The sequence below is a fragment of the Neospora caninum genome, chromosome X, assembly GCF_000208865.1.
Source record: "Neospora caninum Liverpool complete genome, chromosome X".
NCBI lineage: Eukaryota > Apicomplexa > Conoidasida > Eucoccidiorida > Sarcocystidae > Neospora > Neospora caninum.
This window is the reverse complement of record NC_018396.1, coordinates 5,253,462-5,322,229: the sequence shown is the minus strand read 5'-3', so window position 1 is coordinate 5,322,229 and position 68,768 is coordinate 5,253,462. Positions and strand designations below refer to the sequence as shown.

The window sequence follows — 68,768 nt, the reverse complement described above, 5'->3', positions numbered from 1 at the left end:
CAAACAGCAATCACTACGAACGTGGTTGGTTGTATCTGCTAACAGGAGAGCCCTATTCAGTATCCTAGGTACCTTAGTGTCTCTGTTTATTCGATTGAATTGTACAGTTCTGGATCGCGGATCATTTCTCCAGCGACAACGCCACATCCGTTTTCTTGTTTTCCCTTGTTTCTCGGCTTTTACCCGCTTTCTCTGCAATGCGCGCCTGCTGGGCGTCCTTTACATCCATGATGACTCCACCCTTGAGCATTTCGGCCAACCCGAGCTTCGTGGCGGTCGTGCCGCGTTTGGTGCAGTCCGCCGAGGCCGCTGCTGGCTCCATGGCGAAGACGATTGAGAAACAAAAGCGAGAAGAGGAGCAAATCAGGAAGGACAGCCCTCAGAGGGGAACAAAGACACCGCGGGAGCGGTTCTCGGAGCACGGAACGGGGTGTATGTACACCAGACAAGGAGACCCGGCGACGAGACAGGCGACGAGACAGGCGACGAGACAGGCGGCGAGATGGCAGAAAAGTGGCGAGAGATCCAACCGCGAAAATCGCGGGAAAACGACGAGTTTCGCCTGGAGAGGAAAGGCGAGAAGGAAACAAAACTCGCGCGGAGACTGCCGCTAAAAAAACGCGCCTCAAACGGATTGGGAGACAGGCGAAACGAAACGTCGGTCGAAGACTGTGCGGAAGTCGGCGACGGAACCCGGAAAGTGTGTGAACCTCTTGGCAACACAAAACTCAACGGCGAAATGCCACGCCAGACAAAAATGTGCATGCACCAGCTTCGAGTTGGTGTTCTTTTAGGTTTTCGTGCGAAAAAACAACGCAAAGACGGTCTGCTGGACGGGCGTTGACTCGGGGCGGGCGGGGTTTTCTCTGGCCCCCTGCGTTCTGTTCCGGCACACAAAAGCGTGGCCCGAGAGGACGACGCGGCATAACTGCGACTTTTCCGAAATGGAGACGCAACTTGCTCAGAGAAAGGAAGACAGACACCGACCCACGCGGCGAAGGCACAAAAATCTGTGCGAAACAGAGAAAACACGCCCAGGGGGATCGGATGTAGCGAAGTTTAAAGCTGCTGTTTCTCGCCGCGCAGAGACCAAGACCGCGGAAGCGAGCGATGGATCCCACAAGACAGCCCAGTCACGAGACAAGACGGCAGAAACGTAGGAGATTTGTGAAGGAGGCCGACCTCGGGACGCTCGGCGATGCAATCCCGTCCGGCTCCCGTACTTCCCTGCACATTCCACACCTGCTGGAATAGACCGCACTGTTTGACGGATCAAACAGAGCAGAAAGAGAAGGACGCACGCGGAGGGAAGATGCAAGAGAAGGAAATCACTCGCAGAGAGGCGTCTTTCAAGAGGCGCCTGCTCTCAGTTTTTGCGTTTGCGAATCGCGAGACCAACCGATCAGTCTGTCAACAGGAACGCGAGAGTGGACGCGCAGTCGCGAAGCTTCTACTCCGACTTTTTCTGCAGGCGATGCCCCAGTTTTCGATAACGAGGACCGGTAGATACCCCCTTTTTCTGTTTTTCCACCAAAGGTAGGACAAACACATAGCCGCCCGAGACCGAGAGGGGGCGGGATCTGCTGAAAAATGGGAAAAGAGAGATCGAGGGAGACACAGCTGGACAACAACGAAACCGGTGACCCTCTGAAGACGGGAAAACACTCAGAGGTTCACGCGTTTGTGGCCACAAACAGGGATTCTGTCCCTTCCAGCTCCCGCCACGTGTTTTCTGTGCTGGAGAGATCGCATGAAACAGCACCTGGGACTGGAGGAGGCGTGGCGGAACGAAGGGTCGGACAGAGTGTTGCTTTCTTCCCTGTCGCGTTCCCGGCTCATCTCGCTTGGGTAGTGCGTCGGAGATCCGATGCAGAGAGCCGCGAAATCGCCCGAAATCACGTGGTGGGCCACAACTGGCTGCGTGTACCCACCTGAAGAACGTTCTTGTACCTTTTCTAAAACCGCCAAACGCTTCGCGCACACCACGAAGGCGCGCAGGGTTCGGTTCGCTGACGGGGATTCCCCAGCGCGACTCCTGGGTTTTGTTTTTCGAATCTCCCGGAGTCCGAGGAGGCCTGTTCCGCTGCCGAATCCGTGAATATTTGGTCTGACGACCAAGCACAAAGGGGATTGTGTGTGAGACGGGCCCATGCGCCGCGCGTCCTCTCTCCATTTCGCAGCGCACTCAGTTATCACACTAGAGATTCGCCAACGTCTACCGCCCACCCTTTGGGGAAAACGGGAACTGTCGTCCCTGCAAATCCGTCTCGGGGAACCTCCCGTGTGCGTTTTCGCGCGGTTTTTCAAGGCGCGTGGAGATGCCGCGCCTCTCTGCACCCGATGCCCAGACGCCGGGGTTTGCATGGAGCGGCTTGAAACGAGAAACAGGCCGAGGATGGCAACTGCCTCAAAAGTACAACGGACGAGCCCCTTGCGTGGAGAAGACAGCGGCTTTGGCGAAAGCAAGCGAGAGTGCCGGAAAGGCGCGCACGCGCAGAGAGACACACGCTGATAGCGGAGTTTGAGAGGGAAAAGAAAGAGGCGACGGCGTCACGGAAAAACGGCCGTGTGCGGCTCTCCACCGGAGCTTTTTTCAGGGAGAAAAGAGAACGCAAACCTCTATTGGGAGTAAGCCTGCCTCGATTTCCAGAACGTTTCGAACCGTGTAAACGGTCAGGCGTTGAGCGCGGCGAAGCGCGCCGACACCGCACAAAGAGCGCCCCCAGTGCGGCAGGCAGAGAGGTCCCTTTTTCGGTAGAAAAGCACAAACCTCTCCCAGCTGAGGAAACAGTTGAATGTCGGGGGAACCGCGGCGACGGCGCATTCCATCAGACACCCACAGAAAAGCGCGAACTCACGACAAGAAGACTGTCGAAAACAAGTGGAAGTAACAAGTCCCCATTCGCCCTTCGTATCGCAAACACGCGACAGGCTGATTCCCTCGAGCCTTTTTTCCTTCGCCGTGCAGTCCCCGACTCTCGCATGTTTCGTGGAACTGGACTAGCGAGAGAGCCGAGCTCAAACAAACAAGAGCTTTCTCCCCGCTGGAAATGACCCCCCGCCTCTCCACACCTTCACACTGTCTCTCTTTCCACATCTCACCTTTTATCTTTTCCCTTCTCTCACGCCGCCCACTGCCTTTTTTCATCCAAAACGAGACAGCGTGGCAAAACGCTTGCTCCCTTGCGCGCTACACAGCCTTTGCCATTCCCTCCCGCCGGTAGAACCTGCTTCACCCGTCACTCTCTCTTCTTGGATCGCCGCGCCCCGCTCGTTCTTCTCTTTTTCTAATCGGGCGCGTGCGCCTCGTCGTCCCTCTTGTTTTTCACGGCGCAGCGAGGCAGTCGTGGATCCGCAGCGACAGGGAGAGGAGCTGCAAGTACGGACTCGCCCCTGCGGAAACGGAGACATTCGCAAAGCGGGGAAAGGCAAGGGTGTTCCCCTCGTTTTGCGGCCTTTTTCTGAAGAAAGCCGTTCCACACTTCGCAGCGAGAAGTCATCAAAAACCCCCGACGGAAGAGCAGCGGAAAACTTTGAGAAGTCCTTCGATGCGCAGCGAGGGGCTCCACACAGAAGCCGGGGCGTACGCACGACGAAACGGGAAACAGGCTGCATCGGAAACAGTCAAACGCGTTTTGCAGTCCACTTCCCAGACCAAAACCGCGACGGATGCAAGTGGCCAGCACGCAACGCAGGCCAGCGAGACTTTGGGGAAGACCAAAACGGGGGAAAGCTAAAGCAAATCGCAGGAGAAAGAGACTCTTGGGGTTTTGAGGCGAGGGAAAGTGCCGACTGACTAGGAGAACAAACGGTCAGCGCACAGAGACCGAGAAAAAAGCCGAGTCACCGAATCGGCTGAGAAGAAGCAGGAAAAAAAGAGAAAACTCGGAGACCAAACTCACCTTGAAACACTGCGTACTCCTTCTGCGCAATGTCGTTCACCACGCGAGCCTTTTGCAGATCTTTCAGATGAGGCGAAATCACGACTTGTCGAATCATCTGAAAAAGAAAAGGACCAGACACCGCAAGATGTTCTGGAACGGCTGGCACACGCCCGTCATGAATACAGGGTGTCTCACATGCATCTTTTCCTAAAAACGCCTCTTGTCCTGCTGCAGCTACCTCTCCACCTGCCGGAATCCACATGTACTCCACACACCAATATGCACATTGCGGTGATGCACTCGCCACACTCTGTACCTCCGTATCTATAAACATGTATGTATGTATGTATGTATGTATGTATGTATGTATGTATGTATGTATATATATATATATATATATATGGGGAGAGACGCACACCTGCACCCTTTTGGCCGACCGCGTCTCGTTATATCATGAGCTGTCACCCTCTCTCGTTTTTCTCCTTTCCGTCTTTGTCAAGATGATGCACGACAGAAAGAGGCGTTGACATGGCAGCTTCGAAGCGAGGTGTTTTACTTCGCAGACGCATGCTCTCCGTTATTCTCATGCGCTTCGCACGGCTTACCTCCTGAAGGAGGAGGCAGACGTCCCATCCCTGGCTGATAACGTTGTCCACTTCGGAGCTTGCCTGTTTGGCATACATCGACAGAGAAGAGAGGATGCAGCGTTTTCTTCCCTCGACAAACAGAAACCAAACCCGAGAAAGCCGAAAGGCGAACGCTCGCGAAACAGAGAAACGCCGGATCCCCACCACACACCGAGAAATGGAACAAACAGCACGGAAGAATGAAACCCGCATATACTCACGGACAAACATGCATTTATACACATGACCGTGTAGATATACACAGACGAATATACATATATATTGATATACACACTTTTCTCTCTACATATATACATACATATAGAAGCATACTTCCTTGCACGACTATGCGGATTAAAAAGAGGTAGGGCGGCTGATCAGACAGAGAGATGCAGAAACGAAGACGACTCTTCGGCGTCGACAAGCAAATCACACGAAAGCAAATCGACCCAGCATGCCAACACAACTGTCTCCACATCCACAGAAACACTGACATGCTCTCTCGCCATATCTCTCTCTCTATATATATATATATATATGTATACATGCGTCAGCATTAATATATGTATCTTCCGCTGTGCTTATAACTCTCGCTCTGGTAAGATTACCGATACGCATATATATATATATATATATATATATACTGTTCTTTGTGTGCACTTCCTGACAGTCTTTCTCGCCATATGTGAAAGTGCAAGTCAGTGCGGCTAGATCAGAGAAAATTGAACGTGAGAGAAGGAGGATGTTTTAAAATTTTCAATTAAAAGAAATATTGGCTTTGTTTCTTCACATACCGCATCCGGCGAGGCCTGGCAGGCGCGGAGAAAATCCGTGACGATGCGAGCCGGCGGTTGCTGAAAAAGCACAAGATCCCATTTCTTCCTCTTCTTTTATTCCTGTCACTTCTTTCATTCATTTCGCTTCTTTTATTTCTTCCGCTTGTTTTATGTCTTCCGCTTCTTTTATTTCTTCCGTTTACCGTGCTCTCTCCTCTCATTGCCCTGTCGACGCTCTTCTCTCCTTCGCGCGCTTTACCAGTCACACAAAGACACCCGTCCCATCTTGAGTGGGAAAACCGTTGCACGAAATGAAAGTGAACGGCCAGGATATCTCTTCATGTAACCACCTAGCGCGAAGTCGACGGATCCCTGGCCTTTCGGCGTATGTAGAGATAGACACAGAGAGAGGAAGGAGAGGGACAGCGCACAATGACAAACGCATGCATCGGCAAACGACACATGCATGAGTATCATCATACGTCTCCTTTCACGCCTCAACAAAAAATACCGACATGCATATCTATATAGCCATATGTATGTATGTATGTATGCATGTATGTATGTAAATTTATACTTGTATGTAGCGTGAATACAGTATGGGCGGAGGAAGCATGTGCCTATTTGCGCACATACATGTGAAGACGTAAGGCCAAAGAGAAACACGAGAGGAATCTGGAACGCGCAAGGTCAAACAGAAGAGACAGGGCAGAGGGCGACCCCTGCTGAAAGAGCATCTGTCCCTCATATAGCATTTACATGCAGTAATATATGTACACATCGCCACGCAGATGTACAGATGGAGTTTGAGTTTGATACATACATAGAGCTTCATATATAGAGAGAAGGCGAAAGACAGAAATGAAAATAATAGGTATGACGCTTGTTCGTTGAAGTTTTCCGGTGTGGTTTAGCTTTCTTTTTCCTACGCCTGCGACTTCAAGAATGGCATCTTCAGTTAAGTTGTCGTCGTAGATGCTGGCGGCCGACTGAGAAAGAAAGGAGGGAAGAAAGAAAACAAGATCGGACGTTTCGCGTTTGGCGTGTGAGGCCAGGAGCAGCGTCGCCCAGGACAGCGCGCGCGCGAGAGGCAGACCGTGGAGAAAACACGAAGGGAAAGGGACACAAAAGGAAAAAGCAAACGCGTGAAAAGAAGGTGACGAAACGGGAAGGACAGGAAAAAGAGAAGAAGCGACGCGCGCACTTGCCACCCGCAGGGAGATCAACGAAGCAGCGGACGACCCGGAGCGCAGAATTGAGAGAAAAACTCCTCGTGCATGCGGCGCGGAAAGCGGGAACCGGAGAGGCAAAGAGGGAAACTTGCACAAAACTGGAAAACACAGCGTTGGAGAGGAAGTGCCGAAAAGCCGTCAGCAGGGAAGAAACGGCACGCGAAGCTGACGCAGAGAAGCGGAAACGAAGGACAGAAAAATGACAGAGCGCACCTGGAGAAGAGTGACAGCGCGTCGCAAGTCCCCCTGGGATATGCGAAGAAGAGCGTCCACGGCGCCTGTAGTCACCGCCAGGCCTTCGCTCTCGCAGATGTGGCGGATGCGCGCCTTCTGAGCCTCTCGGGCCACCTGCGACGAACCAGCGAGAAGAAACGGAAGACAAGAAAGATAAGAAAGGAAGAAGGAGAAGACAACTGCGAAGGAAAGGCGAAGAGGAAGAGAACGGAAGAAGGAGAGAGACGGTGAGGCAGAGAAGAGAGACGGTGAGAATGGAAGAAAGAAAGAGGAAGAGAAGAGACAGACAGAAAGAGAAGGAAGAGAGAGAAAGAGAAGAGAAAGGGAGGAAAAGCAGAGCCCCCACAAGCCGAAGACAGGGAAGAAGGGAAGGGAAAGAGGAGAAGAGAGGAGGGAAATAAGGAGATATAGAAATACACATTAGAGAAACATATATAGACATGGTTATACCATTATGTCCTGAGAGGGATAATCACACCGGTAAACGAAAAGACAGCGATAGATATAGGTAGAGAGTTACACCGACAGGCATATATATATAAAGGTATATACAGACGCATACGTGGAGAAATAAGCTTGTGGATGCATAGAGAGATCCAACGGAAGCGTATCGATATATCGACGGCTATGTGGTCCTTTGCATGTGTTCTCGCCTTGACTGTTCTGTTCTTGAGAGAAGTAAAACTCTGCGACATGGCGGCTTACAGGCTCAAACCGATGGGGCGAACACCGCGAAAAGATGGGATCGATGATTCTGAGAAAAACGCGCAAATGAGACGTTCGACAAAACGAGTGAAAAAGGAAAGAAAGAATCGAGCAGTGCATGCTAGAAGAGAGCCGGAAACGAAAGAGCAAAGGGAAGGGACGATGGGCGAATAGAACGAGGAGAGCGCAGCGGCGGCCGAGACTCCGACACAAAAGAATCTAGAAGAAACAGGAAAATGGAGAGAAACGAAAAGAAGAAAGGCGGGGGGAAAACTAGAAAACGCTCGAGGAACAGACGAAGTCGGACGAGAGTCGTGAAGACAGAAGAGGTGTTAGGAGACGAACTTGTGGACGTAGTTGCAGATGATGATGAAGCGGGTTGTGCGAGAAAAAGCTTCCATGATTCTCCTCAACGCCGACTGGGCGTCTTGCGTCATCATGTCGGCTTCGTCGAGAATGACAATTTTCCACGCAGGCATTTCCCTGGAGAGAAAAAACGCGCAGCAGAAAAGAAGGGATGAAAAGCCCGTCCAGTGCGACACGGAGAGGCGAGATCAAACGCACGGAGACAGAAGGCTCACCTGCCGGTTTCGGGGTTGATTTTCCCCTTTGCGATGTTCGTTTTTGTGTACTGCTTGATTCGCTCTCTCACTACCTTGATGCCTACAAAAACACCGCGAAGCACAGAAGAGAAACACAGAAACTATTAACTGAAACGCGAAACTCTGAGGCTCCCTTCGCCATGGTCTTAACCTTTCCCTGTGCTCTGTCCGTACACCTCCTTTCTCGTCCTGAGAATCCCGTCCCTTTCCAATCGTTTTCGCGCTCGCTATCCAAAGACGTCCCCCCGCCACCCCACAAACTCTCCTTCGCTAGCCCTTGAAGGCCACCTCTCTCTCTGTGTCTTAGTCTTTTTCTCCCTCATCTTCCCCCCCTCTCCCTCCCTCTATCTCTTTCCCTCCAGTGTTCTCTTTCTCTCGTTCTCCCTCTTGCCCCGACTGTTCCTGTCCTGTTTGATAGGCGCTCCTCTCCGGACAGTCTCTCCGCTGCCCAAGCACACCCCGTTTGGTTTCCGCTTGCCTCGATCGTCTGACGCATTCAACTCCAGCAGGCGGTTTTTCGCTTCTTCGCGTCTGCCAGAAAGACAACGATAACCAATCGCATTTTCTTTTGCGAAAAGGCCGAGAGGAAAAGAAGCCAGAATGACAACACGATGACAGAGAAAGAAGAGTGGAAAAGGCAAGGGGATGGAAGACAGTGAGAGAGAGAGGGAGAGGAAAAGAGAAAGAGATAGGGGAGGAGAGAGAGGAAGGGAGAGAGAGGAAGAGGGAGATAGAGGGAGCAGGAGAGAGAGAATGAGGGAGATAGAGGAAGCGGGAGAGAGAGGAAGGGAGAGAGAGAATGAGGGAGAGAGAGGAAGCGGGAGAGAGAGGAAGCAGGAGAGAGAGGAAGCAGGAGAGAGAGAATGAGGGAGAGAGAGGAAAAGAGAAAGAGATAGGGGAGGAGAGAGAGGAAGGGAGAGAGAGGAAGAGGGCGATAGAGGGAGCAGGAGAGAGAGAATGAGGGAGATAGAGGGAGCGGGAGAGAGAGGAAGCGGGAGAGAAAGAGAGGAAAAGGGTGAGATGAAAAGAGAGGAAGAGAGAAGACAAGAGAGAGATAACAGCGCCATGGTCTCACCACCTAGCAATTTGCATCGCCAAGGAAAGCATCGAGAGATGAACAAAACACCCAGGAATCATGACAGCAAGGAGATTTGTAATTGCAGCTGCGCATTCCTCACTTGAGATGAAACAAAACACGAAGAAACGGGAAACAGGAAGAGATAAAACAAGAAAGGAAGAACGAAACGGCGTTCTCACCCAAACAACTCGCGAACGAGGGCCAAAGCTGCCGACGTTTTTCCAGTTCCTGGAGGCCCGTAGAAGAGCAGGTGTGGCATCTGCAAAACCGACGGAAAAGAAATAAAACCGCGAGAAAGGTATTTAAGACGCGAAAAACAGAGGCTTCACCACTCACACAAAAACCTCGCACCATCTTTCCTGTGACACGAAAGGTCAGGCACGGAAGCATACGCACCAGATCTGTCTATCAATCTATCTACATCCATCTGTCCATATATATATATATATATATATATATATAGAGAGAGAGAGAGAGAGTAGATAATGTATACATATCTGGGTATATCTGTGTTTTCTGAAGAACATTCATGCACATACATATACAGCTACAGTTACACTTGAATTTTTCAGAAGAACTTCAGGAACACCTTGCACCTGCATGCATGCCTCTGCATAGACAGACAGATGGAGGTAATCATAGAGACAGGGTGTATACGTGTACATGGAGATTTATATGCAAGTTCAGGCCGACGAGTCACGATATGCATGCGTAGAGATGCACACAGAGGCAGTTCGACGTAGCCCGACGTGAATGTACCAAGAATACAATGTTGGGTGAAGACGAACATCCGTATATTTGTGTGGATGTTTGCGTTGTGTTTTCCTTTTTGTGCCCCACTTCTGGTCGTGTGGTTGGTGTTCTGTTCCCAGGCTGCCTCCGTGTTTCTCCTGCGTCGCGCTTACATTTCCAGTTTCCAGGATGCGTCTGAGCATCTTTTTCGGTTCTTCTTGGTGGGCCATCTCCTCAACGCGTCGCGGGCGACTTGGATGCATCGCAGCACACAGCAGAGAGACAGAAAGAATAGAGGCGGAGACAGCGCGGCAGACGTGCGAGGAGAAGACGCGGGAGGACTCAACAGACGCAGCCCCAACCGACACGAAGGAAAAACTTGAAGAAAGGCGGAAAGGAGAAAGGGGAACGCTTGTGGAGGTAAGGAGAGAGGAGAGAGGTGAGAGGGAGCCAAAGGTCAAAAAAATGGCGAGGACAGGAGCTTGCAGACTGAGGAAGTTGGAAAGAAGAGCAGGCATACCGGGACGGACAGAAGAAGGGAAAACGCGAGACACCAAGAGGCGTGCTACAGCAGACCGAGTAGGGCACAAAAAGAGAGTAGAGAAGGGGAAAGGCGACAGAAGGAAGCCACTGCGTAGGGTTCAGAGGCGCATGCAACGGGAGGCAAAAAACAGAGGGTGAAAGGCAGGGGAAAAGGTAAAAGGCGACGAAGAAGACAGAAACTCGCGGGCGGGTCTCGTGACGCAAGAAGCCTTTAGTGCAGACAGAAGCAAGCGACAAGCGACTCTGAACATAGGAAAAATTCCGCATGGTGTTCTGTGCATGGGAGGTTCGAGAAGCGAGGAAATTACAGATCAAAGAAGACAAAGTTGGAAGCGCGAGAAACGTACTATTTCTCCACCCAAGGAACCACATGGGCGGCGGTGAGCCGACTGGGCGCGGAAGCGGCCGTAGCGAAGGGCGAAGACGCCTTCTCCATCGGAGGAGGCGCAGAGACCGCAGACGCCATGCTGTGAACGAGAGAAGAAATCTTGAGAGAAAGAAGCCTCGCACAGAAGAGAGCGAGAAAAAAGTGGCTTTCCGGTGTCGCGCAGGGTCCCGCACGACAACTGGATCCTTTCGGGTGTACGTACACCCCGGCACACCGCCGTACACGTGTAGAGAAGGGAAGCTGCTGGGTAGGCGTGGACGTTTGGGTCGCCAGAAATTCGAGGAAAATCCAAGGCTCCGGCGCGTTCTGCCGGCGGCGCGCTAGGCCGTGATACGCCTCGCTTCGGAGTTCCGACCCAGAAGACAGCGGAGACGGACAACCAGGGGAAAGAAAAGAGAAGAGGAGGAGAGACAGAGACACAGATCCGGATTGAAGCCTCCTGCGAGAAGCGAAAAGGGAAAGCGTTTGGCAATTTTTCACTTGTCGCGTGTGCACCCCCCTCGAGCTGTCTCTTCACAGCCTGCTGATTCTGCGCCCGCTCGTTCGGCAGACACTACAGGCGCATTTCGAGGTCTACCAGAGTGTAGAAACTAGAAAAAACGGAGACAGTCTCCGCCAACTGGCTGGAAATTTCCGCCAGAAAACGACAAGAGAGAAGGGAGGGGCGACCGGATCTCGAAACGAGAAACGAACGTGCATGGAGACACGGAGAGAGGCCGGACAGCGCATGCACATGTGCAGTTTTGCCGGACCTGGCTCGGCCGCTATTGTATACGCATCGACCTTTTCGTTCACCGGGCGCCGGCACGAGGAAGGAGAGAAAGAGAGTGCGAAACAGACTAAAAAGTAGAAGGTAGTCCCATCGCCATCTTATTTGAAATGTGTCCCGCGATATTTTCTGCGACGTCTCCTGTTCCGCTTTCTTCTCCGGTATACACAACCTGTGAAGACGCGCGCGCGGCTTCTGACACATCGCGGCCTCTCTCTCTCAGCCCCCGTTTCTTCTCGCTCCAGATGTGCGTCTCGCCGTGCGTTCTCTGATTTTGAAGCAAGTGTTTTTCGAGGTTTGTGAACGTTTCAGGCGTTTTGAACACGAAGAGAGGAGAAGGGAATGGACAAAGGCAACTGCCTATTTCGGGAGAACTTTGTGAACAGCCGTGGCTGCGAATTCGCCTCGGTCTCCTGTCAAGTGAAGCTCACAAAATCGCGCGTGTCTCCGCCCAGCGAACGTGGGACTGGGCCTTGCTCTCCCAGCCTCGAGGCCTCTTCTTCCTTTGCCTGTCTTTATCTGGCGCCTTGTCCTTTTCCCTCCTTTTTATTCGCGCTTTCCATCGTTTTTGCGTCAACATTCCCCTCAAGAAAGAGGCCAGTCAAACGTGCCTTTCCTCGGGTCATTCCCTCCCGCGGGAATTCCCGGTTTTCTTTCTGGCGCTCGGCCTCCGTTCTTTCTCTTCTCCGACGAAAGCGATGGCTTGTAAAGTGGTGGCGGAAGAGAGGGAGTGAAGAGGCGAGAGAAGAAGAGAGAGAAGGGAAGGGTGAGAGGACGAAACCACGGCATTTGACTGCTAGATGCAAGCAATACATGAACAATGTTACTTCTGGAAGCATGTCTCTCTCAGGAAGGAAAGAGGAAGGCACCCTCACCTCGTGGACTGTGCTGTTCGTCCCGCGGAAGGGGGTAACGACGAAAGCGAAAGAAAGTCGGTTTTTGTGGACGGCTGCAACTTCACCGTGTTTAGGTCCTTCTGCGTTTTCCTGAGCGCGCCGCCTTGGACCTGATGCGAAGAGTTCCAAACACGTGATTGAACAAGTCCAGGTGTACATCCACGTGAAATAAAGTCTGGCGTATGTTTGTCTTGCGGTGAGATGTACATACTCACAGTCGAACTTGAAGTGGACGCACTCATTGGCAAATGCCGTCGCGGATTCTTCCAGATGGTTGCCTGCATGTCCGTCAACTGCATTAACGTTGAGCGCTTCATATTCACCGTAAACTGTTTGAGGCGTACATACAGCGTAACTAAGTTGAGGTGTATGTACGGTTGAGCAGAGGCGTACACGATTCGGCGCCTGATCTGCACGCGATGGATTCCAGTGGGAGAGACTGAACCGAACCTTTCCACAACCGTCTCTCAATGTTTTTCTGATTTTGGTTTCACTCATGGCGCCGGTGTCTCGATTCTCTCATCGTGCTCTTTATGCCTGTCCGATCCGTGCCTTTCTCAGTGCGGCTCCCCTGACCCAAAGGCGGAGGACTGGGCTCGTCTCCTCTGAGAGACTATCTTCTGCCGCAGTCTCAGGGCCTTTGTCTCCGCCAGATGTCAACGGCCACATTTCGTCAGGTCGCCCTTCCGTGAGGACTTCCGGTACAGTGCGGTTGTCGTTGGAAGAGTCCGTGCCTTCCTTCACTGGTTCCCTTTCCCCTTCGTCTCCTGTCTCCGGTTCCTCGCGCGCTCTGTCATTTCCCAGCCGCGCTGCTTCTCCGCCGTCTCTCTTGCCTCAAACATCTGTCGCTCACGCCTCTTCTTCCTCTCGTCTGGGCAGCCCCTGTTTCCGCTCTCGACCGCCTTCTACTCACCCATCCCCTGCGTCGTTTTCCTCTGCGTCGGCAGCGTGTCGGTCTCTCCCTCGTTCACCGAGCACCCAGCTCGACAGCCACGCCGTCGCATGCAACCGATCGCACACAGGCTCGCCATCCCGTTGCGCCTCTCTTGTCAGTTTGTCTCCCCGCGCGTGGCCTCGCGTGTCCTCTCTGTCGGTCTTCGGTTCCAAACCGTCGTTTCCTCCCGGCGCTTCCCGGGCGCGTTCTCCTCGCCCTTCCCAGTGGCGCCTTCCTGCTCCACCGGTTGTGGGTCTTCCTGCGCGCCTCTCGTCTTCCCCTCTTTCTTCCTCCCTTTCTTCCTCTCTTTCTTCCTCGCTTTCTTCCTCTCTTTCTTCCTCTCTGCTTCCTCCTGGTTCATTCGCGATTTCCTTTCCTTCCCCCCCGAACTCGTCTTCGCGTGCTTCCGCCTTCCCTCCCTGGGATGTCATTTCGACGCCTTCCGCAGCAATCCCGGACGCAAACTGGCTCATCTGGAGGTGCGTCCACCCGGGAAAACGTCAACGCGAACTATGGCGGCTCCAGACAGCCACACGAGACGCGAGGTGTACGTACACCGCAGCTGCCAGGCCTCGGCGAAAGGTCGTCGTCATCCCTATGGACGTGAAGAAAGATGACTTCTCTTCTTCCTCGGCCCTGTCGGTAACAGAATCGGAGAAGGTAGGAGCCAAGCATAGTCGCGAGCGTTTCTGCAAGCGATGCAGCTTCTGTCACGCGTCGTAGCCCCGTCCCCTCTACACGTGGCGTTTTGGTTTCGGTTTTCGTTCCCACCCACAATCTTCCACCCTCTCTCTGGTGAACATGACACCGCTAGACGAAGCTACAAAGGCCACCTTGAGTCCGCATGGATGACGCTAGATCGACGCGCTTCCTTTGTCACCTCTCTTTTCTGCGTCGTTCCAGTGCGCTGAAAATGCGCCTGCAGTGCCAGGTGTCATCTTCCCCTCTCTCGAGTCCCTCTTTTTTACATGATTTTGAAACACCCTTTCCCGCGCACTTGTCCGCCTCCGCAGAATATTTGATGCGGGACGTCCGCCTGGTGTTCTCTTGTTTTTGCGTTTCAGCTAGCGCTACCGGACCAGTCTTCTCTCCGTCACCTGTCGAAGACGCATGCAGTCGCCGCCTTTCGCAGCTTGCGTCTCCTCGCTGCCTCTGTGCCTCGAGATGCAGACTACTGCGATGCGCTTCTCGCACGAACTGTGCGACTGTGTCCATCTTTTTTGCCCATCGAGATTCGCTCGGTGGCTAAGACTCTTGTCTTCTCGCTCCCTCCCAATTGCGATGTACGTACACTTCAGACGGCGCTCCTGAAGCAGGTGCGCAATCTCCCACTCCACGCGTTCGCGGCCGATGTCCGAGTTCTCGCAGACCTCTTCTCGCTTTTCCCTTTTCTTCCTCTCTCCGCTCTCGCCCCAGCCAATGGAGTGCGTCTCGCTTCTCTCCTCCCCTCAAATCCGTCCGCTTCTTCCTCTTCTTCCTCTTCTGCCTCCTCTTCTTCCTCCTCTACTTCCTCTTCTTTGTCAGTTCTTCCACAGCGGCGAAAGCGGCGAGCGCTGCGTTACGAGGCCTTGTGTGTCTCTCCGGCACAGCGCGAGCTCGTCTCGGATGCTCTTCGGAGTCTCGTGGAGGCGTTTTTGAAGTTCCATTTGCCGTTGCAGAAACGCGGAAAGCTCTTGGAAGCTGGCGACTCGGCCGGCGCCCCAACGCGGGCTTTTGGCGAAGGCGCAACCTCGCCCGAGGCGCGGGGGTCTGTCGGCTGCCTCCCTGCGACTCTTCCGCGCGACGCCACGAGCCGAGACGTGCGCGAGATGCTGGTCTGTTTGTCGGATTTCCACTTTCTCTTTCGGAGCAAACGCGATGACGGTTTCCTCGACTCAGTCTTTAATCGATGCGGGAACTACCTGGCTCTGCACAGCCTCCACGAATTGACGGGGAAAAGCGCGAGTCTCATCCTCAACGCTTTCGTTCTCTGCAACCAGAAACACGAACACTTGTTTCAGCAAATCGCCAGGCGCCTGCCGCTCCTCGCTGCATGCATGCGCCCGAAGGACGTCGCCCTCGCGGCCAACGCGCTCGCTCGCGCAGAACTTCGCTCGCTTCCGGCCTTCGCGGCGCTCTCCAGCCGCGCGAAAGAGACGCTCGACGACTTCCAACCGCAAGACATCTCCAACCTCCTCAACGCCTTCGGGAAGCTTGAAATCCTCGATGTGGAACTCTTCAACCGCGCAGCGCCCAAAGTGAGGAGAACTGCGCCTTCGCAGGACACGGGCGCGAATGCCGCCGACACCGATCCCGCTTCTTAAAAATTCGCACACAACGGCCTTCAGTCGCTTGCACATACACACACACACACATATAGGTCTGGGCAGGTGTACACATATGCTTGTGCATATATATGTATATATATTATTTGGAGGTAGATTCCTATTCGTTTTTAAACGTTCATGTATGTGTGTGTACATGTAAAGTGGTGGGGAGAGAGGGAGGTGCGTTGATTTGCTGTGTCCTCGATCTTGTTTGTTCACTGCCGAGAAGGCGGGAGCTCGTGGATCTGGTCGTTAACATTCCAGTTCGAGCGAGAACAGCGAGTGGGAAACAGGGAAGAATGGAAGGTGCGGCAAACTGGGGCGTCCAGAAGCTTGGTTCCTTTGGTCCATTTATATATATATATATATATATATCCGGATATAGATCTGGATTCATATGTGAATCTCTATGTCGACATACGTCTATTTATACATATATACGTATATACGTATATACATCGGTAATGGACATAACGGAAATTCTCGGTGTGAAATACCTCGACTTGACTATGAATGGTTCGACAGGCAACCGCGAACAGTGTGTGTTTGGTTTTCGCTTATGCACTGCGTTTTTCATGAGGTGTCTCTGTGTGGATCTAACAAGAAGGAAGAGGATGATAGCTGGAGTTTTAGAGAGGAAAGGCGGGAGGGAACCGGGGCGAGAAAGAGGCGCGTGCGAGTCGACGGCGACAGCGCGAGAGGGTCGCGAGAGAGAGGCGCAAGAGAGGTTCACAAACTTGCACTCTGTGTTTTCCCCTGTGTGTTTCAGATTGCGGATGGGATTCGCGACTACAATCCGCAGCATCTGTCGAATATTGCGCATGCATACAGCAAGGTGTCGGTGCCGCAGAGTGAGTTGTTTGTTCGCATCGCAGAGATGACGCGGAGGTCGGTCCAGAATTTCTCCACCAAGGAGCTGGCCAACCTCGCGCTCGCCTTTGCAAAGATGGACATCCGACACAAGGGTCTCCTTGTCTCGCTCGCCGACGAAGTGCTCTTCCGGGGGACGGCAGGCCTCGCGTTCGGGACTCGCTTCCACTTTGATCTCCTTTCCCTTCAGCAACTCTCTTCCGCCTTCTCCCGGCTCGGCCTCCACGACCCGCGCCTTTTCTTCGTCCTCACGCGCCTCGCAAAAGACGGCGTTCGACGCGCGCTCCTCTACAGGCTCCTCCCAGGAGACGCCCGAGATCCCGAACAGTCCACGCTCCCTTCGTCTACCCCTTCTGGTTCTCACTCTTCCTCCAGTTCCAGTTCTGCTCCAGGTTCTTCTTTGGCCGTCGTGAAGACGCCGTGGATGAGCGTGAAGTGGCGGCAGAAGTACGAGGCGCTGCGTGAGTCTTACGCGTTGAATGGTCAGATGTTTGCGTCGCTCCTCTTGGCGCTCGGCAAGGGAACAGCTTCTCAGACGACGGCGGTCTGCGACCAGTCGTTCAACTCGGTGTGCGCGACAGCGATTCTGCGCCTGGAGCGGCAGTTCTCGGCCGCTGCGCTCTCGCAGATTGCGCGGGGCTGCTACCTCTTGGGACTGCGCGACACGCGCGTGCGGCGGCTCCTGATTCGCGAAACCCTCCCCCGTCTCTCCCAGTTCCCCGCCACCGCCCTCGTGCACCTGCTTTCGAGCTTCGCGAATCTCCAGCTCTACCACGCGGTGCTGATCAAACAGGCGCTTCAGAAAGCGACTCTCCACCTCGCCTCGTACACCGCCGCGGAGGTCGCGTCGATCGTCGTGGCGCTGGAAAAGCTCGGATACCGAGACAGAAATTTCTTGCGAAAAGCCGGGAAAGTTCTCCACCGAAAGCGAGAGGACCTCCCGGCCAGTTTCCTCTGCGGCCTTGTGAATGCCTGCGCGAAACTCGCGGTCGATGACGACGTCCTCTACGCTGCGCTGTTCAAGTCGCTCTTCACCCATCAACACCTTCTCTCTGCGCGACAAGCGCTCACAGCGCTGTACGCGCTTCTCCTCGTCGACGCGCGCCAAACGGACTTGGTCGAACTCCGAGGCGAGGCGCCCCACGGCGACGCAGCTCTGGACGAGACCACGGAGGTCCCAACCGCGCATGGAGGCGCCGCAAATCGAATCGCCGACGCGCGGTTCTCAGGGCATGAATCCAATGACGAAGCGGCGCTGTTGGACGCACAGAGCGAAGCAGAGAGGTTACGGAGACGGACTGGAGGAGAGCCGGCGGAGGGCCAAACGGTGCCGCAGGACATCGCGTCGCCGTCCCAGCGAACAGAGCAATCTGTAAGTGTCGTTTCCCCTTCCTCGTCTCCGTATATCGCATCTCAGCTGCCTTTGGTTCATGCGTTGTTGCGCGCCGCGTATCGTTCGGAGACGCACTTGGAGATAGGTTCGGTGACGCGTCTGCAGATCGTGGATCTCTACCTGCGTCTGCTTCGTCCTGAGCTCTTCGCGTCCCTTCCGTTTGATTTGAAGGCGTTTCTGTCGCGCGTGCGCCGCGTGGACCTGACGCAGCAAGATTGTTTCTCGCTCTCGTCCAAGATGCACAGAGACGTCTCTGCGGCCTTTCTGCGCATCGGACTCGTCCATCGCAGTGAGGTGCAATTCGGCCCCTTCAGCCTGGACATTGTCCTCGGGGATCGGCTGGCCGTCGAGATCGACGGGCCTTCTCACTTCTACAGAGAGACGTGCATGCGCGTCGCCTCCTCGCGCCTCAAGCAGCGGCTCCTCAGGGAAATGGGCTGGACGCTTCTCCCCGTCTCCTTCTTCGAGTGGAGACAACTCGTGACGCCTGAGCGGAAGATCGCCTTCTGCGCGCGCTTCTGGCCCCACGTCCTTGCCCTCGCAGACGGCGACGCGCGTGCCAGCGAAGCGCCGCGCGACGGAGACGGGCGAGAAGAACCAGTTAGCAGCTTGCGCGCGGAAGAAGGCCGCGACGCGGAGAAAGAGAAGGGACAGGGTGCGGAAGAGAGAGACGACGAGAGAGACGACGAGAGAGACGACGAGAGAGACGACGAGAGACGCCGCACGCAGAGAAGGGGGTTTGCGGAAGTGTTGCAGTGCCGCAAACCGCGCCTCGCCGACTTCTTGTGGCTCGTGGAGCAACAGGGATCCACGGTGACGCGTCAGCGCCTGGCTGAGGCGATGAATCGGTTCCGGCGTCTCCTGTCCCCCCCGGCGGCAGGGGAAACGCAGCGCCTGGCGCTCGCGGGCCTTCAGGGTGGAGGCCGGGAGGGCTTGTCTCTCGCGCCTGGCCGTCTTCTTCCGCCTTCTGAGGAGGACGGAAAGGACGTCTGGGCACAAATGAAAGGCAAGGCGGCTCGGCACCTCCCCGCCACCGTGCGTCGCAGGGGCCGCCGGTGGAAAGACGCAGAGGAGGGAGCAGCCGCAGCCGACGAGACTGCGAGACAGGGCTCGGGCGACGGTTCGGGCCACAAGACGCCCGTTTCAGTGCGGAAACGCGGAAGGAAGTGGACCTTTGAAACCGAGGAAACGGTGTTCCACGTGCAAACAGGCCGAAAGGCGGAGAAATCTGGAGAAGACGTGAAATATAACACAGGCAGCGAAGCAGCGACCGTCGTGGTGGCGCGACCGTCTCCGCTCGACCGTCTTCTCGCCTCGTCAGATTTCGACAAATCGGACAAGTGAAACAGGGTCAGGGCGTCGGACGCAACTTCGTTTCACGCTTGTTCTCCTCTTTGCGACCTTTCTTCCGATTTCCTGCGTCTGGCTGTTTCTCGCCGTCTCGTCTCGGTTTTTTTTGAGGCGTATCCTCTCTGTCTCTCGAGACGTTGTCTCTCCTCTTGTCCTAAATCGTGTTTCTACTTTTCCAGCCCTAAGAAAGCCTTTCGTCTCCTTATCGAACCCTATACCTTTTCGAATCCTTCTCGAACCCTGAACCGTTTTGTCTCCTCGAACCCTAACTCTCACCGCTCCACTTTAGTTCCCCGTTCTTTTCTTTGTCCGCATGTCGTTGTTTCCCTGTCGCCTTCCGCTTTCCGCAGTGCTTCGCCTTTTTCCTACCCGCTACCCGCGCTGGGCGTCCTTGGGCCGCCGAAGTTGGTATCACTCGTCGATTGCCCTGCTGCCGAGAACAGACCTAAAACGCGTGCCATAACGCGTCTCAGCCACGCACCTACACACCTTCGCTTAACCAGACGTCCCCGCAGATGCATACGGATACAGAGGTGGCTGCAGAGAGTGGAGAAGCGAGCCTGCGCATGCAGTTTGCTTCTCTGTTGGGGCCAGCGCACGCGAAAGTGAGAAAAGCCCTCTGAGCCAGAGTGTCGCCTCCGCGATGTGCTCGCGCTGTGGACATCGCCCATTCGAGCACGGCGAGAAACGGGATGTGTTTGTTTCGAGAGATCTGCTAGCAAGTCTCTGTTTCACGGACGTATGTGAATGCCAGTCAATTCATCGGATGCTTTCCCTGGGGGCTCGTGGATAGGAGCGAGACAAAAGACCTGAACTGAGATGTTTGTGTCGTTTTCGTCTTTGCGGTTAGGCGCGTCCGACAGAGAGGTTGTCCTGCAGGCACTAGCGTTTCTCGTGTTTGGGCCATTGACTGCAGCTACAGCCAGGAAGATGCCTGCAGAACCTTCGGGCCATTCCCTTCTCCGATCGTTACTCCCGCACACAGTCTGCCCACGCTCGGCCACATGCCGAGGTTGACTGCACACCTATATGCAGGTTTAAAGTGCTCTCTCCATTTTCTTTACACCCTGGTTATCTTGGCAAGTATCAAAGGGCAACGACTCACAGCCGTTCCTTTCCTAGCTCTAACGGCCTCGACTTGTGCACCCTGGAGACGTGCGGTGTTTCTTGTCAGCTCTGGCTACCATGCGTGGCAGCAGTTTCCGGCCTTTCGCAAGTGTCTACCGCTGTGTGCTTGCTCTGGGCGAGAAACGGCAAGTCTGCATTCTCTCGTTTTTCTAACGCCAGGACTAAGTGCAGCGCTGCCGCGTTCACGGCAGCCTCTCGGGCCTGTGAACAAGTCTTGAGGTTCTCAGAGTTCCTATCCCGTTTTCGCGACGGGAAAGAGTTTTCTGGAGATACCTGAGGACGACAGAACGGAAAGAGCGCTGTTTTGTGGAGCCGGGAAACGAACGACTCCCTCTTTCGTTTGCACAAGAACCTTCACCCCGCTCTCGGCCCTTGGGATGTTTCAGGGCTGCGGGGGGGGGGGGGGGAGCCGAAATCGTGTTCGCCTCCGAGACGCATTTGCCTCCTCGGAACTCAGGGGACACAGAAAAGCATGCAAACAGTTAGGTATACAGGCAGATCCGAACGCGCGTTCCTGGACACGCCCTCGGATCGCACAAGAAACAGAGACCGAGACGGCGGTGAACGAAAGAGAGACAAAAGCGAAGAGCCACGAATCGAATCGGCGTGAGGCTCGAACACATTCCCTGTCGCGCGCGGTTTCTGGCGATTCCTTGCTGCCCACACAACTCGTGGTTTCAGCATCCCAGAGAGAACGCCGATGTGCGCGCAACATACATGAACCACACACTCCCTCCACCGGGCGTCTGCGCTGCTTCGTGCAGCTTTCACAAATCGGATTTTCAGAGCGTTTTCCTCGCACGGGTCGCAAATGGGACACCGCGAGGCGAGAGAGCCGCTCGACGCCAGAAGACCTCTTTCTCTCTCGATCGCGGTCACTCTGCTTTTCGTGTCTTCCCCTTCACGCCGACGAACAGGCATACCGTGCCTCGCCGTCGTTTCTCTCTTTGTATGGGATGCTGCCGCGCGCCAGCCTCGGGGAGGCCCCATGGGCTGGGTTCCTCGAGGACGTCCACCTCTACACATGCCCTCGGAAAGGCAACAACGCGCGGGTTCACAGACCTGCGAATTCGCTTCTGGGATTCACCACTCGCGCCTTCTTCAACGAAAAGAGAAAAAGGAACTGTCCTCTTCTCTCGCCTCTCTCTGGGTCTGACTCCGTGGCGTTTGGTTCCAGAGGCACAGCACGCGCCAGAGGAGAGACCCTCGCTCGCTGGGCAGAGTCGCAAAAACCTGGAGCGGCGAGACGCGTGTGTGCCAAGAAGAAAGGCCAGTCGAAACCACACGCAACATTTCACAGCTGGGGTACAGACAAAACGGCAAATCGGACGCAGGAGCGGGGCGACAGCACTCGCTGTCGGTTTTCGCGTGAGGCCTGTCTTGAAAAATATGCGCACAGAACGCTTCGTCGCGCACTTTCGCACCGCGCTTAAAGACGGGCGCAACTGAACGAAGGACGTTAAAATGACCAGGAGAACGACGAGGCGAGAACGCGGTCGTGGCGATCCTGCAACAAGAGAGGCAAATGAGGGAGCGTTTGCCACTCGGCTCGCCCCTTGCTCAGCGCGCCCGTAACGTCCCACGGATAGGATGCGACTAACTGGAACTCTTTCTCGCGAGACAACGGCGTGGGGGGAAGCGCCGGCTTGTCGCTGACGGAGTCCCGAGCCAGCGCCTCGAAGGCTTCGACCGGCGTCGCGGGCCTGTCTCCTTCCAGCTGCGATCGGCTCTCTGCGCATTCTTTCTCCCCGTGCGGCGACGCACTCCCTTCCTCCGCGAACGGTGAGCCGAACGAACGAGGGAAGGACGACACGGACGCACCGCATCCAAGGGAAGGCGTCGGTGTCTCTTCGAGCTCGGCCTCCTCTGTCTCCTTTCTGCTCCCGCACGCGCCTTCTATCGGACCGAGCTCCGAGAACGCGTCCTTCTTGACCTCGACAGGGTCCTGCGTTGCACACAGTTCCGGGATTTGCCCACCTGGACCGCTCTCGGAAACTTTCCTTCTCTTTTCACGAGCTTGGCAGAACACGCCTTCGCACGAGGCCTTCTCGCCGGCGGCCTCACTGTCCCCGGGCGAGAGGCAGTCCCTGCTGACTCCGTCCTCGCTGCCCCGCTTCTTCTCCGCCCCGCGCCTCAGCTCCGCCGAGGCGTCCCCACTGACTCCTGCGGGCCTTCCGAGTTCGGGCGCCGCGGCGCACCGCTTCTGCTCCAACGCCTTCACTTCATCCTTCACGCTCTCGGCGCGCGCGCCCCACTTCTCGCTGGTGGGACCAAAGAGCGCGGGAAAGAAAATCGGCTCAAAAAAATCTGTGCGCGAGATCGGACGCAAACTCTCGACTGCAGCCTCCAGCCGCCGACTGCATCCTCCGCCTTGGCTCCGCCCTGCCTGCCTCTCTTGGGGCTTGCTGCTTCCGGGCAGAAAAGGGTAGACCGAGGCGTCGCTCGCCTCCTCGGACCGGAGCTCGCCAGTGTGATGCTCAGGCGCACGCACGGCGTCGTCCGGTCCGGAGACACCGCGGGGACCGAGAAACGTCGGGGACGACGGAGCCTCGCCCTTTTGCGGGCCCAAGCCGTCGGCAGACGCGAGTTCGTGTCGGCGTGTTCGCATGGAGCTCGTCAAGGGGGCGTCCGCGCCAGATGCCTCCGAAGAGCCTTGGCGCGGCTGAGACGCCGACAACGAAGACGAACGCGAAGAAGACTGGTGTCCTCGCCGAGAACGCCCCAACTCGGCGCGGCGGCTCGCGCTGTTGGCGCTCGCTGCGTCGCGTCTCAGAATCCAAGCTGCAGGGCCGAACACACGCAGAAAAGGCCGAAATCGTTCACGCTGCGAGCTATAAAAATTTGTCGGGCGGAGAGAGACAGGAGGGGGAGTTCGGAGGAGAAACGAACACCCGAAAAAAGACGGAAACGAATCCGTTCCGACAATAAAAAGAAGCAGGCTCTACTCTCAGCGAAGCTTTTGCCTCGGGAAAATCCGACAAGCACTGTCGCTGCTGCGATGCCACCACGTGCAAGGCCGCACCACCAAGGCACTTGCGGAGCTTTTCGCTCGGCTCAAAACACGCAGGCCTTTTGACGGAACACAGATTCATTTCGCGCACGGTGTTCGACGAGGCGTTTCGTCCCGTGTCGAAAAGGAGCAAAGAACGACGACGACGACGGCACCCAGAACCTCTCGGAACAGATATTTCTGCCGCAGACGCAAAATATGTGGGGTCGCCGCGGGGCCACATCCCCAGGATCGCCTCAAAGGACGCGCACAAGACGGCACGATAAGGATCCCACAGGGGAAGCGCAGCCGACACCCGAGCCGCTCTGCGGAAACGCGCCCCGCGGACAAGTCGACGCACACGCGCCCACACAATCGAGACGGACGAGAGGTCTCACAACTACACAGATCGGGGATTCATGGTGGAAAGTGTCCCCCGCTGGCCCAGCCTTGGGCTGTAGACGGACAGCACGGCACAGCGTCAAGAAAACTTGGAAGTCACCAGGCTCTCGCGACGAGAAAGACGTGTCTCTCAGGAGTCTATCGAGGGGGGGGTCCACATTTCCTGGAGCCAACTGTCTTCTCCACGGAAGTCGATAGGCAAAGGCGTACGCAGCGCGAAAGACCGGGCCTCATGATCCTCCGCCCAAGAAAGAGAAACCCAAGGGGACTCTCCTTCTTCGGCTCTCTGAGGGGCGACCGGCTGAAACAGAGGAGACGGCTCGTCTCCGTTCGCCACCACCGCGTTTCTCCGTGAGAGAGCCGCTACATGAGGCACAACGGCGCACGAGGTGAAAGGCCATCCTTGGTCGGGGCGAGAAGCCACGGGGAAGGAGGCTTACCCGGCTCTTCGTCAGACAAGCCCTCTCCGTCGCTGTCGTGTAGCTGGCGGCCTTTGGCGATAACTTGGCGGAGGAACTGCCGCGCGAGCGAGAATTGTACCCACATGCTGTCGAAATCCTGAGAAAAAACGGCACAGAGAAAATTCGACACCGTCAAACAGGAGACCAACGCGAGGCATGCCTGTCCACGCATCGACACAAACCTTGAAGAAACAGAAAGAAATACACATAGAACGCGAGGTAGACCGGTGGACACCTGGTGGATGGATACCAACCTAGATACAAACCTGGAAAGATATATATATATATATACTCATATGTAGATATAGATGGGTAGATATGGTGCAGATCGATGTGTAGGATAGATGGCTACCCGTAGCACAAGAAACACAGATCGGGAGGCGGTGGTGAGGGAGGAGAATTGAAGGCGTGGCGTACCCCATTGACGTAAGGAAAGACTTTCAAAACCTCCTCCTGGTCGCCTCGGTAACGAACCTGAAAAAACAGAGACACGCCGGACATTTTCCCGCCAGGTTGTGAGCAGGCTCTGCCCGACAACACAGTTCCTCAAGCATGGAGGGGTTAAGGCACCGAGCACAGACCAGAAACGATAAACCCTGGTGCTGAGGCTCTGAATATCGGAGAAGCGCCGCACAGACGGGTGGAGCTGTTCCAGCGCCAGCGCGAAACCGCACAGTCCAACCACCAGGACATTCCCACGCGCACGGAATCCTTTTAGGTAGATCTGTTTCCCTCTCGCTCTCTCTCTCTACCACACGCTCTACGTGTGTGCGTGTCCGTCTCGTGGACAGAAGCGAAGACGACCCGCGTGTCGAGCAGCGTCGGCCCTCGCTCTCACCGGCCGCGAGGCCTCACCGAAAGCCTGTGTTTGCATGCGTTTCGCTTACCTTCCAGGCCCCCTGCTGAAAGTAGATACCGCGAACCCCACTGAAGGGTTTCTTCCCCACGTTGAACCGTTTGGTTCGGCCGCCACGAGGTCTGGTGAGGTTTTTGAGGCCGTCCAGTTCCTCGAATCGGGCCCCAGCTGCGATGTTCATTTCCCTGCGCTTCTGCACAAACGCGGTGAAGCCTTTGGCATCGGCGTCCCCGCACGCACTCGAGTTTCGGCTCTCTTCCTTTCCGTCTTGCTCGCCGAAGCGGCCGTCCCCGGCTGCGCCTAGGTGTCGCCCCCTGTCAGAGTCTGTTCCACTCCCTGCGTTCTTTCCGGGATCTCCGACGCTCCTCTCTCGAGGTCCACCAGTGCGTCGCTTGTTTTGTCCCGCCTGCGCGACGGCCTGCGCACGCAACTCCGCGTTAGCGCCTTCGCGGCCGGGGTCGGCGGCCGCAGGTGGTCCCGCCTCCGGCGCGGCGATGAACGTTCCGCCGTTTGTGGGGCGCCCGTGCGGAAGCCCCGAGGGGGTTCCAGCAGAAGGAAAGGGCCGCTGGTAGTCGCTGGTCGCCGGCAGAATCGCTGCGAAGGCCTGGCCCCAGGGATCGAGGGAGAATCCCGAAAACGGGTCTTCCATCTGGTCCAAGAGGCTGCTTGCGTGGAGGAGCAGAGGGAGGGGGAGGCTGAAGGACGGCGCCGCTTTTCCGTCGACAGACGAGGGAAAGGCCGGCGCCGACGCCGCTGCGCCCTCCTCGCGCTTCAGGTCCTCGAGCGTCTGCGAGACGAGCGACTCAAAGGACTGCTTCTCCAGACTGAATAGAGACATCGCCGCGACATCTGCCGCGAGCTCGACAGCGCTGAGCAGCGGCCGCGAAACGTGCCCGGCCACGAAAACGCCAGGAGCTCGCTCGTAGACCTGCGGGCCGTAGAACGCAGGCGAAACGCTCGAGAGGGAAGCGTGGTAAAACATGCCCGAGTCTGTGGATGGGCCAGGCGGGGGACGGGCCGAAGCTGGCGAGGGGTAAAAGGGCAAGGGCCCCTGCTGGGACTGCAGACGCGAAGGAAAGTAGGGCAAGGCTGCATCACACGGCGGACGGGATCCCGGCGCCTCGCCTGAAGACACAGAGTACGAAGGTCCCAGGAACGCCTCGTCGCCGATGCCTCTGTAGCGCGATGAAAACGGAACGGGCGGGAACGGCCCGTCGGAGATGAACGGCGAGGGGAACGGTGAGAACGGAATATCGGCCGATGCAGGCAACAGCGAAGACGCAGGGACGCCGGCGGAACCAGAGGAGGAAGGGAACGACGCCACAGTCGTCCCAGCACATGTCGACGACGAGAACGGCGAGGGCGGACACGACGTCGACGGGAGTTGCTGCGCGGACTTCCCCTCCGGGGTCTGAGGGTACTGGGCACTCGCCCGAGCCTCCTCGGGGTACACCTGCGGCGACCCCTCGGGCTGATGTCCACCAGACGGAGCGTACATCTGGAAAGACGCATTCACGCTCTGAGGCGGAGACGCTCTTGGTCCACCGGGGGTCCCCGGCCCAGCGTGACTGCCTGAGACGCCCAAGTGGCTAAAGTTCTGTCCCGCTCCCCCGTCGCCTGTCAGAGGCTGCCCCGCGAGTCCCCCCCCCAGCCGCATTCTCTCCTCTCGTTCCCTGCGCATGCGCTCCTGCCCTACGGCCTCCGCGGCGTTGAGGGGCTGTCGCGCGAACGACGGCGCGTTCGCGTCCGCGCAGTGTTCCGGAGGCGACCCGCGAAAGCCTCCGCCTTGCTCGTGCGTCTCGCTCGCCGCCGGCGCCACCCCGCGGGACCTCGCGTCTTGAGCACCTGCGAAGCGTCTCTGCGCGTCTTCTCCGGCTGCACCCACTGCGGGAGGCCACCCGAGCGCGGCCGGACCTGACGAGAAAACGGTCTCCGAGGCGCGTGTCCCATCTTCCCTTCGCCACGAGTCGGGCCACGCGGGCACCTGGTGGGAAGCGTCGCCCGAGAAGGCCTCAGGTCGGCTCGACCACGCGGGAGCCTCCGTCGGAAACGGTTCGGCCTGGACGGGGAACTTCCAGCACTCGTGCTGCGGCCTTTCCATGCCCGTCGCCGGGTAGAAGCTTGGCTGAGGCATCTGGCCGTAGGGACTGTACGGGCAGTCGGCGCGGCCCTGAGCCGCCTTGTCGGTCTGGGTTCTCTCGATGTTTCCGGCGCCTTCGCGTCCGGAATGCGGGGGTGCCCACATCTCCCTGGCGTCCATCTCTCTCCACCTCTCTGGCGGCGGGAAGGAAGAGAACTCGCTGCTTTGTCCGTGTGGTGGACTGCTCCCGTAGGACATGTGCATCAGGGATGGGACGTGAACGCCGTCAGGAACTCCTGGCGACGCGTTGGAAAAGAACGGATACCTTCCCTCGTTCCCGTACGGCACACCTTGAGGATGTGCAGCCGGAGGCGACGGGTTTCCCCAACAGCTGCCGCGGTACTTGTCGGCATCGTTCTCAGGGAAGGACGCGCCGGACGAGAAGGAGAACGAAGGAGGATAGGGCGATCCTTCTGGTTTCGAAGACTCCGCTGGACTTCCACTTCGAGGGGCAGGCGGACACTCCGACAGACACGGAATGTAGTTGGCCACATCCTGATTGGAGGGGAGACGGCCGAAGTCGCGGGCGAAGCGTCGGGCCCACTCGCAGAGCATCCGCGCGCGCGGCTCCCCGTACATCTGGCAAACGCAAAAAAGAGACGCACACAAGGAGACGCGCGGATCGTTTCCGTGCTTCACGCCCCGCTTCGTCTTGAGAGGAAGGATTGGCGGAAGGCCTCCCCTCCAGCAAGACGGGTGGCGCAGCGTTCGAGGGCGATTTACAAAGAGTCGGCGCAAGAACGACGGACAGACACGCGTCAGATGTGAAGCGCGGCAGGCAAAAAAGCACAAGTACCCCGCATAAAGAGGACACATGCGAAAGGGAAGACGCGAGGTCGAGGAGCAGGAAACAAGACGGTGGCGGAACAGGCGCGCGTTTCAAACACGCACGCCTGATCTGGTTTTCCCGTTTCAGGCGTTTGTCGCGGGCCCTCTGCGACTTACCTTGCAGGAGAAACTCTTTTGGCGTTTGGTGCCATCGATGAGAACCTCGGCGCGCCAGGCTTCCTTTTTCTTGTGGAAGTACATCTTCGCCGGCTGTGGCGACCCGCGCTTTCGCTTGGTCGACGTCACAGCGTCTCCCTCCAGACTCCTCCGATTTGCGTCACCTTCGTCCTCTGCTTGTCGGTCCGCCCCGAAGCACTCTCGCGAGGCGCCTTGCCCCTCTCCTTCGTGTCCTCTCTCTGCGTCGTCCTCCACTGCCTGCACAGGCGGTCCGGGCTGCGCGTGGACGGCGTTGTCAGCACCTTGCCCCCGCTTCTCTTCCCCTTGCGCGTCCCTCTGCTCACCTGGAGCAGCTGTGCGCGTTGCGGTCGCCTGTCTCTCCTCACCCTCCCCTACCACTGTCATCTGCATCTGCAAAGCACCTGAGAAAAGCGACGCGCCGTGTCTTTCCTGCTCTTGTCGAGGCGGAAGAACGAACCCTAAAAAGTTGTTCTCTTCTGCCCCGCGCTCGCGCTCTTCCTCAGGCAGCTGCACTGGCGCGGCCTTAGGCTCCAGTCGAGGGCTTCCGCGGCTGGAGGAGAGGGGCGGACTGAACGACTGAGACGAGGAAGAAGAGAAGCTCGGATGGGTAGTGCTTTCCGTCGGTTTACGCGACAACGTGTACCCCTCTAACCGGCAGCTTCCACCTGAGGAAGGCCCGGCGCCTTCCCCTTTGATGGCGAGCCGCATGTCAGAAGAAAGAGGAAACCCTGACTGCAGGCAGTCTCCCAAAGTCAGCCGGTCTGCCACTTCCCTCTCTTCTTGCTCGCCGGAGCCTTCCTTCTCGGCCTGTCTGCGCGTTACGGAAGCGGAGCGTGGGAGAGAGAACGCGGGCACGGATGACACCGGCCATCCACTGCACGCCGACCGTCCAGGAAGCGAATAAGGATGCGCCCGCGTTTTGCCCTTTCCAGCGCCTTCATTGTGTCCAAAAGCTAGTGACGGTCTGTGCCGTTGAACGGACTCGGAAAGATGAAACTTCGAATACAACTCCTCCGCAGCAGCCTTCAGCGAGTTCTCTGTGCCAAAGTCGCTTGACCTCCCGGGGTTGTCCCCCTGCCTAGGTTGTTCTCCGGGCGTCGCCGCCTCGCCTGTCGAGTCCTCTCCTCCCCTCTTCCGCATTCCGTTTCGCGTAGCACTGGTGTGAAACGCGTGGGCCTCGCCTCCCTGGCTTCCTTGAGAAACTGGAGGAAATGAAAGTGACGCGACGTAAGAAGGCGAGTCGGGATCTTCTTCTCTGTCGCGCTCCTGCGGATTGCAGATAACCGACGCGTTCGTGCCGTAATGCGCAGTGTAGGCAGAACAGGAGGTATCCGAAACTGCTGAAGATAATTGAGAGAGCGGCGCGCCGAAGTGGCGGCCCCTGTCGCCCCTCTCCAGTTTTTGCTTTGCTGCATCTTCCGAAAAACTATGGGCAACTCCTTGAGAGGCTGGGAAAACGTATCCGTAGGACTGAGCAGCCGAGTCGCCTGCAGGAGGCGCCTGCGTTTGGAACCAGAGCGGCGCCGGTTGGCTGCCAGACGAGTACTGATTCGATGAACACGGCTGAACGAGACGAGACGGGTCCACCCCTCCGCTTTCTGAACAGCTGCCTCCATGTTCACGTTGCATGTTCGGGAGGCAGTAGCCCACAGCGCTGCGCGCCTCTTCCGCTGAGAAGGAAAACTCAGGCGCCAGTGCAGAGGGATAGGCTTGAGAGGGAGTGGAGTGGAGAAATGCATTGCGGCCATCGTCCTGGTAGTGTGTCGCGCCTGTGGTGGAACAGCCCGGGGACGGATGTTGACCGCTGAAGGAGTGGCCGCACGAAGCTTGGTCTCTCGAAGCACTGTGAGATGAGTAGAAACTGAGTTCTTCTCTGCGTGCATTGTCCTCCCGCCGTAACGAGCTCGAGGAGTTGAAGATGGTAAAGGGGAAAGGCGACCTGTCCAAGGCATGGCTTACGGATACCCCCGGCTCCGAGCCCATGTCTAACGAGTCAATCTGGAACGTCGCCATTTTGTGGGAGAAATGGCGGAATCTGTCACCCTGTTTGCGGAACTAGAACCGCGACGGCAACCGCACCTCAGACACGGGAAGATTCGAACCTGTCCACTGACGGAAGTCTGTAAACGGAACACTACTGCCGGACTCGATTCTCACGGGGTTGTACCAGAAGGCGCGCCCCGTAGTGTAGGGACAAACGCGCGGTAGAAAAAAAGCATGAAACAAGAGGAGTATGTGTCTTTTTTGCCCGGGGCATAAAGCAATGTCTAAAACGTCGCAGAAATTGTGACTAGATTTACACGAAGCAGGAGTTCCTCGGTGCTCAATGGACATACGGACTACACCACGACAGCTTAGCGGTCCGCGACTTTTTTGTCAGCCCGCGGGGCGGAAGCGCCGAATTTCTTATGGAACCGGGGGGACGCCTCAACAATCGAATGTGACGTGAAGGAGTTTTCCCAAGACATAACGTTCTTCACAACACACTGATTGCGTTATCAAACCTAGAAAAAACGCCAAGAAGTCAGGCAGTATGTCAGCAGATACCTGTGACCGCGCCGCGCTGCGTCGCGAGACAGAATATGTCCATAATGGCACTTTCCGACTAAGAACAACACACCCTGATAGACAGAAAAGGCTTGAATGCGCCGAATTAGGTTTGTAACCAAGAAAAGTGGCCGTGAGAAGTATTCTTCCCCTTGTCTAAAGTGCCTTCCTCATTGACCTCTTGCCAACGTGGGCTGTCACATAGAGGCGGGAGTGGGTCTGGTTGACAAGACAAGACCCGCCGAAGAAGACAAGGACACGCAGCCGTGCCGGTTCAACGGTTCGCGGTCTTGTTCATGTGCCAAGACGTGGGGAAAGACAATTTCCTTGTCAAAAACACGATAAGCCATCAGTGTCGAAAACGTAAGCCATCTTTGTGGACAGTGAAAACGAGAAGGACGCAACCCGGAAGTGATGCATCACCTCCTTGTCAACGACGCCGGGGACCGGGATGCGATGCAGCAGAGGAGTCAACCAAGTCTGAGAGCGCCGAGTAACACGAGATCTAAAAACTCAGAAAAAAAGACACGAGCGTCTCCGGTGTTTCAGGCTATTTTCTTTTGGAGACATAATCAAAAAATCAATAAGCATCATCGGGACAAGCTCGCTTCCGGATCTCGTTGACTTCAGCGACGACGGGATTTGAGAGCTGGGTGTGTCTCGTGTAGAGGGACAGCTGCTTCCACACGAGAAAGGAAAGAGAGGGTTAGTCGGCAGGCTTCGAGCAATAAAGGTGTATACAGAGATCTGAGAGAAAAGGACAAAGTCAATAGACGCCTTGCCGAAGGAAACGCGTCGCAGCGAGATCCGGAGATGGCGAATGAGTTTAAGAAGACACGGAAATTGGAGACAAGGACACGCGCGGGGTGAAGCCAGCGGGACCGGACGGCCCCGGACGCGGATTCATGCGCAGTGAAGACCTGGACCCTGCTTGTATGACGCGCGGGAAACCGAAGCGCTTCAGCTTCCTGTCCATGACGCAATTCTTTTCCCAAAAGATAGACACGCTAACCGCGCAGAACAGCGTAGAAAAGCAGGAAGGATTGAAACGACCGATTTGGTGGTGAATGAGATATGGACTTACCCACGAGCAAACAGGAGGAAGGGAACTCCGCGGACATGAAGAGGAGGGGGTCATGCCTGCTCGTCCAGCCACACTCAGCAGGTACTGCACGAGTCTTCTTCCCATGAAAAGCAAAAATACGCACGAGCAAACGCGACGTTAGCCGAAATAATTGCTGCTTGTGCGAGAAAAAAATCGCTTGGAGTCTCGAGTCTGACAGCAAAAATCTCGCGGACGTTTCCCTGAAAGTAAAATCTCCCCCTTCCTCCCAAGTTCTGCGCGCGTCCGCGTGAAGAAGACACCAAATTGGTACAACGGCAGCTGCCACCACGCTGGAAGAGCAGCTCCCGGGCACGCGTGCCATGGGGATGCGAGGGAGCGTGAGCAAGAGGAGGGGAGAAACAACAAAAAGAGTACCGTCTCCGGCAGTAGTTCTCCGATCCAGCGAACCAGGCTGTAAGGCAAGCGTACACGTATCTCTCAGAACAACTGTAGTCAAATGTACATGCGGTTTTATCATGAAGAGGGCATGACATGTGGTTCTGACATCACGAGATATACTCTTCTGCGAGACGGTGCCTGCGCGACACGACTCCCGGTAGTTTAAGCATTGGCCACAGTAATTTGCATCGTGAGCAGTTTCTCAAAATACCGAAAATGATGGTCCATGAGGTACGCTGTTCTTTGAAAGCCTATATCATGCTGCTACAGCGTGGTCGGAACGCTGGACGACATGCTGAACCCCGACACTCCGGGCGGGTCCGTATCGCCGTTCGTGAGGGCTGGTCCGAGTCTTCACATGTCGTCGATCTAAAACCCCAAGGACTACAGCGAAAACCTGTCACAGCGCAGACGGAGTTCGCCTACAGAGCCCGCCTTCAAATTTGGCGCTTGAGAACGGCCAAAATAACATTTTCTAACGTCTACTTGCAGCATGCTGCACCATGGTTACCATACTCGTCTTCCACAACGTAACAGCGACCAAACGTACTATCACGTTTTAGCAGCTCCAATTATACATTCTCATCGCCAGTAACGAAGCTTGCATAGTTTACGGAGGTCCTTTGTCTCCCATGTGGGTCTACACAAAATCCGTATTGTAGGCACCCCCTGGAAGCGTATACGTTGCTAAATACAGTACTATAGGTAGATCCTTACTCCGGAGCCCCTTAAAAATGTCATGGCTGTGAGGCAGCATTCACTCTCATGTGTTCTCGCAGTGACCTAAAGGTAGCACACAACGGTCGCGATTCAACCCCTGTCCAAGAGTCAAGCAAAGAAGAGTCTAGCATGGAGCACGCGTGAACAATTTCTGGGTTCAGCCCCTTTATCGAGGTGGCAACCTCTTCGCAGCCGCTGCCATTCGAAAGGGATCTTAAATGCGAATTCGTGGGATTGTATCCAGGCAGTGGTTTCCTGACCACTGGGAACTCCATTTTCCCTCCGTCTATTTGTTTGTCATGGTATAAAGTGTGACTCGGGCGACTGCCATTTGGGTCAGTAGAGAGAAGAGAATTTTTCACCGCCGTCCGTGAGGTGTTGCCCTGTTCAAGTAGTCAGAAGTTTGTAGCATCCGAAGCTGACAAGAACGAATTCAACACCTCATGGCGTCTCCACTTCCTCAAACTGAAAGAAAAATTCCCGATAATCAGACTCCCCCTTGCTGCTACTCAGGAGAGCACGTTAGATGGACCACCCACTCGTCACAAGTGATCGATGATGGGCGTCTGCATGCCTTAAGAGCGGCGGTATTCCGTGCCAACACAGGCGATGATGGCAATGCGTCCATATTCCAGCGTTCTTGGAACATATCTACTTGTAACGTGCTTGTAAGCCAGTGGACTGCACCTGAAACTATGGTTTTGGGACGAGTCTCTATTCGGTGGCTGAATCACTACAAACTACGAGAATTAGGGTTGTGTGGAATCGCTCACAGCAGTTTGCATCCGTTACGTCTGCTCCCCCACCTGCAGTCGCAACACCGCTGCTCGGAAACTTCCAAACAACGAGATACCAATCCTTCTGCAGCAAATTCCAGGTTGTCACCAGCATAAGGCTTTCTATCCAGATGGGCTTTACCACCGCGTAGCTGCGAGAGGGGGGCGTTTTTGTCCCCCAGGGCCCATAAATTTTTTTGGCGCTGGGAGTGCAAACAGTATCAGCAAATGGAGCAAGGGCGGTGAATGTCCTCACTTGTCAGGGCAGCTTTATCTGGCTTGTGGACGAGGTGCGACAAAGACGTTTTTGTCTGCTCCTGTCGCTCCCCGGGCAGCATATTTTTGGGCGCCGTCGGCGAGGGCTCGGAAAGCAAAAAGCGGTCGTGGCCCTGTATTTCTCTCTCCTGTCCCATGTTTTCGACAACCGGTGGCGTACGGGGAACTGGTGGTGTTCAGGACGAAGTTTCACGATGGTCACAACAATCAATCCTACTCCTCTTATCCCTCTGCCTCCTCAGTCGCCATTAGCCAGAACGAGGCTAGGAACTGTGTACTATTGTGGAAGAGCTCGAACTCTTGCAGCAGGCAAGTTCTCGCAAGTGCAGTTCTTCGGTTTGTATTTTGTCCAAGATGAAGGCCGTCGTAGCTCTTTCTCTCTTTTCGCTCACTCTGGCTCTCCCGGCGGTGACGCTGTCCGAGGAAATTAGCAGCGAAATGATCGACAGCGCCGAGATGCTCGAACTGGAGGATGTGTCTGTTCAGGAAACCCAGGATCTGTCAGAAGAATCTAGCACCGCTCCCATGCGTTTTCTCGAAGAAGATAGCACCGACGGTGGTATTTTCCTTATTCCTGAGACCGCTTCCCCCATCCGCGTCCTTGGCAAGAAAAACCGAGCAGTTTACGTCGCCTCCCCCAAGAAATATGTTGCTCCTCCAGTTCAAAAGAAGACCCCAGCAGTCCATACAAAGTACACAGCTCCCGCTCCGGCCAAGAAAATGCACGCGCCTACCAAGAAGGCCCCAGTTGTTATGTCTTCCAAGTATGCGCCGGCCACCGTCTCGAAGAAGTACTCGCACGTTGCCCCGTCAAAGAAATCGCGCCGCCTGGCACCTGTCCCAGAGCAGGTGTCCGAAGAAGAATCGACTGCAACCTCCATCTCTGACAACGAGGTCGACGATGAGGAACGTGAGCTGAAGAAGAGAAGTGGCTACTATGTGGCGTACTCCCCAGTCGTTGCCACTCCTTACTGCACCGCCGGCTCGTCCTGCGCTCGATACCTCGCTGAAGAGGAAGACGTGAACGAGGAGACAATGAACGACGCAGAGGAGGCAGTGTATGAGCAAAGCGCTGAAGAACGCTCCTTAGGAAAGAAGAACCGGGCGGTCTACGTGGCCCCCGCCCCGAAGAAGTACGTGGCGCCCGCTCCGCAAAAGAAGGTCGCCACTCCGGTGTACCGTGCCGCACCTCTCCACAAGAAGGCCGCCGCGCCTGTTGTTCAGAAGAAGGCCACTGCGCCTGTTGTTCAGAAGAAGGCCGCTGCTTTCCCGTCGAAGAAGTATCATCAAGCTGTCACAACATCCAAGTACACTCCCATGACTACTCTCAGCAAGAAACGTCGCCTGGCAGCTCAGGAAGATGTTACTGTTGAGGAGGAGTCAACTGCGACTGAAGCTGAGGTTGAGGAAGAGGAGCGTGACCTGAAGAAACGCGGAACATACTACTACCCGGTTGCTGCGTACCCTGTTGTCGCCACCCCGTACTGCAGCACTGGTGGCGCTTGCTACTGAGCTGCATGGAGGTGGAGTCTTGATTTCTTCTTTCATATTCGTCGTGTTTAGATACATACTACTGCAGCAATCAGCAACATCGTGACATGTGCTTTGAATTTCATGCATTTGTAACATTCCATGCCTGCCCCCAACAGACTCTGTAATGCGTGCGACACACTTCCTTCGCCACCCTCCGGGCAAGAATAGACTACTGCCTTCCCTGGAGCGGAACCTAGTGCTTGCCACAGCTCGAGAAACCGCACCGGAATGTACAAATCTCGACATTGCCCTTAATTATATACGGTACATGCCTCGCTCGAATCTTCCGAATACAAAACTAATCTGATGGATAGCCTATGACTGAGTCTATGACTCAGGGAAAACAAAGGTCCATCAGGCAATCACCTGTCGATGTTGTCCGCATCACTATTAAGAACATGAGTCACGATACGATCCGTCCTCAGTCCCCTGATCAAAACGGCAAGAGACAATTACCGAGGCCACAGACAAATTATTTGATCCACATCATCTCGGGGTCTCCAGAAGCAACGTGGACGGACCTGTGTTTCGTTTCATATCGATGCCTTGGGTCTGTGCAAGTTCGTTTTGCACCATGCGCCCTTTGTAACGAAGGATGTTTGCCTTATCGGGTGATCAGGATCCTCCGTGTTAAAAACGATGAGGAACGAAGTAGTCACTTCATACCGTTAGTCTTTCGAATCGCGTGCATATGCAGAGGAACTTGTTGACACCCTTCGAAATGATGCCCAGCCGGCAACAGCAGTTTTCGTAACCTGACAAATGGCGTGGTAAGATGGACAATCGCCCCCATGTCTAGAGTAATTGTTCCTCTATATATTCTAGTGACGGAGCAAAACAACCACAATTTAATGCAACAGTGGCATGTGGCAAGGTCATTCGGGAACTGAATTTGTTGTTCATTTAAACGTTTTTCTAGAGTCGCGTGTCCCTTATTTCGTGGAGCAACACAGTGGATCTTTCAACGCAGCAGGCTGCAGTGTCACAAGTCTGAGGCCGCTGCGATCAATACTGGCTCGGCGTCCTGCATTTGAGGGTAAGCCGGAGTTGTAGGACAATTTCTGGAGCGATTGATTAAGTCTAGAATTTCAGTTTGTTGAGATGTCGTTACATTTCGAGGCTCCTGCTCTCCTACCGAATGTGAACAGTACTGTGTGGAGAAAATTTTGTGCACCATTTTCCAACGGCGAATTCGTTGCTGAAAGTGTTTTTCGTAATTGAGGGATTTAATCCCTAGTGTGCAACTGGATGGTTGCACAGAATGTTCTTTCTCATAGAGGAACAACCGGCGCTTCGGCCGCGGAGAACTGCTCTCAGTAGGTGGGGTGAGTGTTTCGCTTCCGACTCGAAGGAGGGTGACAGTTCATTTTCCCCAGTTGCAAGTGTCTCCGTTGGCGTGACATTTTACACGGCAAGTGCCCACAAACACAGGTCGGTAGCTCCACACGTGCATATTTCCTTGACAAAAATCTTGCTTCCGCCATCTCTCTATGCCTTCACATTCGATAGGAATTTTTGGCTGGCAGCTGGGGCCGGCAAGGACAAGGATCACGATTCAGGGCTGCCGCCGAGAAAAACTGTCGCATGTCAGTGTAGCACCGAGACGCTTCACGGATTGACCGTTGCCTCACAGGGTCCTCCCCCTTTGTGGACACACTGCTTCCCTCCAGACAACAGAACGTCAATACCTTGCAGTGAATCCAACCGTACAAATCATTCTTTTCTTTTCACTTCAGTGCCTCGCTCATTTCACTCAGTTTCAGCGCAGTCTTCACTTCTATTTTCTTCTGTACTAGTGGGCAACAGGTACTATTGCTATTTTGGACTCCGTCGTTATTCAAGATGAAGCTGCTACCTGCTTTGGTTGTCTCCGCAGGGAGTCTCCTGCCCTTCGTTGCAGGCACTTCTGTTCCTGAAGATGGCGAAATTTTGTACAGTGCCCCTGTTCGTCACGTGCAGGAGATGACGTACGACTCGGAGGAAGCGGACGTCCAGTCATACGTTCAAGAAGACCCTGCTGAGTATGGGGTGGAGGCAAGCCTTCGCATTCTGGAAGAAGTCCCGGTTGACGAGTCTTTCGAAGGAGCTGAGGAGCGCTCCCTCGGAAAGAAGAAGCAGGAGCCCGTGGTCGTTGCAGTGCCGGCGAAGAAGGTTGCTCCAGTGAAGAAGCCTGTTGTCGAGACAAAGTACATGGCTCCAGTCGCCGAGAGTAAGTACGCTGCACCGTCCAAGAAAGGGCGCCTCCTTGCTGCTATCTCCGGCCGCAGGCAGACTGAAAATGACTCTGTTTCCTCCCAGTCTGTTGACTCCGTTGTCGACACAACCATGACCCACTCTGAGGAGTCTGTCATGGCTCAGAGTGAAGAAGATATCACATTGCCGCAATCCGCTGAAGATTCTTTGTCCGCCCAACCAGTTGAGACCGTCGAAGAGACAGCCGAGATCCAGGGGGTCCAAGCCTCCGAGGTCGAGACAGAAGAGGAACGCGAACTGAAGAAACACGCAACTACATACGTTGTGCCTGTTGCTCCAGTAGTTCAGAAGGCTCCAATGTGTGCGGCTGGCAAATCGTGTTCCTCCTATCATTCTGGTTGCGTGGGGAATGCCTGCACCCGTTATATGCAAGAGTCTGCAGAGTGATTCCAACCGAAGTTTGTGGATAGTGTTCGAACGCGTCCCGAAGGGGAGACGACCGTGTTGTTCAGGTCAGTGCGCAAGTGCTTTGAATTTGCCTGCCACTCGATGAGAAGGTTCCTGTGACGACGATAACCAAACTTCACTGAACCCATGAAGGTGTGATCAACATTAGCTCCGAGTGAGGCCTAGCATCATACCAGCACAAACGTAAAGGACTAAATCTGTCTGTCCTTGACGTTGCTGTCGATTGACTCGAGACCGGCTATACAGCGCAGTGTGCAATTTTATTTGGCAGCGCATCTACTGTTTGCAATTACGCTTGCTTGGCATCTCAAGAAAAACAGCTCGTCAGAGAAATGCGGCTTCCCCAGGGAATTTGTTTGATCGTGACAATAGTGGGTAGGCGCCGTGTACTCGCCTGAAGAGGAGCAGAAATGGAAGCCGAACAGTATGAGACTCTGCTGCCAGTGACCGCTGCCCACGGATGATTGAGTGCATCAACCCTAAAAGCACGAACCGTTAATGGTAGCCCGTCGCTTGTATCGTGACACTAACTATCGCAACGGAATCTGCTGAGTGGACACGGAGCTGTACATTGGCTTCAGTCCAATAGGGCTTTTAAAGCACGGGGCGTATCTCCGAACAAGTTGGCAGTCTCCGTGCAAAGAGGAATGGGCTTGCTTTTGAATTCCTTATCCTTAGGTTACGCAATCGTCGTAATACGTTTACGGATCGGATAGTTGTTGGCCTGGCGCATGTTTAGTAACTGGAGGAACGCTTTTACGCCTGGTATGTATGGATAATACTCGACTCGTCGATAGTTTAACCGCGTTTCTGGTACTTTGAGATCATACTAACGCCGAGAAAGGAAGTGTATTTCAAAGAAAAGGGATTCAGCCGGGAAGTTAGCGTCTAAGATATATAACCGAGTAGGCAACATAAAATGTAATACAAAGAATCGTTTTAATGTTACATCAGATACGTAGTATCCTCCAATTAGCCAAGGTACCAAATATGGTATTGGGTAAAGCAATAAGGCATCAGTTTCTGTTGGTGTGTTCGGGTACACTCCATCGTTCGTTCCTAGGAAACTGCAGGCACGGTGGAATCCTAGAGGTGAAAGTAATTTTACCTTTCACCAGCCACCGTCCTTTTACAGACTTACCTCGGGTGAAGCGTTCAGAAAGGCAAACGTGCTCTGAAGCGCCGCCAATCGGACTGGGACCTCGTATCTCCAGCAACGTAAGTGGCACGGCTGGAGCAGAAAAAGAAAAATCCACTGAAATCCGGAACCGACGTCCAACTGTGTTCTTCACAGTTCCCCTCGTTACTGAAACCACACTGCCACGGTGGTGTTGGCCATTACTCGGATCTGTAGTTACCGACCAGCTCTTCCGAGACTGCATGACTCCCTACGCTCCGCGTTGTTGCATGTGGTGAACCTTACAGCGTAAGAATTCTCGTCGACATTTCGTTTTCTTCGCAACCACACTATGTCCAACCGAACGGCCATAACAAGTCTTCCGGCTGAAAAAAAACATTTGAGAAGCAAATGATGCCTCTGTTCTCGCTCCGTGAGGACCGCTTATACAAAATGCGTCAGCGCAGCAAGTGCGGAGCCACTAAGGGTCGTTATTCTTTTCTCTTTCAAACCTGCAGCGAACACATCGTATGTCAATTCCACGATTGGAGCACAGCCTAGACGTTCGCCTCCAAAAAGTTTCCGGGACGTCTGCTAGTACTCGTTTCCGTGGCTGGCAAAGTAAGAACATCTTTCAGTTTCTCTAGATCATGCACGCTAGCTTGTCCTGCGCTCACGGTACATAACGCTCACCTATCTGCCCCGAGAAGAGGCAGCATCGAAAACAACCTCATATGTAGTTGTTTTAGCCAGCAAATGTCTTCACGATAAAGTTCGAAAAGAAAACCCCTAACTAATTAGTGCAATGCTGGAAAAGTGGCTCCATGAGTCCTACGGACTAGGGCTTTCCTGCTGAATTGACTTGCCAGTCTGCCGCAACGGGGCTCCAACACATCGCCCCGCTGCGCACTTTGTAATGCAGCGTCTATTGTTCTCCCCCGTAGTCACTCTCGCTGTGAGGTTTGGGATGTTCCAGGCTTCCTGATTTTGCCCGAGCTGAACACTTTGGCTCTGCGCTGCGGCCTGCAAAAAACAAGCTGTAACGAGGATCTGTGTGCTAGCATATAAGACCAAAGTTTTTGATTGTCCAGATTCTTTATTCATTAGTCTCTTCTTCGCTTTGGCTTCTTGTTAAAAACAACAGCGCTTTTCATGGTTTTTCACCAATTATTTTCTACTACACTGACCACTATAGGAAATTGTACTTCCCTTTCTTTCCTGCCAAAAACAGCACAAACGAGTTTTTGATGGCGAGCACAATGTTCAATCAAACGAATCACGGAAGAGTCTGTGTGCCCTCTTCACGAATTTTTGTTTGTGGCACCATTATGGCATTTGCCTGCAGCTATGAATGCTCAATTTGATGCCAGACGAATATTTTGTGAAAGGATACCCTCTCGTTTTTATCGCACGTGTATTTTGTCCAGTGTCTCGAGCATAGCGTGCTACACATGAGTGAAAGTTTCCGTACAGTCGGTGACCTGGCATCAGAGGTTGATAGCAGGATTCGAGCGCAAAACCGAATGATCGTTGTCGGTTCCGTCCTTCTGGGCAAAACAACACCAGCTCGTTTCCCGTGAATGCAACGGTTCAGTGTCCATTCGTTGTCTGATGGACCAAATTACATTCTACCAAGACGAGCGAGCCCCCAATGTGATGTTTCGTACCCTTGGTTCTCGAGTGGAGTTGCGCTTGAAAACAAAAACGGACTGCAGCCGACGGCGGACGGGTTCCGTCCGATCGGATGGTATGAATCGCTGAGCTACCTGATTTCCGCACAGGTGGGACCCCTTTTCTTTGGACGACCGATACAGTTCAATCGAAGTGAACAATTAATTGCTGTCGCAACCCACTCTGAAGAGCAGGCTCAGATACCGTTCTGTTTGTGACTGCTTCTGGTGTTTGCTGACCTTACCCAAACAGTCTCCGCCAGATTTTCTTTTCACGATCCTACCGAAATTCTCCTCCCTGCTTTTGATAGACTTCCTCTTCAAAGCTCTTCGTGCGTTGCCGTTTTCTAGTGTCTGTCAGTGACCTCCGAGAATCAAGACTCCGGCTCACTTGAATCCTCTCACATTCTTCAGCCGGATGCAACCTCGTTACAGGTCCTCACACGCGAGAAGGAAATTTTTATGTCAGTTAGGCGATATCAAAGGCTCATTTGTTCCGACCTCAGTTCTTCCGCCCTCGTGGAAGCTTGAGACCGGCCAAAGAGTGAGCTTCGGTATTTTCAGCGATTTTTGGCTTATCCGCAACTATCAGTCGCCACCTCTGCCCTGACTGTCCTTTCACCCACACTATCTTCTCCGTTGGCTGTTTTTTGAGTGTTTGCTGTACTCGTGTTATCCTGTGCTGAATGAGCAACCGGTTCCGTTTTCGTGCGGCACGCGCATCGCGCAATCGAGTTCCTAAGTGCTTCATCCGCCAGAGCTGGCCCACGGGTCGTTTCCCGCGCACATTCTTCGGAAGATTCGGATATGGTCTCAGAGGACTGCAGTGCTGGTTATTACCCAGCGACAATGCCCGGCCATCCAGAAGGAGCCATTAATCGGTGTCTTAGTCAGGATACAGAACACGATGACAGGAGTCACGCCCTGCCACACTTCGGCGACGTATTGGAAGTTGTTACATCTGGGAGACACCAGGGACCCGATCTGCAAAAGAAAACAAAAGCTACACCGTGTTGCTATTCGCATGAAGATCAGCGCATTCAAGGGGCCGCCAGCAGATCCGTCAAAAACGGAATTTCTTCACCAATTCCTTTTCCCTCTCCCTCACATCCGCTTGGCACAGAAACGTTTTCTTCTCAAGTTTATACACCACCAGGCTGCTGCCTTCTTGGTTCAAGACATATGCCTGTCGACACTCCTCCTAGGTTCTATTCGCCCGAAGTAGTCAGGCCGTCTTCTCCCCAAACCCCTCTCAAGAAGGTGTTGAGTTGTGACGACAATGTGGAACACTTGGGAACACCAGCAGTCAACATCCTTTCCCTAGTTTCTCTTCAGCGAGATCGGTCAGCACCGTCAGTTGCTCAGTGTGATATTTTAGAGCACACCCAGAACCTTTGTCTTCCACACAGAGAGCGGCAATATGAAGGGGCCAGTGATGAGAAATGGATTGACTGCTGTGAAGTTGCTGAAGAACAGGTCGCTCTCAGAGTTTCTATCGCCACTCCCAGGCCAGAGTGCACCTCCTCTCGTTGGTACGGCGAAGGCTTTGGCAGCATGCCGGGGCTCCGCGCATGTTCACCGTCTCGGACGATGTCTTCCCGTTCTCTTCCTTCGCGTCTGGTGGGCAGGGCTGACCGACCAGGCGCGTCCGAAGGGAAACGACTCCTCATTCGTAGCCTTGAATCTCAAGATCATGGCTTCCATAACTATGCAACTCAACTCTCCACTGATCCACCACTATCCCCTTCAGCATGTGCCGCAGAGCGACCGCCGTCTCGTATCCGAGGCCAGCAGGCGTGGCCACGCGAGACGTGTTGCTTCCTCTGCAACAGCGGTAGAGCTCGATCAAAACCTGTTACCACTTCCTATGAACCCGAATCTCTAACATGTGGCGAGAACGACGGCTTTTCCTTAGCGCCAACGACGTCAACCGGGACAGACGATTCGAATCCATTCATCTACCGGACTTTGCCGTCCACATCATTATCGTCAACAGGCCCACGACGCCGACGACGTAAAGCCTCCCTTCTCGTCTGTCCGCTTCCCCCCCCACCAGCCCCTTTTGTGAGCAGAGAATTCCACTCGCGGTATCGACCCTCGTGGTTCATACACACTCATCCACAATTCAGACATTCCCGTGTGCAGACACTTTGCCTCTTTCTCCTTCGTGTCCGCATGCGGCTGAAGTTTCCTCTTCAGACGCTCAACCGCCTCTTACAGCACCCCGCCTGCTTCTTCTCTGGTAATGCTCCTCTCTCCGTGAGCAAGCCGGCGAGCACTTCCTGGAAACAAATCGTTCCTCGGGGGGGAAGCCACGGTGTCAATCCTCGTGGAAGGGCCTCACTCAGCAGGCGCAGCAGCGTGGGCGGAGTACCCTGTAGGAGGGGAAGCATGAGTAGCGTAAGCAGCTTAAGTAAACAAGAGAAGGCCGCTCGATCAACCGTCCGAGCTGTCAAAACTGCAGGGAAACGATGGATTGCCCAGAACAGTACTTCCTGTGGCGTTCCTCGAGATTCGGAGGAGGTCATTCCACAAGGTGCTAGAAGCAACGGGAGTGAAGGAATGAAGTCTTTGTACGTAAGACCACCACCCGGCTGGACTGCAGCATCCGGACGAGACTCGCTCCAGGCGGGAAGCATGCCTGAGGTTGGACAATTGTTTTCAGAACCCGTGTCCAACCGACCGCATCGGTTTCAGAGAATGGAGAGACATGCGGTATGCGAGAAGACAACTCACGCTCGTGAGTGCCGCACAACAGACACTACTCATCAGTGTTTTTCTCTTCTTCCCGTGATGTTGTTACCCGTAACATTCGTAGCGCATGGGGTCAGATCAATCAGACAGCTTGTTTCCTACGGTGTTAGGCCCCGCTCGTGGCAATCAAAAATCTTGAGGAAGAAAAATTCAACCAAGTTCTATAAACAACTAAAGTTCCTTATTTTGTTGGTCACTATGTATCCTTTCGTTCACGGACTATATCTCCCTGGTTTAGCACTGATCTGGGTGATATCGCAGATCCGTGTAGCGTGTTGGTGGCTGTATGTAAATAGTTGTCTTGGCTATCGTACCTCTGAGCAGTTGCACCGCGAGTGGATCAGCAACCGGCGCACACGTGTTCGACTCAGCAGTCAGTTGGGAGGAAACAAACAAGCATCTGAGCCGGAAAACAACGAGCCTGGACAACCAAGAAATTATATTACTGGCTGGTTATGCCGAACGTACGTGGGATGTGTCTTTCACTGGCTGTTCAGTACGGAACCTATCAGGACAATTACTACGTGGGGCTGCGCTCTTTGGAATGTGATTCGCTCATGCATAAGGAAATTGTTCGTAGGGATGATCGATATTTCTTTTTTGTCACCGTCGCCAGGTTTCGGGGTGCTGCAGTGGGTGATGAAGTGGGAGGAAATAGGCGAGCGCACTATCGAAAAATTGCTGCATGCCCTAGACGAGACTGTCCCTGTGGCTGCCGAGTTGGCGTTGAGTATTGCTGCGGCAATCACAGCGCTGGGGGCTACGGATTACAAGCTCGTTGCAGCGGTTGACGCGATGACCGAGAAGGAAGCCGTCGCTGCAGCTCAGTCACAAGGGTCAATTTACATGACAGCCCGAAGGGTAGGCGAAGATGCAGCTGCTGGGGTGGACAGCCGGCGACGGGAAGATGTGGTGAAACGATTGTGGAGGATGGGAGAAGGATGGTGGCTCTCTTGGCCATGGAGAAGCACTCTCGTCGGATCGGGGCACAAACACGACAACCCCAAGACGAAAGAAACCCCCGAGAAGTCATTAGCACAGTACAAGGCAGGAAGGACGCTCCTGTCCAGGCCGCCGCGACGAACCGAGATTTTTGAGGTGCTCAGCGGCCAGGAACTGATGATGTTTTCTCAACCTCTGATGATCGTCAGCGGAGTTGGATTCAGTGACCATCTCACTCTTGAGGATTTAGTTGAAGTTGTGGAAACTCAGTTGCTGGCAAAGAAGGAACGAACCAATGTGGAAGACGATGTTATACATTCGGAGAGTGAGAATGAATCGAAACCTCTTACTGTGTACAAACATCCCCGATTGCGAACAGTGATCGGCAAACTCTTTGGACGCTACTGCTGGGTTCGGGCAGAAGATTTTGATGTTCGAAATCACGTGCTGAAACTCAATAGACATGAAGCTCTCTCACTCCTCCGTCACCATAGTGGTGGGCTCCGCTCTCTTCACCAGGGTGTTCTTCGAGAATATGAACAGGAGAAACAAAGGCCTACTGACGAGGAAAGTCTTCCCTCTACATTCAATAGCGGAGAGAGCGACGGAAGGTTCAAAGACGAAATCCCATGCGACGGAGGCAATAACTGTAAATGTGTTGTTACATCTGCAGAGGCACAGGCTTTAGAAAACATCCTGGCAACTCAGGCATTGCAGCCGTCTATGCCTCTCTGGCAGTTCGTCCTGCTCGAACACGTTGAACTTCCAGCGCTCGACGAAGGAGGTGACTCAGAAAAAGAACACTCGGATTCACATAAGTACGATGAGGACGAGTTTGAGGATTTATCGTGCAGTTCACGGCAAGTGGGGTCGATGGTTATGTTCCGAATTCACCATGCAATAGCGGATGGAATAGCGATTACAAATATGTTTCTGTCAGATGTCCTTTCAGCGCCTTGTGTACGGGGATCAGGCCAGGCCTCTTCCTCGGGTGGGACACCAACAGAGGCTGCTTCTGGAATTTGTGTAGCAGGAGCCGAGTTGTCATTACCTCCCCGTAAAACTAATGAAAGAAGCAGAGCATTCCCCCTCCAACGTTTCAAAGACCTCCATGATGCGCCTGACATGTCAGTTCCTCTTTCGCGTGTTCAAGAATTCAATGGTCAGACTTCCGGGAAGTCTCCAACTGTACGGCAGATAACGAGACCAGCTGTACCAGAGGCTGGCTTTGTCGGCTGCACGGCAGAGGCAGCCTCCCCTACAAACCAAGGGCTGCCTACAACAGGCCACGAGGATGGACGAGAGATCCGGTTTAGATTCTCGTCTCAGTTCAGAGGAGGGGACATGCATGGCAAATACCTGAATTTCCCTGCAGGCCGTCCGGGATCGCATCTGCCGCAAGGTGGTTCATGTGGCAACATTGGTGCGATCCGTGGTAGGACGCCAAATAGTTCCGACAGGACAGAAGACGGTCCTGCGGGCACCACAGTTCAACCGCTGAAAGAGCCAACCGCTCCGGACAGAAGGCCGATAAAATCTTTGGTGCCTCCATTGACACGCCCCTCCTCCATATTCTTAAGAGCCCTCATGCAAATCATTTCCTACTTACATGTGCCCTTCACTGTCGCTTCGCTGCTCATGCTGACGGAAGAAAAGTCATGGGACTGTCCGGAGAAGCCGCGACCCCCAAGGTGAGTATCTTACCTGACGACGACGCATCAGTGTCATGGAACTCTGAGAAAAAAGTATTGCCAGGTTTCCCCTGTTGTCACTTTCGCACCATGCGTCCTTCAGCGGGAGTTCAAAGCCTCTAGACTTCAGCAGTATTGCAGGGGTCTTTCACCCGTGTGGCTGGGTCTGTGGCATCCATTGCAGATTCCGTAACGCCCATAAAGCTATTCGTTGTTTTGTTCCGGTCCTGTCATCCAGGTCAGGCAGCGTGTGGGTGTTGCAGCCCATCCGGTTTAGGCTCCAGGAGTTGAAGAGCCTCAGAAGGGCTCTCGCAGCACTCTCGCCACCAAAGGAGGAAAAATGCTTGGGCGATGCCAGTGAACGGTTGCAAAGTAACTCTGACACCCGTTTCTGCAAGGACCGTCTGCGTCGATTGAGTCAGTATATCGTTAAAAAGCCACTACGGAACCTCCTGGTGTTCGTTGCTCGCATTATTCGCCCAATAGCTCAAGGTACCAGTGCTTACATTACCGGTCTGGAGCGATCAACAGTGAAACAAGCACGGTTAGGGGAAGCTCAAGACACTCCTGCAGAAGCGGATGCTGTGGATGCGAGCACTACGGTGCTGATGAACAAGAAGACTGACTCGATTTCTGAAGTGGAGAAAGGTTCAAGAAAGGCACTCCCAAAACAAGATTTGTTCACAATCAATGAGCTCCTTGCTACATGCCTCGTGGGTGGTATTTGCCGCTACGTCCACAACAAGGTCGCAATGAAATACGCCATTGGTGAAAGGCCCGAAACGCTTTCCAGCAAGATGTCGAAGAGCCGGTCGGAAGTTTTGGAGCACCCAAAATACAGTTCCTGCGGGCGGCAACAGCAGAACAACGCAGCTCAACAGCAGGCCCCTGTGACACTCCAAGCTACCGGAAGCCTCAACGGAACAGGACAAAATGTCACAGATTTCCGCTCGGATCTTTCGAAAGTCGGGGTGATGACGTACAACAAAAGTGTTAGCGGTCTCAGTACTTACAGCAGTAGCACTTGCAGTACGACGACCAGCATCAAAAGCAGCAGCTCTTCTCGTTGCTACGACTGCGCCAGTGCTAGCAGACTACGTAATAGGACGGAACGGTTTCTATATGGACGCACTCCTTGCGGTGGATTATGCCACTCTGTTGACAGCGTAACGTCCTGCAGAAGAGAAATCGCTGCGCCTCACATGTCAATGCGTGGGCTCGAGGCAGCCAGTCCTTCCGCTGGCAGCGTCCATAGTAGGATGAATGGGTACGACGTGTGCGAATTGACATCTGTAGACCAGACGCCATCGGCCCTCTGGGTTCGAAACAGCTCTGTTGGTCGCACTTTGGAACGTAAGGCGGAGACAGACCTGTCGCACAGCAGACGGCTGCAAGCTTCTCCCACAGCTAGAGAGGAACGTTCGTCCTTAGAGCTGCCTCCGTGTGAAGAGAGTAATCAGTGTGACGAAACGGACTCTCCTCTGTTTCAAAGGCAGCAGAAGGAGAAACACGATAAGTCTATGGATCAAGTCATCGCTAGCGAACATTCACCTTCACTGGAGCAAGCCCTGTCATCTGCAGCCAGCGGCCACCGGACACGAGCTGAAGATCACATTACTGCTGAACAGGAAAGACGGAAGCAAATTCTACAGATGGAACTTGATATGCTCGAACAGCTGATACCTCAGCTGAACATTGTGGTGCCGGTGAACCTCCGGACCACAGAAGAAGAGTCGTTTGAACTGCGGAACAATTTTACCTCGGCAGTTGTCCAGGTCGCAGCGGCTCACGCGTTCCAGGCCGGTTCAGCATACCAACGGTAAATGCCTCTCGTTGAGGACTGCGACACAGCAACGCACTTTTGCTTTGCTCGACCAAGATACGCAATACCAGGATGGGAATACCAGGCAGCCGTGCGGTACAAATGTCCGTGTTAGATCGAATAGGCTATCCGTCAGAAATCGTGAAAACTCTGATTCTAATCGACAATTTTACTCCTGAACTCACTGTCGGTCTAAATCTGTTCGTGGCTTGGATTTGCGGACCGAGATCTCCCGCGCTTTCTTCTGTGTTGGTGTGACTTTGTCAGATTGCTGGGTGTTCGGAAATCACTACGGAAGAGTGTCAAGAGTCTGGGCGCGCATGTGTTCGCCCTCATGGAAAAAATTTCGTTCTGTACAACCCCTGACTTCCTCCTGTTTCTCCAGATCTGGTTGACGAAAAAGGTAAGGTCTTCTGCCTAGGTGCTGCCGCATTTTCGCTGTGGCCGTAGTGATGGCTCCAGTTTCATGAGATACAGACAACCACGCTCTTTATGATTGCTGTACACCACCACCCCAATGGACTGCTTAAGGCAGCTGAAAGTGATTTCAATGTCCTACGAAGTTAAGGTTATTGCACATTGGTTAGGTTCTACGCGTACTGCATGGATTGCTGTTTTCGTGACCGCAGGTCTTGTGCCAATGTTAGCTCTTTAAGCTGCTATTCAGCCTGACGTGCCCGGATGCTGTTGCAAATTTTCGGATACGCCCGTCTGTGAAGATGTCTCTCTATGGTGTTTATGTGCTGTAGATGTCAGTGCTCTTCAGCAATGTTCCTGGGCCCTCTGAGCAGCCCCAAATCCATGGCCGACAAGTGCATGCCATGCACTTCATCGGTCCACTCGCCGGCCGGGTACGTGCTGGATGCGGGTGTTGTGTTAGTGAGAAGACCGAAACTATCGAAACTCTCGACCCCGTCAGTGCACCGGGGCAACACACGTACGGCCCAGATGCTCAGGAGGGCTTTCAAGATTGCACCCGAGTAGTTTCGAGTCTGTCCCAGAGGAACGCTGTTGAGTACTGTTGAACCTTTTCCCCTTGCGCAAGGAAGCAAAACATGAAGATAGCTCGAGTCCGTGCAGTTCAGAAAAGTGAGAGAGGGGTGAGGAAACCACCAGTGGGCAGCCGTCTCTTAGACTGCTGAAACCCAAAGTCTTTCGTCTTCTGACGCGTTTGTCGGCGTTGCTTCCTTTGTATGTATTCTCGTCTTCAACAGAGAAGCGGAGTTACCAGATGGATGCACGTGGGAGGAACACCATACTACAGTCTACAGGGACACACGTGCTTTGTGGGCATCTCTGCTTCCTTGCTCTCAGATCAGCTTGATTGTAAGCGCATTTTCTTACGCTGACAACCTGGATTTGGTTATCACTACCGATACAGCGTTGCTTGAGTCTCCAGAACTTCTCCGGCAGTGCATCCTGGAAGAGTACAGGGAGCTCAAGCAGCTGTGTCCACCGACGCAACTTCCCTGATGGCATCATGCAATGGCGCATCCATCTCCTGCCACCGATTTTTTCATATGTGCATGTTGCGTCCTTGGGATTTCCAATGGGCTAAGCTTGCGTCAGCCACTAGAAAGCCACATTAGTGAGTGTCATTCTTACACGCAGTACACCACCTTATGTGCCGGTCGCTAACGAACCTGGGTCGCCCCTCGGCGTCTGCAAGGAAGAAGCGATTCGGAGTCGGTCTACGAGCAATAGTCGTGCGATCAATTCCCCTGTTGAGATCTCCGCTTGCGGCAGAAAGCAGGCGAGGATCCTGTACGTCTTCCCTAGGGAAATTTTGTCCCTTTTCTATCACCTGGTGACGGTTTTGCAGCGCTTTTCTTTCTCCTCTTCCCTCTCCCCTGTTTTTTGTAAGTCCGAGTGCGGGGACTAGACAGGGGCGGACTAAACCACAGAAAAGGACACCCTTCCGCATATTCGTCAGAGAGATTCTGTGAGTAGCCCCTGGGCGGGGACACAACTCCTCTTTCCCCTGTGCCGCTTCCTGATTTGACAGCATCAGAAGCCGTCGGACAGCGTCAGTCGTCTCCAGGAGCACTGATTTGTTTCTTGTGCAGACAGCCAAGAAGTGGTCGACAGTGGTACACGCAGCCTCGGGTGGCAACAATCGGGTCAAAAGCCGCGCTGGCCAGGCTCAATTTTTAGAACATTTCTTCCTGTCCTGCTGAGTAAAGTGGTCAGCAAAAGAAGAGATTGACCCCGAGAAATGGGCAAATTAACTCAAACGGCACGCTGGTGATATCTGTGAGAACTTCCGCTCTGGTCAGGCCACAAGCGACATTGCATCACGAGTTCACTGATTACCTGCGTATTCAGGCGCAGCAGACAGCGCTCTTGACTCAAATCCTTCAGAAAGTCACATCTATTTTTGCTACCGTATCGGCGCCCTTGCTGGCAATTTATGGCAACCATAGCAGTAACCTAGTATTGTAGTGGGAATGTAGAAATCTGTGCCGAAGATCGGGCACTCAGGAACGCTTTTTTGCAGCTGGGGAACGTAAAGAAGCCTTGGCCTGTCGAAAATGGGCGACTGACGAGATACAGCGTATGGAGACAGGGATATTGCTCATAGATCGGCAGCCCGCAAACTCCCCCGTGACCCAGAACAGTGCTGAAGAAGACATTCACTCACGAATTTCCCCCAAACACAAGCGTTTACGCGCGAATGTCTCTGGGCTTTTCCCTACACACGTAAACAAGGAACTCAGCACATGCCTCGGCTTCACCCTTTTTGCTACTATCATGCCTTGCCAATTCGTCACTCTGGCGTTTGGCTTGCTTCATGCCACGGAAACCACCTTCTCTGAGGCGATACGAATTTTTTTAAGTCCGATGAATTTGTCGTTGCATGCACTAGCACCGCTCTCCTCTACAGGGCTCTCTCTATCGCTACACAGCTATACGAGTGATCAAGTCACGACTTGGATCTCACAATGACGCTATGGCACCCGGAGACCGCCGCCTGGATCCAACCGTGTAAAAGTATACATTCACTAGGTTCCAAGTGCTGCCACTATTCCCACGCCATATGCTTTTTCACTCCCTGTCTCGGCGTAAAAGCATAGCTACTCTTGATACAGTGTAAATCGGACTAAGTTTTTATATAATCCGTCCCTTTGATATCGATTCTGATGCTGAACAGTGGACTGGCGTCATCCAGCTGTCCAGCAAATGCATGCGCAGGGACCGATGCCAACCACACGTATTACGGTACGAGACGAGACTAGAGACAGTCCCACCTCCCTCTGTCAAAGCTAAGTTCAAAGTCTGCGACTCTTTGTGCCTTTTACATGTCTGCTCTTCTTTCTGCTATTGCTTTGCAATGATTGTGGGACCGAACTCTTTTTTACTGGCGAACTCGTGGACATCTGACATCCGCTACGTGCAACGATGGACCAGGTTCGCTTCGAGGTACGAGACGCAGTCGCGTGTTCCATTTGACACTGGCGCTCTGAGCAGAAATGCATTATCTTTGGCACGTCGTCGCAAAAACCCTTGCTGTCCATCCATGATGCCACGAACTGCAAGTTTGTTGTCTTAGGCGGTTCATATCTCGATTTAGGGGCTCTGGATATGCACAGACGTATCAGCTGGAAGCCCGGCTACGGGGACTTCGAAACGGTCCCGTCTCTCATTGTCACCTTTCTCGCTTTGTCCTAGTGTCTGTCTCCTCTCTATCCTATGTTCTGCTGGATGGCGTTTGCTCATTTCAGGCTCCATCCGTGTGTTTCTCCCTGAGGAGAATCGGTACGGTTGCTGTTACAAAAAAACCAGCAACCGCAGCGTTCGCCGCGTTTCTGTTTGTGGTTGCGCTTGTGAATCTTCGGCACCCAACTCATCCTTCCTCGTCTTTGCTCACATTTTTTTTCCGTTGTTCCCGACACAAAAATGAGAGCCCACAAGAAGTACCGGGCCCGCGGCTGCGCTCCCGCCGACGGTTGCCCCGGCCCTCCCAGTCCAAATTTCTTGGAGGTTCGCGACCTCGCCACCTCGTCTGAACTGCCTTCAAAAAGAAATCCCGGAAAAGACGAAAAATATTTCCCCTCTCGCATTCAGAGGAGAAATTGTCCCAACAGTCGGGACACACTGGCAACAGAGACAGAGGAGAGCGGATCTTCCGGACTGTCTTCGCAAACAGCGACGGGAGACAATCCTCCGCACACAGATTTTGGGGATTCAAAGGCGCGGCTGCCATCTCCCTCAAGATGCGACACACTGCCGGATTGTGCTGTGGGTTCAAAGATTTCGGTGACGAAAGAAGCTGAGACCGGAGGGATGCTGAGGATTCATAGCACACCCGGAACGCTTGGTTGCGGAGGTGGGCACTGTGGACATCTAGAGGAGCGAAGCAAGATATCGGGGGGGAAGAAAAATTCAGGTCAAAACGCGAAATCAAAAAAACAGCAACGCCCGTCTGTGATCATTAATCGACAGAACAGTCAACAGAGGCCAGATATCGACAGCGTACATCAGATTCTTCGCTGGTAAGACAGAAGGTTGCTTGTACCGGAGCGGCAAAATGCTACACGCTGCTGAGCCTGGGCGACTCTCTTTTTTGCGGACAAGACGATCTATAGGCATCCTGTCTTGTTCAAAATACCAAGTGGGAAGAAGCCTGCTTTTTGCAACACTCTGTCCTGTCGTGCAACTCCGTATCTGTGAAATGATCAGCCCTGCCATCCTTTTGTTGCCCCAATTTTTGAGTGGGCGCTTTTCTCTGCCTTTCTCGTCTGTGTTTTCCAGGCTCGTCTGGCAAAAGTTTTCCGGCGGCTCCGCAACTAGCAATCGGTCCCTAGAAAACAAAGCGAGCACAAAACACTCTGACGCTACTGGCACTTCCGGTGTACCAGAGAAATGCCCTCACTGGCTGCGCATCACTCAGCCCCATCTTATAGGTGCAGTCGTTGTTGTCGTTCTTCCCTACGTGGATCTGGCGGCTCTTCGCATGCTCCAGGTCGAGAGGCCGGATCGTGTGACACAGCTGCTGGACCAAGTTGTGGCGACTCGAAGAGAGGCTTGGCGAAAAGAACGGGAGGAACAAGCGTCGCTGCAGAAGGCAGAACGGCACGCGGAAGCAAACGCGAAAAACGAAAATGGGGGGTGGAAACTGTCGCCGGGTGTCAGTGCCTTTGAACTCTCCGAGGGGAGAAAATGTGAAAATGTCGTCAGCGACTCCGTAAATTCAACGCACGAGGGAAAGGGGGGAAAAGATGATGTTGAGGCTCAAGGCAGCGACATGTTTCTTGATAGGCGACGCAGGTCGGCAGTGCTGCCCAACGGTTACTCCTCGTTTCTCCAGTTTCTGGCGTCTCCCAGTGGTCCGAAGATCCCGACGCGCGTGGTCAGAGTCGAGACTGGCCAGCACTGCTCAATCGTGCGGGTGAGAAACCGGTCAGGATGAAGCGTATACGTTGGTTTTTCAAATATACGCTGGACGACAGGGAGACACCAGGACCCGCAGATCGCACGCAGTCGAAACAGACGGGCCCAGATAAGAGTCCATCCGCGTTTGAGGGGACACAGAACATGGTGCCGAAGTTTATGTGGCACAAAGGTCACTTGGTCTGTAGTTACGTCTGGCAAAAGAGTGGGATTCGAGTCGCGTAAGAAGCTTCAACAGAGCAAAGCCAGGTCTAAGTCCCCAGTCTCCCAGGGTTTACCGATTAACTTGCAAGCATAGGAATTCTCTTTCAAGGTGACGCACAGAAGCATGTGACGCTCTGATACAGCAGTGGGAACGGCCTGGACGGGAGCGCCCTTCAGAATCGTTTCTTTTCCCTTGCTTATCGTGCTATGCCGTCAAGCGTGAACTACAGCTCTGATGCACGCCTCGCATCCCAAACTTATCCAAATCCGTGTACGCGGCTGATCTTTCTGCGCCTCCATTTCATCTGTTTTCCTTCTGGAGCCTGTGCTGCTGACTGCTCGTCTTCAGAGCTGCTTTTCTTCTCTGACCGATGCGCGGACCTTTCGGGGTGTTGACGTCGCGCAAGCAACTGGTGAGTGGCGGAGCTCTGTTGCCGCATAGTTCGCGAGGCATGTCTGCGGGAAATACCTCTCTTGTGGGTTGTTAATTGTCGCCCACCGAGATATTCAACCGTTCAACTGCTTGACCGACACCTGGCAGCAGTGTCTACCGAGGGCCCCATCCACCTGTCGAGCCGCGCTGTATCTTCACTGTGTTCGTGTGACACAAGGCCTAAAGGAGAGAGGGAGGCTACGGGACTCCCCACGTGACGTTCTTCCCGAGGGCTGTTTGACATTCACGCAAGTGACGACCTTGCTGCGAAGAGCGAACATGGGCGTCGAGGTGCCTCTGCCTCGTGCTCTTTTATATACCTTCAGCCAACTATGATCTGTGTCACTACTTGCTAACTTTGGACGAATTGAAGAGCAACAATTTTCCTATCCCAGGTAAGGAGGCGTTCGTCGTTGACACACACACACACAGACGGATCTGATTCGTGGGCGAGGAGGCAGGCGAAAACGGAAACGAGAAGGAAGAGAGGTCGAACTGGAGAATCGAATAACATAAGACGCGCGAATGTGCATGGATGGAGGGGAAGTTGCTCGGCGGCTGTACAGGCCGTCAGTGGTAGAGTGTTTTAGCGTACGACAAAGCACCAACACTGCCAGCGACCCGGAGGGGGAACGCATACGAAGATACTTCTGGCTCTCTTTTTGGTCACGGGAATCCCGCAGCCTCTTTTGCCTTCTCGTGCGTTTCTTCACTGCCGTGGTCCGTGCATTTTCTTTAATGCTACAGACGAAATTTCGGGGGATTTACCGGCTGGGTACGCCTCTGTCCACGCCGAACTGCTATACCCTCCTTACTATGACGGCAGAGAGGCTTCGCGCTACGCCGATTCAACTGGAGCGTCTTCTGCATGTTCCATCTCGTCTTCGTTTTCACGGGATGCGCGTCGCGCCTCAACTGGTTCTTCCTCATCGTCTTCCAGTTCCTGCTCCTCTCAGCCGCCTGGTGTGTCTTCCTCTGTGGCACTTGTTTCCGTGGACCAGTTCTTTGGGCTGGACTGCGAAATGGTTTTGACGTCCTTGGGTACCGAAGTGGGGCGCGTTTCAGTCGTCGACACCAACGGCGAAAAACTTCTCGACGTCTTCGTTCGCCCCAAAGCCCGGGTAATAGATTACCTGACGCGTTTTTCTGGATTAGAAGAACACCATCTTGCTTCAGCAGAGCATTCTCTTGAAGATGTTCGTCTCCAGCTTCGTCAGGTCCTTCCTCCGGACGCGGTGCTAGTCGGGCATTCTCTAGAAAACGATTTGCATGCGCTGAAGCTTGTCCATCTCAGGTGTGTAGACACCTCAATTTTGTATCCCCATGCAACGCTGGGTCTGAAGAACTCTCTCAAACGTCTGGTGAATGTTTTTCTTCCCGACCGAAAGCTGAGACGCGAGGCAGGCCATGATTCTCTCGAGGATGCGAGGGCAACGCTGAATCTTGCGAAACTGAAAGTGCAGCGAGGACCCGGCTTTGGGGTGCTTTCTAAGCAGTACGAGCCTCTGGGTCTTGCTCTTCGAGATGTGGCTTCCAGAGCTCTTCGTTATCAACAGATGAGAGACGATTTGTCCCTTCCGAATGAACGTGTCAGTGCGGGTTGCGGATCGTCTCGCTCCGGCGGCGAATCAGAGCTCTCCCCCCCAATGCGAATCGCAGGATCAAGGAAAAGGGCTGTTTCGAGAGCGGAGCCCGAGCTGTGCATATCTGTGGGAAACGTGGGGGTAGCCGCTTCGGCGTGTGCGGGCGACACGGCGACGTCGCGGGTTGGAGGCGCGATCGACTGCGGACGATCCTCTGAAACGGGAGGCCCTATGCCGCGGGGATTGTCCCCTCCTTGCAGATTGTGCAAAGACACCGACCGAACGAAAACGAGCGCTTGCAACTCAGAACTTTGCCAGCCCACCAATTCTGAGGACCCCCAACTGAATCTGTTTCTGGTCGATTCCTTGATGCATTCATGCACCGAAGCTCTCAGGGTAGGTCCGACGCTGAAGCGCATGAAGAAGCCTTCGACACAATGCCTTCGCAAATGCCCTTCGTGGAAGTTTAGTGCCTGTACGAAGACCGCATTTGCAACGTTCTTACAGGAGACAGTCTCGGCGCGGCCGATACCCCGTTAGCATGTGTCCATCAGCGGAGCTAGGACTAACACCAAAGACACCGAAAAAAATACTTATGTTGGCGTTGCACTGGAGCGCAGAGTCTGTTCGTCTCCTGGTGAGTGTCTCTCAGGCGTGCACAGCTGCGCTGTCAGACACCACCTATGGCCTCGAGCCGCAACAGCCTAGGACGCGTGGTACCGGCGGCGCAGTCAATGTGTTTGCTGTGTCATGTGCTGTTTGCATACTTCTATTAGGATACGCAAGTCCTTTTTGCGAAAAATGATGAAGCCGTAGTGAAAACATGTCTGGCGGCGTTGAATGTGGGCCGCAAGCGGCGGCTGCCCGGTGCTACCAGCGTCGCCGACATGGAAGCTCCTGACGACTCACAGAACCCCCCATCCGTCTCTTGTGTCTCCAAACGGCTCGGTCTTGACTCATTTGGCGGGCTGCCTGCGAGTCACATTCCCCAAGTTGCCAATGTGAGTCTGTCTTTAACTCGTGAATGCGTAGCAACCGTGGGGGCGAATGCGGGACCTGGCAGCGACACATGTATTTACAGTGCGGAACTGAAGTCTCTATCGGGTCGCCAGGAATTGGCAGCACCGAGAAGAGGCGAAGCGGAGACAAGTTCCGAGGTGCCGGTCGATACTTGTGCACACGATGCGCGAGAGCGACGAAATGGTCAACATGAAGCGGGCGAAAGAGAAGACCGAGACTGTTGCTTGCAGGGATCGGCAGAAAGGGACACATTTTTTCCCATCGCAGTTTGCGTCCTTCGAAGCTACCAAAGATTTTGTAGCACAGCTGCGGGCATGCCTAGCGATCACTTGTATGCTTTCAACCGACGGGCCCAGACCCTTTTGCGACTCCAGCAGACACTGCGAGAGGGAAGTACGGCAAGACGTGACAATCGGACCATGCAGCCTGTAGACGGAAGAGGAGACAGAGACACCTTCGTTTCGAGAGAGGGGGTTAACACGCGAGGAGACGGGAACGTCTGCACCGATGACAGAGCAAGTCGTGCCTGCGCCGACGTGGCAAATGAAACGCCGGCTGCGACCGCTATACGTGTTCGAGGACAGAGAACAGAAGAAAGGGCTCGACCGGAAGGCGATGCACGGAAGACCGGCAGTGATGGTGACACCGGCGGGGAGAGCGGGAGTCACGGCGGCGACGAAGCGACACAACTCGACGAAAAACATGGGGCGTGTACCCGTGGCTACGGACTGATTCATAATGCTCAATTGCTCGGTTCTCCAGTACGACAACGAGATGCGATGCGTGCGCTGCTGGAGCTAGATGATTTGCTATTAACTTTACTTGCCGGTTTGTGTCACAACGACCTCCTCATTCTGATGTCTCCGTGTGGCAACGCGGCCCGGTATCTTAGCCTCGCGGCGCTGCGAGCGGCACTGTCCAGCTTAGAAGGGGGGTACACGAAGCCGGCAGCAACAAAACCGCCGCAGGTGTCAGCCTTGACTGACAGAAGCACCAGTGGGACGAACCCGTCTCGTACCTGCCGCAAAATGCGTGCAGACGACTGTGAGGACACGCAAGTAAGGCGTCTCCCGGAGGAAAGGATTGATCTTTCCCAAGAGTTGGCAGAGACTGAGCACTGGAATCCAGCAAAAGTTCCGGCAGCTCCTGGGTCTTGGCATCAGATAGGCAATGCCTTTTCTGGTACCAATTCAAGTGAAGCTTGCAGCTTCCCTGATCTTATGTGGACCTCTGCGATGGAACGGGAACTCGAGAAAGCACGCGGAGAGTTTCAGGGCCCGGGTGGAGGCCCTTGGGCAGCAATCTTTATACGGCCAGGAGCACACCCTACTGTTTCGGGTGTGTGACTGCGGGAGGTGTTTGTTGCTTCAAGAGACTGATATATATTTGTGGGATCATGTAGTAGACTCTGCTGTGATGCTGTCGCAACTCACTGTACGAACGAGCAATGCAAGGAACAGTCCGGAATCCTTCTCTCCGATGCACACGCCCGTTCTGTGTTTTCGGAAGTCGGACACCACGCCCGTCAGTCAACTGAGAGACTGTGCCCACGCGCATGAGATTACGGACCATAATACAGCACTGATGTCTCTGCGCAGTGCACCCTTAGACAAAACTATCAGCTACGCGCGTGTGTGAATTGCGCGCCAACACGATGTAACAGGCATTGATTTGCCTGTGTGATGAAAACCGTCGATCCCTGCCTCCAACAACTACTAGTCGTCTCCCTCCTCTGCGGGGAGTCAATGGATTTTCTTGTGGCAGAATATATCGGCGAACGTTGACTGGATTAGAAGGCATCTACATAATGGTTGTCCCTTTCGCTGAAATGGGTGCAAGGCAACTACTCTCCACAATTTCTTCTAGACGTTTTTTTTTGTCACCGACGTGTTGCCGCTGCAATTGTGTCAACGTCTACTTAGTAGCTGGACACTCGAAAATAAAAATTAAAATATGAACGTAATTTGCCACGAAGCACGACCTATCATGATAAAGCAACCGGGGCAGGAAGTAGTTGCGCAACAATGCATTGTTTGAAAAACGCTTCAGCAGTATTCGACGATATTACGACCGTCGTGTGGCTCCGCCCTTCCACACCTGGTTTCTTCGATAACGGGCGAGGCCAGCCGCCAACGGTGTGTGTGCAGGTTCACAGTACCCACAGCAGCTCAGAGGCGCGTCGCTTTCCGCTAATATAATTCTCAGCATACGTCTGCCTGTCGCGTTTGCGACATCGTCTTGGGCCAACAATAGAAAGAACGTCTTGGAAATGCTACCCAAAGGACGTTGACTCGTTTTTTCACTAAGCGACACGCTGCAGATTGCTGGTACATTCTGGCGTTCATTTTAAACCAATCCCTTAGAGTGACGTGTAATACTTCGAGAGCGAGGATCAGGAACCCGGAGCCCGTCGTCGCAAGTGGAAACCTCCTCGGTTACTTGTGGGGAGAAACGCTTTTTTTTGCTGCCCATTTCCTTCTTGCGACGCAGTCCTCGATTCTTTGACAACCTGGCCGATCTGATTATGTCACGCGGCCTGCTGAGTTAGCATCAGTTTTGCGAATGGGGCCGAATGGTTGTGGTGCCCGCCAAACTGTTGGGCATCCCATGCCCGGAAAGGCCCAGACGCAACGACCGGACGAGTTGTGCGACTCTGCGTGTCCTCCCTTCGTCGTTTGTATGTGTACTTTTCCTGTATTGTTTTTCTGTGTCCACTGGGCACTGCGCAGTGCCAGATGTAGCAATTGGCATGCAGAGTGCAGCATCGGTTGGGGACGTGTCAGCAGAGCTTATTGAGGATACACCAGGGGGCCATAAAGAGCAATCCTTCCCAAGCGATAATATATCTACTTCCAGGAGACCACGTGAACAGGCAAAACATGGCCGGGTGAGATACTCTCTCATGTCATGGCACGCGTCAGAGAAGACCCAGCGGTCCGCAGCTCAAAACCGCGGAAGGAAGTATTTCTTGGACATGATGCCTTTGTTTGCTGCGTTGGCGATGTGCCTCGCCTATCGCTACTATAGACCGCAAGTATACTTAACCGATGACCTTTCTTATGCGTCGAGGGGGGTGTGGCAGTGGATCCGAGGCAGACGAACTCGTGCTGATGCAGGTGGTGGACACGCAGCAGCCGTAACTTCGGCACAGTTGCGTGCAGCTGCATCTGCAGTGCTCGCGGTTGTAGGCGATGATAGACGAGGGTTGGCAGCTCAGGTCCAGCCTGAGCTCACAGGTCGTACTGAAGGCGACCCTTTTGGGCCCGTACCCTCATACGAAGAAACTGTGAATAGAAGCCACACATTGATACCAAGAGAGTTGCGACTGCAGCCTTGGCACCTACCTCCAAGATATGAAGCACCGCCTGACCAGGGATGAGACTTGTCACCCTCGAGCCCCAGCTGCCAGTTCGTCTTCCGTTTCTGTCGGCGCCTCCGTTCGGGCTTATTGTCCAGCGGGAGGCAGGGTTTATCGCGGACTGCAACTGGGACTTGGCGGTTGTTGAGATGCGGGCCGCACCTTCTTTCTTGCGTTTGTTAGTGTGGCATGCTGCCTCACATCTTGCTGTAGGCTGTATGAGCTTCTTTAAGCTGGTCATCTGGGCAACTCGCAGAACGTACCCATCAAAGGATTTTGCCTGTCCGGGTCTTCAACACGGACTGCAACGGTAGTATCAGCGTGTCCATCGCCCTTTCTGGGGTTTCGCTGTGGGTGCTGGGACAGGTGTCCGGTATATTGGTTTTTTCTCTGACAGCGCACGTTTCATATTCGCCGTCCGCGTGTGGAATCTGCAAAGTGCATTTGGGACGGTTTTCAGTCAGGCCTCCGCCAGGCCCCTGTGGTGCCTGTCTGGAGCACGGAAAAACCTGGACCAGCCTCCGAAGTATCCATTGATTGCGACTGTGCGATTCTCACCACCACTACGGTGACCTTTCAGAGAGACTAACTGTGAATATTGAACACCAAGTTAAGTGCGGATTACTTAATTTTAAATGGTCTCTTGGAGCACATCTGGCATGCGATGGGTTGCATTATCGGGGAGCGGAGATGGAAACTGCACACTCAGGTCACGGGAAGCGGCTGCAGCCAAGATACGCAGGGTAAGAGGGAAAGAGTGTCGTGTTCTTCGAGACGTGGTTCATGATGAGTGAAGGAAGAGCTACCACGAGGCGGCGTCGTTGCCACGATGCAACCGGGACTTCCGTGTGTTCTCTGCTCATTCCCAGAGAGTTTATTTATGAGCTGCCATCAGGAGTAAATGTTGGAGACTCGAAACGCCTTCCTGGCGGTGGGGCATGTTCCATTCCCACTAGTGTACTTTTTATTCGAGCACGCTTTTCAGCTCTTTTCGTAGTGGAGATGGAACATGTAGAACAGGCACAAATACCTTGGGTCCCGATTCCATTTTAACTTAGCGTGAGGAAATGCCAATAATAGAAGACAATCGAACGTGAAACGGCACTAAACGTTTTCAGTGGAAGGCAAATGTTACGCTGTCCGAAGCACAATCTGAGAGACAAACTCTCACGCCGGTTCTCAGAAACAGTACATGCTGTGGTGACCTGATTCAGGTTTCCAGTGTAAGGCTTCTTTGGTTAAAAACTTTTATCGCTTTGGGGCACGCTCAGATGAAAATCTGGTGAACAGAAGCAAATAACGGGAAAGGTTCCGTAGCCTCTTCTATTGTCACCAGTCGATCAGTTCAGGTGCTAAACGAACCTTAGGGCCGTTCTCGATCAGAATTTCGCGGAACACTCGAAATCTGTCCTCTAGTCGTGTTTCATGTCCCACTACTTCAGGAGTGAGTACGAGCAATAATCTGTGTACGCACCCTCCTGAAAAGAAGCAATTACTACGGCCGCACACTGAGTAGACTGGAGAAATATGGAAATAGAGACGGGATCTGCAACTAGTGTGTTGTTCCACGACAGCTGGGGAGCCAAAGACATCCTGACGGACAAGAAGAACGACGACCTCCTGATTCCCCAGGTTGAGGCATCGTAATAGACTTGTGTTTTCTTCTTTGCTACTACCGATCGCTCGTTTGTGATGTTTCTCCATCAGGATTTATGAAAAATCCAAGGTGAGAGCAACTGCTGAACAACCACTCCAACATTTTCTAATGTGACCTCGAGGCCAGCGGTTTCGTCCGCTCTCAGACACGCGGGCGTGATGCATGCGCTGCGCCGAGGCGTAATTCTACCGTTTAGCTTTTTTCTCAAGCGTACCCAGCCCCACGCTGAATTCTTCAGTTTCCCATCTTTCTACGCGAGCGTCACTCTCCCGCACGCTTACTGAATTTGTGCGCATTTCTGTTAAACTTCCATGTCCGTGGCCCACGGGTGAACCATCACCCCCTGGTACGTGGGTGGGTTGATCTGTTTCCCAAAGTGACAGATGTCCCAGCCCCATTTGTGTTCTGCGTATTATTCTGGTACATGAAACTTACGATTGATTTCCATTCAGTATCACCGTAACTTTTCCCACCTTTCTGCGATGTGGTACATATGACCCGTGGAACGAGAAGACAACAAACCAGCTAAACACGTTCGTGAGAGCCCGCGAATGACCCCTCACACTTGGGCAACAGCCCATCACAGCAAGGTCAGAATTCTGCCTCCAGCTGCCGTTCCTGTACAATGCAGGCAACTTGGAGGAATAGGCTGCCACCACTGCTGACAGGTATCTTCCGACTTCACTCAGGGAGACGTTTGGATCGAGCCGCTGCTTTATGTCAATCCTACCGAGTCTGACAGGCCGCTTTACATCCTGGCCCTTTCGCGATTTCAGAGACACTGAAATCAAACTCTGTCACCGTACGTTCTGTTGACTCCGCTGCGACGGAGAACGCTGGTGTGACGGTCCGTTGATACTCTCGCGCCGTACCTGCATTCGTCCTTTCGGGTGTCGCGGTTCTTCCGTTGCATCACAAGGGTTGGTTCGCGCCTTCGGGTACGACGTGAAACTCTTCTGAATGGAGCAATGGCCGCTGTAGTTGGGTCTCGTCTGGGGGGACGGCCTCAGGCCGTCGCATATTCTGCTCTGTGGGGCTCGAGAAGATGTGCTCGTTTGCGTATCGATCCCCAAGTCGAGTATCGGAATCTCCGTAAAGTCCTTTCCTCCACGAAGTCTCCGCTCCTCTTGAGGTTTTTGAACGTCTCCTCTGCAAAAGTAGACGTGCTTGCTTCCCCTGTCCACGCACACCGGTCAGCTGCCGCTGACTCCTCGTCCCCAGCGGTGAGTGATGCTTTGATGGCTGCGAACTCCCTCCGTTTTAACCATGAAGGAAAGACAGCTTCCAGGCCAGACGGTGGCAGAGCCGCATCTTTTCGGCATGCTGCGACTGCTCCCGTCGTCGACGCGGAGCAGTTCTGCGTCTCTCGCAACGCGGCTTGGTGGACTCCCCGACGGATGTACACGGAAGCCAGAGGTCAGATCGCAGCCGTGGCTGCGATGCAAGACCCCGTTGAGGTTCTTAACTTTGCTGGGGCTAACGAACTGGCATCAACGTATCTTCTCGTCAGTTGCCTGCGACGGGTGTCTGCTCTCTGCGACAAGAAACACGCCGTCTTGGAATCTGTCGCAAAGGACGAACGCCTACACCGACTCATTCAGCTCATTACGCAGCATTTGGACGACTGCGACGGTCGGTGCCTCGTAGACCTCTGTTGGGCGGTGTGGGGCTTTCGAGCCGCGCCCGAGGCCGTGGAACAGGTGCGCGTGATGGAACCTCCAGGGAGACCGAAGTGTAAAGCAGCCGTAAACTTCCCACAAGAAGCGCTGTGGCTGAAAGAGTGGCAGCGCATGAAGCCTTTCTTCTGTCGCGCACCTGACACAGCGAACAGCTTTTCGGGAGATTGGCCGTTCGGGCAGAAAGCCAGCCAAGAAATCTCGATGGCGACGCTCCAAGTAATCACGCATGCCTACCGAGTAGAGGTTCCTGGGATTCACCGCGGTTCGCTTTGCAAAAGGAAAATCCACACTCTGTCTTTGGAGTCAGTCCCTTGTCTTTTCCAACGCTGTTGGTACGGCGTCCCCAGTGATTCGAGCACTAGGTCTCGTTCGACGTATTTTCGCGAGCGTTTCCAGGGTTTTCTTCCGGTTTGCTTCAGAAATTTCACCGTCTCGTATTATATATATATATATATATTCACGCTGTCGCATTGCCCAAAAAACCGTGAGGGCCATTCGTAGTGAGATAATTTGAGTTCCTCTCCTCTCGGGCGGCGGACTCTGTAGTTGGCTGTCACCCTTTCCGTGCCCGTGTAGCTATTGTTTTCCCGCAGCTGTTGAATCGGATGGCCAACGTAGTCGTGCGGCGAGAAAATGCCTTCAGTCCGAAGCAACTGGGAACAATTGCTTTCACTTTTTCCTGGTTCCGCGGCGGACCTACTGACACTGTAGCTGACTTCGTCCTGGCGGAGTGCGTGAAGCTTTTGCCCGAGATGGAACCGTTTCATGTCACCTTGCTCTTTGGCTCGCTGCGCCGAATGAGATGCCTCAACCGCGATGTCGCGAACCTGATGATCGAGAAGCTCACCGACGACATCGACCGCTTCACTAGTGACGACGTTGTTGGCGTTCTCCGGGCCTTAGCCGCGAACTCGTAAGTCACGTGTCTTTCCGACAGTCGCGGAAAATCGTGCGTTATCGAGCGCCGAAAAGAGCATTCCTCGGTCTATCGAAAGCCCTCTGCAAGGGCATTGTCCTGGCGCAACGCACGAATAACGACCTCACTGACGGCCATAACTGCCGACATGGGCGGTCTCCAGTGTAGACAGATGAACCAACAAAGAAATAGGAAAAACTAGTGGCTACGCGTGCCGGTATTCCAAAACTAAGCACAGGGTGCTCATACAGAGGAAGTGGACAAAACGACCGCCGTTTCTCGAAAGCAGAACAGGCAGCAATCAGTGCTCTAGTGGTGCGGGGCTCCGTATCTCTCATGAACGTCTAGCACGGTAGTTATAACAGTGCATGCTTGCAAGTGTGTGTGTATATATATATATATATATATGCACATACATATATGTGCCAAGGCGATCGGTGACGCAGCCTGGACGTGATCTGATGGTGTACGCACGGAGCCCATCCTGTGTCTTCTGATCTGACTCTCCGCGTGACCTGGATCTAGGCTTGTGAAACGCCGGGAACAACGACATTTCGGCTGGCGCGCCTCTTTAAAGGCTTCTTTCTGGCTACTCGATCAGGCCATTCTTTGCGCTGCGCTTCGAGTGTCAGAGCCCGCGGTCGCCTGTCTTCGCGCGCTCTCTGCATGGAGGCCCGTTCGTTGGGATATTTTCATACTTCTTTCAGTTTTGTGTTTTACGCGGTTGCTGCGCTTTTCAGGATAACCCGTGGATTTCTCCTGCGACGGGTTGCCACCCTGGTCTTTGATAACCTGGACTCCTTTAAGCCAAAACAGCTAGCGAGCATCCTGAACAGTCTTGCGTTGTTGCGGTTCCTTACGGTCGAGAATGGAGAGGAGCTCTATTCCTGTTTAAGCGGCTCGTTGTCCGAGCTCCCTTCTGCCTCTTTAGCTGAGATTTTAGAGGCGCTTACGATCCTTAACTTTCCTCGATCCGAGGCCGCTCGCACTTGCATTGATCTTCTGGCTGAGAAGAACGGTCCCGTTTCTCAGGGACTCTGGGTTCGAGACCACATGATTATTGCGGCACACGCTGTGATCCAGAATCAGCTCTATGGTACGGTCATCGTGCCTGAGTCCTTCAACCCTGTGCCATGCTTTCCAAAGTGCCGCCTCACTCTGTCAGAACCGGCGTTTTGCTCGGGAAACCGCCGAGAAGTCTTTTTGAGTAACGGGTGTCGTGGAGCCTGTCCAAGCAGTGCTGTGCATACAGCAGTGACGCCCCCCTTGCACAATTTTCCGTCGAACAACACAACCCAAATTTGCTGGCGTCGGTTAGGGCAGACCCGCTTCTTGTTTATGACAATGGAGATTTGAAGCAACATCAAGTTGCATGTGTTTCGCAGCACCGATGCGAGGTCATCTCTCTTTTACTTGGGGGGGCGGTCGGTTCGCTCGATTCAGTCCGTGTGAAAGATCGTGTTCCGCGGAACTGCAGAATTGCGGCGCTTTGCTTATGGCGTAGACAGGGAGTGGCAGAAGTTAACATCCCCGGCAGTCCCGGCTTTGCCCGAATTGTAGAGTCCGGGGAACTGTTGGACTGAACCCTCGAAGACACTAAAGAACACCACTCGGCCCTAACGGTGACTTCTTTCCGGCGTATCACACATCCTTTTCGTAGACGCATTATGTACAAAACTGCACTCTTTGGGGCGTGTGAAGGACGGTTGCCGTGGAAGTGTGTACTTCATATGAGCATATGACGGCTCAAATTCTCTCTGCTCCGCTCGTGTGAATGATATGGTGAGAAAGGGACCAGATCGAAATCTGTCCCAAATCCTTAGTCGGAACAGAGTGTCGCAAACATGCGAGTCAAGGAAACAATATTTTTGAACCCAGTTGCTGCCCCCGATCGCTGTTTGCAGACAAGAACCCGGTGGTAAAACCGCTGCTCGAAGAACTGTTTCGGTCTCGAGTCAATTCGTCAAGGTAAGGCTCGTCTGAGGATCATGACTGTCCCCGTGTAGCGCGAAAGGTTGCAGCCGACAGCCGGCGACGGACCCGTCAACGCAACACAGCCCTGATAACTCACGACCTCTGTTTTTCTGAGCGTGCGTGTGTAAAGCGCTTCCGACAGCTCCTTGGTGAGCGAAAGGCGACGGATCGCGACGGCGCGCGCAGCCTCGCCGTATGCTTTCCCTCGATGCTCTGTTGCCACTTCACACGTGTCTTCCAGGGGAGGCTCAAAACCGAAAGTTCACGCTGTACGATGTGGATTCTCTATCGACTTTGCTCTGCAGAACGCACCACAGAGTTGAAGAGGTGATTCATGCCCTAGACTTGGAGAAAGCATCGCCAAGTGTAGACGTTCCTCCTCAATGGCGCGCTATGGTCGACCAGGCGAGTACGTTGGAGACATTCCCAATTCGCAATCGCGTCGACCTGACCGCTTCATTCCGCAACTTCATGAACATATATATATATATATATATATATGTATATATGCATGGGGGAGAAAACCTGTGTATCTGTCTGTATTTCGAATACACACATTTCCCGGAGAGAACTGATTCAACGTATAAGGCCAGTGTGGACTGTAGACAACATTCCGATGTACACGTCTTGGTAGATCCGCACCTGGTTTGTTGACGGCAAGACACTAAGCGGTTAAGAGGGGTAGACTGCGTCGAACACGTCATGGGGGAGCCGACGATTGTGTTGGTAGGCATTCAAGTCATTGAGTCTCGCCTGTCGACCTCAAAGCGTATGGAAGAGCTTTTGCTTTGTGGCTGAGGCTTATTTGCATGCCTTATTTGTGCCTAATTCGTTGAGTCTGCTTTCACAAAAACGATTGGTTCATGAATGGGGGCGCCCACTGTTCTGCGCGAGGCAAACCGTCCCGCTCGGACTCGGCCAAGACTGACCAGCTCGTGCACCACGAGGACTTTGTTGCCTGTTGGTCTGTTGCCCCTAGCTGTTTCAGACTGTCAGCGCGTGTCTGCGTGCCTACGTTCGTTTGCAGATCGAGAAGAGCAGGCTAGACTCGAACACAGCGGTTTGCAAAACGAGCTGACGCTCGTGCTCGATTCCCTCCGGGGCAAGTTTCAGCTGCAGATTCAAAAGAACCAACAGGCGGGCCCGTACAACGTCCAGTTTCTCGACGATGAAACGAAGATTTGCATCGAGATCGATTACCCCTGTTGTCGAACGCCCCATATCATAAAGGCGAGGTAGGAGCTGGTGCGGCAGATGCCATGCTTTCTCTGTGTCGCAGTACAGCGCTCTGCAGCACTGTCGCGTTACGTATGACAGGTTGCAACGTTTCGGATGCTGTACGGCGCCGGAGTTCCCGATTGGGAGGACTGGTGCCGCGGAGGCCGTCTCAGGCTTCTTTCACCAGGTTTGCAGGCGCGTCTCTGTCCACGGGCGACCTCGTAGGGAAAGGACGTTCCTCTGCGATGGGCGTCTGACTGCATGCCGCCGAGGACTGGGCGCGCTTGACTGTGGGTATGGGATACCTTCAGGCATCTCAAGCAGCTTGGATACCACTACTTGCTCGTCGACTGCTGGCAGTGGCGGAGACTCCGGTCAGAGGTAACAAATCCATTCCTCCCTGTTAGAAGTTCACAGAAAGTAAAGTGGAGAGGACTACCGATATCGCTTCACAACACCAGCATCAGCCACCGAAGGAGAGAGGGGTGCTTGTAATAGGACGGCCAAGAGCACACGAGCGAATCTGTTCCAGATGGTAATCAGCAAAAACGGCAGGTGGAGGCAGCGCCGTCGAGAGATGGATGCAAAAGAGAAGGACCATAGAAGGGAATCGAAGAGACGCTACCGTCTTCGCAAACAGTGCCGCACTTTGTCCTGCGTTGAATTTCACTTCTTTCAGGCCTTTCGCCGCAGTTTGTTCGGTAGAAAACAGGCTGTGTCGAAATGTGGCTGCTTTTTTCTGCAGGCGGAGCAAACCGTTTTCCTCAAGCAACTGCTTTCGGGGCCTTTGCTCGAGGTGGGCCGACTCGAAGGAGTTGAACCCGACAACTGATTCGCGGTGTTACTCGTCCCAGTGTCGTGGACTATTTGTTTTTTAGGCGAAGGAATAAGCAGGCAGAATTCGGAGTTGTGCAGCCGCTGCACGGTGGGTGAGGAGATCTGTGAGTGGGTGCAGAAAGTTGACCTTTTTAGCGAAGGAGCAACTGCTACAAGACCGGCAGAAACGTTGTACCGTTTCTTTTCATGATTGCACAGCGCGTCTTCCCGCCCACGGTTTCCTGG

The 68,768-nt window shown here is 54.0% G+C and overlaps 10 protein-coding genes across 10 annotated transcripts in view; 7 read left to right on the top strand and 3 right to left on the bottom strand.

The window, feature by feature from the left end:
- NCLIV_051000 (Ethylene-inducible protein hever, related) overlaps positions 1–322 on the bottom strand; it is a gene marked incomplete at both ends in the record, with an annotated part of 2,900 nt that extends 2,578 nt beyond the window's left edge. The window contains one exon of the mRNA XM_003884654.1: positions 184–322. Coding sequence (XP_003884703.1) covers positions 184–322 — 139 coding nt within the window. The remainder of the gene's footprint in view (positions 1–183) is intronic.
- Positions 323–3,325: 3,003 nt separating this feature from the next.
- NCLIV_050990 (hypothetical protein) lies at positions 3,326–10,878 on the bottom strand (the record flags this gene model as incomplete). The annotated part of the gene is made up of 13 exons (XM_003884653.1): positions 3,326–3,393; positions 3,903–3,999; positions 4,490–4,552; positions 5,305–5,364; positions 6,216–6,275; positions 6,732–6,866; positions 7,458–7,506; positions 7,803–7,940; positions 8,039–8,120; positions 8,457–8,590; positions 9,317–9,396; positions 10,043–10,121; positions 10,760–10,878. The coding sequence occupies 13 exons, from the start codon at positions 10,876–10,878 to the stop codon at positions 3,326–3,328; spliced, it is 1,164 nt and encodes a 387-aa protein (XP_003884702.1).
- Positions 10,879–12,647: 1,769 nt separating this feature from the next.
- NCLIV_050980 (conserved hypothetical protein) lies at positions 12,648–19,312 on the top strand (the record flags this gene model as incomplete). Its single annotated transcript, XM_003884652.1, has 5 exons — positions 12,648–12,661; positions 13,027–13,166; positions 13,848–14,059; positions 14,464–15,636; positions 16,475–19,312. 5 exons carry the CDS (start codon positions 12,648–12,650, stop codon positions 19,310–19,312), a joined length of 4,377 nt encoding a protein of 1,458 aa, XP_003884701.1.
- A 2,593-nt stretch (positions 19,313–21,905) lies between these two features.
- On the bottom strand, positions 21,906–30,273 carry NCLIV_050970 (uncharacterized protein; the record flags this gene model as incomplete). Its single annotated transcript, XM_003884651.1, has 5 exons — positions 21,906–23,227; positions 24,278–24,395; positions 24,716–24,772; positions 25,186–27,873; positions 28,240–30,273. 5 exons carry the CDS (start codon positions 30,271–30,273, stop codon positions 21,906–21,908), a joined length of 6,219 nt encoding a protein of 2,072 aa, XP_003884700.1.
- A 4,164-nt stretch (positions 30,274–34,437) lies between these two features.
- NCLIV_050960 (conserved hypothetical protein) lies at positions 34,438–35,595 on the top strand (the record flags this gene model as incomplete). The annotated part of the gene is made up of 1 exon (XM_003884650.1): positions 34,438–35,595. One exon carries the CDS (start codon positions 34,438–34,440, stop codon positions 35,593–35,595), a length of 1,158 nt encoding a protein of 385 aa, XP_003884699.1.
- A 1,863-nt stretch (positions 35,596–37,458) lies between these two features.
- Positions 37,459–38,256, top strand: NCLIV_050950 (conserved hypothetical protein; the record flags this gene model as incomplete). Its single annotated transcript, XM_003884649.1, has 1 exon — positions 37,459–38,256. One exon carries the CDS (start codon positions 37,459–37,461, stop codon positions 38,254–38,256), a length of 798 nt encoding a protein of 265 aa, XP_003884698.1.
- A 4,228-nt stretch (positions 38,257–42,484) lies between these two features.
- NCLIV_050940 (conserved hypothetical protein) lies at positions 42,485–42,949 on the top strand (the record flags this gene model as incomplete). The annotated part of the gene is made up of 1 exon (XM_003884648.1): positions 42,485–42,949. The coding sequence occupies one exon, from the start codon at positions 42,485–42,487 to the stop codon at positions 42,947–42,949; it is 465 nt and encodes a 154-aa protein (XP_003884697.1).
- Positions 42,950–44,400: 1,451 nt separating this feature from the next.
- NCLIV_050930 (conserved hypothetical protein) lies at positions 44,401–49,746 on the top strand (the record flags this gene model as incomplete). Its single annotated transcript, XM_003884647.1, has 7 exons — positions 44,401–45,578; positions 46,341–46,451; positions 46,690–47,480; positions 48,033–48,270; positions 48,541–48,676; positions 49,023–49,124; positions 49,588–49,746. The coding sequence occupies 7 exons, from the start codon at positions 44,401–44,403 to the stop codon at positions 49,744–49,746; spliced, it is 2,715 nt and encodes a 904-aa protein (XP_003884696.1).
- Positions 49,747–52,170: 2,424 nt separating this feature from the next.
- Positions 52,171–58,250, top strand: NCLIV_050920 (hypothetical protein; the record flags this gene model as incomplete). Its single annotated transcript, XM_003884646.1, has 6 exons — positions 52,171–52,766; positions 53,026–53,662; positions 54,218–54,281; positions 54,628–54,696; positions 55,049–56,280; positions 56,661–58,250. 6 exons carry the CDS (start codon positions 52,171–52,173, stop codon positions 58,248–58,250), a joined length of 4,188 nt encoding a protein of 1,395 aa, XP_003884695.1.
- Positions 58,251–62,887: 4,637 nt separating this feature from the next.
- Positions 62,888–68,538, top strand: NCLIV_050910 (conserved hypothetical protein; the record flags this gene model as incomplete). The annotated part of the gene is made up of 8 exons (XM_003884645.1): positions 62,888–63,619; positions 64,192–64,511; positions 65,255–65,610; positions 66,419–66,482; positions 66,794–66,897; positions 67,516–67,723; positions 68,018–68,087; positions 68,452–68,538. The coding sequence occupies 8 exons, from the start codon at positions 62,888–62,890 to the stop codon at positions 68,536–68,538; spliced, it is 1,941 nt and encodes a 646-aa protein (XP_003884694.1).
- Between the last annotated feature and the right edge of the window lie 230 nt (positions 68,539–68,768).